Here is a 72,089-nt window from a genome sequence, read left to right on the forward strand (position 1 = left end):
ATCTGAATAGTTATGCCGTTGTGATATTTCAGTTTTTTCTTTTTAATAAATTTACAGATATTTCTAAAATTCTATTTTCACTTTGTTATCATGGAATACTGAATGTAGATTAATGAGAAAAGAAATGAATTTCAACAACTGTAGAATCAGGTTGCAGCATAAAAAATTGACAAAATTGAAGGGGTCTGAATACTTTCTGAATGCACGGTATAAAATATTATATATTTTCCACTGAAATCAGTAGGACATTGCCAAGTTGTTATTAGAAATTCCCACCAGATTTTGATAACATAATTTTTGAGAGCTCTGGGTTTTCCAAAAGACAGCTGAGACTGTTGGGGTTACTGGGTTGCCCCCAAGAACTCGGGGGCACAATTGACAATTAGGAGGATAATTTTCAGTGGTTTTCTTACATCTTTTAAGATATAAAAAACAGGTTGTGAAAATCCATAAATTATAGGTCATAGTGCAGTCTGATAATCAGTATTTGAATAATTTCACATGTAAACAACACGAACAAACAGAATTTAACTAAATGACTGAATAAGCCAGTCCTATCAGGCATACAGACTTTGATCTCATGACTGAGTAATTTAGTAAGTATTGGACTTTACATGCCAAGTTCCCTAGGATTTGTGATCCAGCATGAGGCACAGGAAGAAATAAACAAGGGGGGGGCTCTGCCTTGTCTAAAAATAAGTCCTGTGGGGAGCGCTGAGGGACATGCAGTTATTCAGCACCAAGCTACTTCAATTTGCTTGGATGAAGTGGGGGTCTGTGCCAGGTGCTTTTCTAATATCCATCTTTCCTACTCCTGCAACCCAGATGCAATTGAAAAGAAGCTGGAAATGACATTTTTTTCTCATGCTGACCTCCCCATCTGTAACATGTATAAAACTGGCATGGTTATTATGAAATGGACCTGTATTATTCTTTTTAAAGACCTAGATAGAAATTATGCCAAGTAGCAAGCTTACTCTGAAAGGAGGGTGAATACAACTCTATGTTGAAATGATTACTCAACTACAATTCATTTCATTAAAGGTCACTGTGACTCCAGAGTTAATGATAAGCATTTTAGCAATGAGAGAGAAATTAATATGTCTGGGTTCAAACATTGAGTATTATAATTTTGCTTATTTGTACCTGGCTCTCCACAAAGCCACAGGGAGAAAAATAAACATGCATTTGGTTAGCTGTCACCAAGTGTGCCCAGTAGGCTTTTATGAAAATCATACAAGAGGACATACATTTAGGAAACTGCAAAATCTCAGAACAACATTCTTTAATTTAAAAACTCTTGCCTGTGTATTCAGTAGTTGCAGTAATAGTTAATGAAAAACATTAATGACCTGGTATAAAGAGAATCAAATTCACAGCAACATAGTCCTTGTTCCCTAGCTATAAATGTATTTCCCAAGTTAATCTTTTATTTTTTAAAGCTGTCCCCCTCCCTTCTGAACTCCCATTAAGTACCTGATTATTTATATCAGAAAAGTTCCAGCCTGTCAGAAGAGTGAATGCTACACCTCCTTTTGCTGCTGACTGAGGCACCTTAGGTCAGCTGAGATCTTTCATGTGAAATAGATGAAGTTCTTTGTGCAGTGGATACTCTCAAGGGAAAGGACCTCTGGGACTGGAATAGAGCAGTGTTCAGAAGCCAAGTGTAATAGAGAATTCCTGTCATAGCTAGCAGTTGTTCTTCCTAAATATAGAGTAAGATTCATCCTGTAACTTCATTCTGTCTTAGTTGAAACTGAGGCTCTCAAGTGTCAAGCAAAAATATATGAGTGCTCAGTTCCAGGTAATATGTTACTGCCATTTTCTCAACGTAGAAATGTCAGAAGTTTTTTTTAATAGTTTTGAATAAATAGTATTAAACAACAACCTCCTCCTCCTTTTAACATATAACTTTTTGCAAATCTTTAGGCCACTTATCAAGAAAAAAATCATGGGAATATGATTCCCAGTATTATCTATCCAAAAAAAAAAGGTCAATGCATGCAATTTTAGAGGTTTTCTTTGCTGTACTTATTGGTATTCCATCTTGAGCTCTTTGACAGATATTCAGTATAATAAAATGATGGAAGAAGCAATGAGAAACCAGGAGGGAGAAGGATCTGTCTTGCTCTTTTTGGATGAGTTGCAAAGTTGAGGTATAAGTTGCAAAGTTGATGCACAGTGTCCTGAGGTGGGATAGGACTGAAAACCCCATTTCAAGAATGGAGTCACGTGGGCTATCCTTATGCATCTCAGTTGCCAGAAGACCCTGAGATACAGGTAGGGCGGGCAGACATGAAGTTTGGAAATAGCTAGTCCCCGGGCAAGGATTTATTCTTAGAGTTTAATTTTGATTGTCTTGATGCTAATTAATCTTACTTAAAGTCTATAATCAATTATATCCCCAAAAGAAAAAGGGGAAATATTTATCTCAAGGCACACAATATTTTTCAGTGCAAGCATCATATGTTCAAATGCAACAGAATAATTATATGGCAAAGAAAGAAGAAACCATATGAATAATATACATAGTAATGAAAGACAACTTCATTTCCCTCCCCCCCCCCCCATCGTTAGTTGAAATAGGCCATTCTAAAGTTTCAGTGCTGCTTTGCTAGAACTACATTAGATATATAACTAGCTGGTCAAAAACCAATTAAATAGTTATAAATACTTATAAATTTATTTATAAATATTTATAAAACAAATTTATAAATATTTATAACAAACTCTACTTCCACTGCAAATCTGTATCCTGCCCAATCTTCTGTTTAGTTTGGTTCCAGAAATACTGAATATAGACATAAGAAGGAATGAGAGAATTGTCTCAGTAAATATTAAAAAGAGACTAGGAAGTTAAGAACTTTTTCAGATGATTTGGTGTTTAAAGAAACTAATACAGGTAGTCTTCAACTTTTGACCACAATTGAGCCCAAAATTTATGTGTCAGACCTGGAAGCCATCTTTTACCTTTGGGACTTCAGGCCTGCCACATTTTCTACTGTACATACAGAGTGTGGGTGATATATAGTCAAAATAACATTCTTTCTCAGAAAGTCAAGGCCATCTTGCCCTGCAGCTGTGATGAAGTGACTGGGAGTCATCTCCAGTTTTGGATGGTGCTTGATTCGATCATGTGATGGGAATGTGGGTGCTGGGCAGGGACTTGAACTTTCTTTTGGGTGGGGAAAACCTGGAAACTTTCAGATTCAGGTTTTCCCAGATGTGCCAATATGACATCTCTAATAAAATGGAACTTTGAGGAAACTCAAGCGTCGGAGTCTTCTTTTGTTAGGGGTGTTACTTGGAACCCTGACATTATGTTGCTAAGTGAGAAATTCGTTAAGTGAGTTTTGTCCATTTTATGATTTTTGTTGCCACAGTTGTTAAATGAATCACTGAAGTTGTTAAATTAGTAATATGATTGTTAAGTGAATCTGGTTTCCCCATTGACTGCTTGTCAGAAGGGTGCAAAAGGTAAACTTTTGCTTTGGTCGCTGGAGCAAGCATCTCCGCTTTGATGTCTGAGGTTAGGCTGCACTCCATCTGCAATCAGGCTCTCTCTGGATAGCTGGCCCTCTGCCATGGTTGCCTGAGTTTCCCTCCAGGCACCCCAGATACCAGGGAGCGATTGGAGAATCCAGGATTCAGGATTCCTGGTAATCTTGATAGATTTTAAAAGTAGATCTGACTTTCTGTTCCTTATAGGTTTGCACCGCTTTAGCACCCTTCTGTGCAGACATGACCCTGGGATACTGCAACTGTCACAAATATGAGTCAGTTGCCAAACATCCAAATGTAAATCACATGACCAAGGGGATACTGTAAAAGCCATGTGTGTGAAAAATGGTCAAGTCACTTTTTTCAGTGCATTGTAACTTCAAATGCTCACTAAGTGAACTGTTGTAAGTTGAGGACTACCTGTAGAAGACTTTTGGAGTTAGAAAGATATGATCTAGGATTTAGACGGCATGGACATTTGTGGCATGGGAAAACTAAGGTTGATGTAGGTTTTAAAAATCATTATCTATCAGATCCTTCAGCTTCGGCTTAACGCCTTGCCAGCATTCTGTCATCAATTGGGTAAGGGTAAAGGGAACAAATGGGCAATAAAGCTATATTTCTTTATGATGGGAAATTGGGAGGGGGGAGTTGACAGTTGAGGAAAAACAGTGATTTGGAATCGACTTTATGCTGGAGCACTGGTGCTTTCAAGGTCATTTGCCCTGTGTGGAATTTCACCAGTCCAAACACCTCAGAGTTTCTCATAACATCTTAATGGTGCTGGATTGGCTATGCACAGATGGTCCAGGCTCAGGGAAACCAGGGGCTTTATTTATGTATTTGTGTGGGGAAAATTTAGATTCTACTTGACTCAGCTGCATCTCTTAGTAAAAGTGCCTTTCACTTCAATCAAATGGAGTTGAGAGTTTTATTTCCCTATGGGATCAGACTGGGGCAGGTCTGACACTATCAGATATGCCATATTGAAAATGTGGAATAGATACAAATTCAGATTGGCCCCAAAAGACCTTGTTTCTTTGTGGCACAAGAAACATTTTACTGATGAGAAATAATAACCAAATACAAATGATTGATTTATCACGTGCTACTATAATTTTTTCAAGGAAACATAAAATAAAATCAAGACAAGGTCTTGAAGCAGATGTACATACTTCTGAACGATTTACAATTATTAGATAGGTTTAAAGTAGTCTAAATAATGTATGGCTTTCAACAGTGTAAGACTGAGTTTAAAATAGAACTGGGTACAAAAGATGAATATTTTAATCTTGCAAATGTATAAAATTTTATTGAAATTTGAAACAGAAGAAGTGCAAGTGAATGTAAAAATGAGCTAAAAACTTTGGTTTAAACATATAAATGGAACAATGGCAAAATATGTGCCTGAAAGAACTGAACTTTTCAATGTTATAATTTTAACAAGAACTTTTGTAAAACGATGCATCGTTGGTATATGTCACCAAATAAGTTGTCTAGAACATGGGTGACAAACTCAAGGCCCACGGGCCGGATCTGACCCACGAAGTGGTTAGATCTGGCCTGCAGTTCTACCCTGGAAACATCAAAGGACCAGCCCACAACACCTTAGCCTGGCTGAAGGCGACCAGGTGCTGATCTGCCATCCAGTGGTGGCCATCTAAGGCCGGATCATGGCCAGCCTTAGATCCCCAGGCCCCCTTGGCCCTGCCCCCTGGGCATGTGCACAGGAGGTGATGATGTGTGTATAGAGCCTGGTGTCCCTGGGGACTGCATGCTGAGAACTGCCCTCCACCCCGGACGCCAGCATCACACGCTTGGAGCCTCCTGTGTGCATGCCCAGGTGGTGAGCCTGAGGGAGCAGCACAGATCTAAGGCTGGCAGCAGTCCAGCCCGGATGGCCGCCACTGGGTTGCAGATCAGTGTTGCCCCTGCACTGGTGCCTCCAGTTTTTGTTTTAGTTCCCCCCTTTCTGTTAAAATATCTTTGTATCTAATGATATTTTTCATACTACTAATTTTGGATGTGTCAATGCTTCCATTGTTGAAAGCCACATTGGTATTTCTAAATAGTGTTTCCCTTTCACTTTTTTTCCATATTGTTAACAATCCATTCCTTACATAATGTCTTTGAAAATAGCCATGTACCTTACTTTTACCATACCACAAAAAAGCATGCCAACCTAGTTGCAAATCATGACCTTCCAATGTCAGTTGTATTACTCAGTAAGATCCATTCTTTCATCCACGCTAAACCCACTGCTTGATAATATAATTCCCAGTTTGGTAAACCAAATCCACCTCAAACTCTTCCATCTTGCAACATTTTAATATTAATTCTTGCTTTTTTCCCCTGCCATATATATTTCCCCACTATTTTATTCATACTTTCAAAATATTTTTTCTCTAATTTTATCGGTATTGTTTGGAATAGATATAGCAGTCTTGGTAGTATATTCATCTTTACTACTGCTATTCTTCCCATCAATGATAGTTGTAAGTTTTTCCATCTTTCCAGATCTATTTCTATTTGTTTTCTCACCTTATAATAGTTATCCTTATTTAGTGCTACACACTTTGATGTCAATTGAATACCCAAATATTTCACTTTTTTCATCACCTGTATGTCCATTTTCCCCATCAACTCTCTTTTCTGTTTTTCTGTCATATTTTTCACCAGAATTTTTGTTTTATCTTTATTAATCTTCAAGCCCACTACTTCTCCATATTCTTCTATTATTTCAACTAGTTTTGGCCCTGTTTCTATTGGATCTTCCATAATAAACACCAAATCATCTGCGAATGCTTGTAATTTGTATTCCTCTTTCTTGACCCTCATTCCTTTTACCTCTTTATTTTGTTGTATTTCACTATTCAAAATCTCTAGTGTCAGTAAAAATAATAATGGCGATAGTTGACATTCTTGTCTAGTTCCCTTCGTGATCTCTATCTTTCCTGTAATCTCACCATTTACCATTACCTTTGCCAATTGATTATTGTATATCGTTTTGATAATATTTATGATTCCCTCACCAAATCTCATCATTTGAAGTTGCATTATCATAAATTGCCAGTTCACATTATCAAAGGCCTTTTGTGCGTCCAAAAATAACAATGCCATTTGCTTCCCTGGTGAGCTTTGTAGTACTCTAGCATAGTCAATACATTTCGCATATTGCCTCTGATCTGTCTCTTAGGGAGAAATCCATTTTGGTATGTGTATAAATTCATTTAAAAGTTTCTTCATTCTTTCTGCCATTATTGATGCATAAATTTTATAGTCCACATTTAGTAGTGAGGTAGGTCTATAGTTTTTTACCTGTTGTAGATCTGACTCTTCTTTTGGTAAAAACATTATATTTGCCTCTGTCCATGTTTGCCTCCATTAGTAAGTCATTAAATAGTTCCAACATTACATTGCTTAACACTTCTTGTAGTGTTTGATACAGTTCTGCTGGTAGTCCATCTGGTCCTGGTGTTTCCCCTTCTTTTGCCTTTTGATGCCTTCTATTATCTCCATCATTGTAATTCTTTCTTCTAGTGCCTTCTTAAATTTTTCTGGGATTTTAGTTATTCTAGTTTTCTTTAAGAATTGTCTTATTTTCCCTTCTGATACTCTTTCATGTTGATACAGCTTGTAATAGATCTCAATTATTAATTTTTCTCCATTTGAATGTTGTAGATTCCCTTCTTCATCCACCAATTGGCTTATCAGCTTTTTTTCTCTTTTCTTTTTCATCTTGTAGGCCAACCAACGTCCTGGTTTATTTGCATTTTCAAAAAAAGTTTTGTTTTACCAATTTTATTTTGTTTGCCAGATCTTCATTTTCTATCAGGTTTATGTTTTTGCAGTTCCAACATATTTTTTACTTTTTTGTTTTGTGCAGCTTCATCTCCAATCTTTATATTCTAATTCCAACTTATTTTGATTTTGTCTGTTCTGCCTATTCTTTTTCCCTAAGTATGTCATTGTGAGGCCTCTAATATATGTTTTACAGGTGTCCCATACATTCTGTAATGATGTGTCTTCCTTTCTATTTTCCTGGAAGAAATACGTCAGTTCTTTTTCCATATATTGCTGGAAACTTTTTTCATTTAATATTCTTGAATTTAAAATTCATCTCCCCTTTTTCCTCTGTCCCTTCCAAGTCATTGTTATTGGATTATGATCAGCCCATATGCTTATGTCTATGTCTATCTTGAATGTTTTGAGTATTAACTCTGTTGACATCCATATCATATCTATTCTTGACCAAGATAAGTGTTTGTTTGAGTAGAAAGTATATTGTCTTTCTTTCGAGTGTTCTCCAAACATATTGCAAACTTAATTCTTCCGCCATCATGAAAAATGTTTTGGGTAGGGTTTTCCTTGGCTTCTTGTTCATCTTTGTGGATTTATGGTCTATTCCATTATTTACAATTGCATTGAAGTCTCCTAGCATACATATATCTTCATATTTATATTGTATTATCTTTTTGTGTAGTTTCCCCAAAAAATCTTCTTGTTTATCATTTGGAGCATATATTGCCACTAATAATATCTTTCTCAAATTCATCATTATCTCCACCATCAGTATTCTCCCCTCCCCATCTTCAAAAATTATATTTGATTAAATTGTCTTTCTAATGTATAGTGCTATTCCCTTTTTACTTTGGTCGGCCAGAGTTGTGTATAAGTTACCTAGTTTTACCTGTTCCAAAAATTTCCTGTGTTTCTTTCTAATATGTACTTCCTGTAAACGTATAATGTTCAGTTTCAATTTCTCTAATTTGTTGAATATTCTTTTTCTTTTTATTGTTGAGTTTAGTCCATTTATATTTATTGTGATTACTTTTATTTCTTCCTCCATGTCATTGATTTATAGGTTTAGTTGATCTAGTCGTTCTTAGCTCCCTCTGCTCCTTTGTCTCTTTGGCCCTTGCTCCTTCTCTTAGCACTTTCTCTTCCTGTTCTTTCTTCATCTTCCCTTGCTCTTTTCCCTTAGCTTCCTGGCATTTGGCTCCTCTCTCTTCTCTTACCAGCATTCCTTCCTGTGCTAGTATATGTTGTTCATTAAAAGTTCTGCTTTCTCTAGTGTATGTAATCTGTACCTTTGTTCTTGCCAGGTTACCAAAATCCCTTCTGGAACCAGCCATCTAAAACTCACCCCTTTCTTAATCAGACTCTTAGTCAGGAAGTGGTGTTCTTTTCTTATTTCTCTGAACTTCCTTGGAATTTGTTTCAATACCACTATCTCTCTAGACTTGTATTTAATTGTGGTACTTCTTGTTGCCTGCAATATTTCATTTTTTAGAGTTTTTAAAATAAATCTTACATGTACCTCTCTGTGCAGGTTGTTTCTCATTGCATATCTTGTATGTACTTTAAATCCATTCCACCTAAAATATATTCCTTACTCATTTCTGTGACCCCTGAGAGAATTTCTGCAATCTTCTCTGCTAAATTCTCTCCTTTCTCCAATGTTCTGAAATCTTAGGTAGAATTCAGAGCATTCCATTTCCCAAAATATGGTGGATTCATCTTGCTTTTTATCAATTGTTAGCAATCTATAATCCATCTCCTTCGCTTTTTTCTCCGTTGCTATCTTAACCCATTCAGTTTATGATGCCAATGTGTAGTAAAAAAAAAAAAGGAAAAAACCAAGGAAACAAGAGAAAAAGAGATTGGGGGAAAAGCACTCACCCCGACAGAAAAAAGAAAAAAGCCCCAAAATTAATTCCACAATGGTAATCCACATTTCATTGCAAAAATACAAAAAAAAAAAAATACAAAAAAACCCAGAGAGAGATGGAGAAAAAAAGGAAAGAAAAAGGATAAAAATTTGCATAGAAAAAACAAGGATCAAAGTAGACAAATGGGGAGGGGGGGAAACCTTTAGTATGGGTTGTCTGGTTTATCCAAGTTTTTTTTTCCAGTAAAGAAAAAAAAACCTGCATTATCTGAACGCTTTCTCAGCAATCCATTATAATATAACAAAAGAGTGCAAAACCATCATCAGTTCAGTATTGTCAACAAAAAGTCAAGGTCAATTCTTCTTAGCCAGCTTCCTTTTATTTTTTTCAGTCAACTTTGTTCAATCAACTTTTATTTACCATTAAATGGCAATGCAGACAAATAATTCATCGTATTTATCCTTTAAATTTAAATCTTTAAATTCACAGCTTCGCTGCAAATCAAAAGCAAATCTCAAGAGATTGTCAAAAGTTACTAAAAAAAGAACAAAAGCACAAAGTGAAAGTCAGGATTCCAATTTGTTTCCTAGCCCTTAAACAGTTAAACAATTCTATTGTTCCTTTTGATTTACTAATGGCTTTGGGGTTGGGGGCTGAGAAACTGAAACAAGCATTACAAAAAAACAGTTTTTGTTAGTTTGCAGCCTACCATGGGCAGAAAGTCTCTGTTGAGGGCTTGGAGCTTCAAGGAGTGAGACACCTCCCCCCCCCCCATGCATGCACACACACAAATACATACTCACTCAAAAAAACCTCTGTGATGGTAGGCTGCAAAATGCAAACCAACGATATTCATTGTTAATCACATTTTTTGCATATTTAATATTTTCCCAACCCTTCAATCCTTATGATTCTGCTATTAATACTCTTGTTTTCATTGAAATATGTTCGTTCTTTCTCTAATTTCAAATTACTTAATCCTAGCTTTTCACTGTTAATCACAATTTATACATATTTAATAATACCCTTATACAAATTCTATTTATCTCATTTACAAACTTTTTTCAACCTTTTCTAATAATAATATACATCACATTACTACATTACTAATATATATTCAAAAATGATTTTTATCTCTTGCACCACATTCAAAGCAGTTATTCGACTTATATAGTTCTAATATTCATACACATTGTTAAAATACTTTCATAAAATATTTTGCTTTACATTCCTTTTCTTTCCCTTTATCTCACATCCTTTATCTTTATCCGAATTTTTCATCTTCTTCTTTTTTGGTTGTCTCCCATACACTTCTTTTAATTCTTTTATTTCACCTACTTTTGAATCTGTGTCCTCTAGTTTTCTCTCCCTTCGCTCTTTTTCCCCACTGTCTAATTCTATGGCTACCTGTTCTAACCCCTTTTTCTTCTCTCCAGCTGTCTTCCTGTTTCTCTCATTTCCTTTTTACATCTTTTAGAATATTTTCCTTCTGTTCTAATCCCTTATTCACCATCAATTGTTCTAGTATCTTCTTGTTGTCTTCTTGTTGATTTCCTGATTCTGCTGTCTCCTCTGCCCTTTCTAGTGATCCCATTCTTTCCTCATTGTCCTGTTCTTGTTGTTCCTTGTATTATATTTTCCAATGTTTTGATCTGTATGATCTATACCACCAAATATTTCCTTCATCTCCTTGTGTTGTTCTTTTATAAAATCCTTAATGTCTTGGTACATCAGCTCCATTTCATTGTCACCACTTGCTTCCATTTTACAGTCAGTCCAATTTAAGAAAAGAAACCAGGGGTTTGTCCACATCACTTCCAATCACTTTAATTTGTTCAACAATATTCAGAATCACTTGGCTAAAGATCTTGTTTATTGTAGTTTCCAGTACTTTTAAAGTAAATACTTATAATCTTGCAATGTAAAAGGTCCCAAAGTTGCACAGCTCTCCTTTTAGCAGCAGATGGCACTCCAACTTCAACTTGGTACTTTCTCTCTGCATAATGGTGATAGTCTGATTTTAATTATTTTAAATTATAAATTCAGTAGGAGGGCAATGTTTATAATAATAAAAAAACTTTTTTTATTTTTTTTTTATTTTTTTTTGCTGTGAATGGAGAAGAGGTTCAACATTAGCTGAGCTTTTACTCCAGCCAGTTCTCCGCAGCTGCCTTTTTTGCAGCCCTAGGCAGATTGCCCCCCCCCCCCCTCAGGACAAAGCTAAGCTATTTAAAAATTAATCCAGGCGGGGACCATTCCTGAGGAATTTCTTCTATTACTATCTAAAATACCAGCTTCAACTTCACAAAAGGCTCCCTTTTCTAGCTGCGTCACAAGATGGCGATCTTATAGCTTTTGTGTTTGATGTGACATACTTAGTCAGCCCTACTCTCCTGAAGGCTTCTCCGTATTAACTGTTAAAAGATTAACTGAGGGGAGCAGAGACTTTGATTCTTGGCTTGCTTGATTGCTTGTCTTTTATTTTTATTCTGGAATGGCTCCCAAATCTAAGCAGAAGCGCTTCCTTAATAACATATCTCAAAAACTGCTATGAAGCCGCTACCCTTGCCTCCTAAGCCCTCCACTGGAGATTTGTTATCACAAGAATTTCTTCTCAAAACGCTTAATAATTTCAGACAGGAAATTAATCAACTGATATCGGATTTATATGATCAATTTGATGCTAAAATTGCTCAAGCAAAGGAGGATATGATCGGAGTAATGACAGTCATGACAGATTATATTGCTGAAACGGAGGATAAATTGGAACTTTTGGAAGAAACTAACTTTAATTTGACATCCAAAATTCAAACGTTACAACAGGAAATTGAAAATGCTCAAAAACAACTTGTCATGATAAATTATAATAAGACTGCCTTCGCAATAAGAGTTAGAGGACTGCGTGAAAATGAACAGGAGAATTTGAAACAGATCTTCTTTGAGGCTCTTAGCCGCTCGGTGGGAAGTCCGGGACTTAACTTTGATTGGCAGATTCAAAAAATCTACCGCCAGAATTCGGGGGTAGCAAAACAGCGACAGCTTCCGAGGGACATAATTATATACTTTACCACAAGGGAATCCAGAAATGTGATAATACAGAGGCTTTACAACAAGAGGTTGAGAATTGATGGACAGGACTTGATTGTTTTTAAAGAGATACCATCTCAAATATTAAGAGCAAGGAGAGATTACATTTTCTTAACTGAAGAACTCAGAAATTCTCAGATTCCATACAAATGGGAAGTCCCAGCTGGCATTACAGTTACATTTGGTAATCAAAAACACCGCATTAATTCTGTTTGTGAAGCCCGAGAATTTTATTACAAGACCCTGAAGGCGGGACTTCCTGATTCATCCGGACCTGGAGAGAGACAAGGAGAAGGAGAAGACAAGCAGCGAGACACGTGGCTACAAGGCGGAGGGTGTTGCTTTCCTCTTCCGGAAGGGCAGAAGAGTAAAGAATAAAGACTTAGCGATGTTCTTAAAACTTTATGATTTCTGCCTGGGATAAAATGGAAAAGTTGTATATCGATGATGAGACATGGAGACTGAAAGAAGCGTTGCTGATTGTGGACACATATTGTATATAAGATTTGTTTGAACTCTAACTCAAACTGCGCATGAATTATTTTCCTAGGCGAGGAGAGCGGAGATTGCGATCTTTTTGAGTTGTGGTCTGGGACGAACGGAGTTGGGAGGCGCGTGGGAGAGGGAAGGGTAGCGAAAGCTTAACTAGACTACTTGGGGCTAGAATGCAAGCTGATGTTTGTATGAGTTGCTATTTCAATATAAGGTTAAGAAAGATTAGTCAGAGAGTCTCCAGGAAGGTGGAGTAAATATGTGAGGAGCAATGGACGCGGATAAAATATATATGTGGATATGGATAAAGGCAGGGTGGAAGGTAAAAAATTTACATGTGGATGTGGGTAAGGACAGAATGGGAGGTGTTGGAAATGAAAAATGAAAGAAGTACTTGAGTTTAATGGTTTTATAGAAAGGTTTGGATATTCGGATAAAAAAGAGATAAATTAAAGGTCTGAATAGATAGATAAAGCAATGAGACTTTTAGTTGGGGAATCCTAATTGATTAACTTACCTGGCTCTAATACAGTTTGAAACCCTGCAAGTAGTAAAATAACCGAAATTTGGAATGAGCTACATTGTTTAAGATTTACAGATGATGGGAAGCTGTGTTAATGTAGTGGGTTTATTGATCTTTCTTGTTTTTCTTTTTTTTTCTGTGTGTGTGTGTGTTTTTTTTTTTCTTTTCTACTATTCCCTTCTTTTTGTTTTTCTTTTATTTTATTTTTAACTTTAAAGTTAGCTGGCTTTATTATACTCAAGTGCTTGTTAAAGAACTATGCCGGGTATGGGACCTGGGAAGCCGTAAGGGGGTTAGGGAGGGGGGATTATAGGGGGGAGGGGGGAGGGTGGAATTACAGTTTCAATTCTTAGAACAATAAGAATTCACTTGTATACTGCGGCTCGTTTTCCTTTTTTTTTTCTTTTTCTCTTTTATTTTCTAAAAAAACTGAATAGATTAATTGTAGGGATACACCAAAGTGAGGAGAAGAGGGAAAGAAGAGGGAGAAGTAAAGAGGGAGTGAGAGGGGAATGTAAGGAGGGTGAGATGGAGGGAGGGGGAGATGTCTGAGGGGGAAGGGAAGTAGAAGAGGGGAATGCTGGAGGGGAGAAATGAAAGTTGGAGGGGGAGAAGAAAGGGTGTATGGGGGATTGAAGTGTCATGTTGGTTTTTTTTTTATGGTGGATTTTTTCCTTTTTTTTGTTTTTTGTTACGCTCAGTATATAAGTGATTGTCTAAAATGAAAATGAAAATGAAATAAATAAAATGTATATATAAAAAAATAATAATAATAAAAAACAACCTCCAGATCGAATTCCAGTATTTTTAAAATACCTTTTCAATGCTACATCTTCACTTTGAGAGTGCAATATTCTTTTCCTGTTTTCTTTAAAAAAAAATCTCTTCTTAAATATTCTGATTTTTTAAAATGTGCTTATTTCACCACTAGCCAATATTTCCAATATGCTTCCCCCTTGAATTTCATGGGGTTGCTTTTCAATAAAAAAAAATATTTTCCTACCAGGTTCGCAAGCCACTCACTTTCTCTACTCTGCACAGTCTTAGGTTTTCAGGCTGTCTTTGGCATCATGGCAGCTATGTTTGCTGCCACTGCTCCCTATCATCAGCTGAGGGGGCTTTCCTAGCCAGGCTGGGGAGATGCAGCTCCCCTCTACCTGCTAGGCGATCCCCCTTGCTTTGCCACTCCTCCAGAGTGGCTATGGTCCAAATTTGGACCCTCCAATAAGGAGAGGTTGAAGCTGGCCGCAGAGTTCATGGACCACACTTCCGATGGTGCTGGAAGTACCAGAGTGGGCCTCCTCTGACCCACATATTTTGCCCTCCTGCATACACCATGAGCAATGTGCCCAAGGAGAGGGAGCACAGCAGCAGCAGCCTTGAGGAGGAAGTAAGCACAACTGGGCCTCAGGAAGCAGGGTTGGGCTGGTCCCAGTGCCCTGGAAGCTTGAGAGCCAGGCTGGGTGTTTGTCCTCCACTGCCCAGGGCTCTGGGCAGCCTGTGCTGCTGTCCAAGGGTCTTCTGCATGGCTTGAGAGGGATGGTGAGACTCCTCTGGTGGACAAGGGTTTGCTGCTCGCCCTGGTCTTGCCTTCCACTGCTGGAGACAATGGATTCCCCCAGACCTGACTGGGCCACCACAGGCAGCCTCCAACACGAGCAATATTGAGCTGGCCACACCCACCCCATTCTTGCAAGATCAACCAGAACCCTGATGTGGCCCTCAATGAAATCGAGTTTGACACCCCTGATGTAGAACAACATGAAGGAACATTTCATCATATTTGGTGAGTGTATAAAATAGCTAGAAAGTTTTGTATACAAATACATACCATGTTTTCTTAAAATATATCCTGTCCTGAAAATAAGCCCTAGCCTGGTATTTTTGGGGGTACCCCAATATAAGTCCTAGTGAAGGGTGTGGGCGTGGCCAGCACAGGAGGCAGCCCTTCCCCGGTCACCTCATGGCTGTTTGGCCCCTTAATTCAGCCCACGGATTATTTGTCAAAATGGCTCCATCCCAAGTCTTTAGCATATCCAAGGATTGCAACACTGAAGGTTCAAAATGGAGTCTTTTTGGTGAATGGCAGGAAAATGGGGCGGGGGATTTTCCTACTTGTTGTCCTTTCCTCACTTTGTGCTGAGCTTGAGAAAAGGACAGGCAGGAAAATCCTCCACTCCATTTTCCTGCCGTTCACCAAAAAGGCTCCATTCTGAGCCTTCAGCATATCCTAGGACCCGGCAAGGCTGGTTGTAGCATTGCGTATGTGAGCGACGGCACCACTGTGAAGTTCAACATACCAGCGCAGCCTCTTGCAGTAGGATGCCAGCTGTGTTGGTGTAATGAAGCTTGCGGCGATGCTGTCATTCATGGGTGCAACGCTACAACAAGCCTTACAGGGTTCTACTCAAGAGGCTGTGTCAGTATGACAAAGCTCATGGTGGTGCTGCTGCTCCTGCGCATGGCTCGCTCGAGTTGTGAACAGCCTGGAGATTTGGTCATTCTTTACGTGGCCGAAATGACTGCAGAATCCCTGGTTTTCAAGTCTGGTGACGCCTAGCATTTGGGCTCCAGTGAGTTCTTCTCCCAGGCGGCGATGGTGCATCCATGGCACATTTGGCTCACCGACTCTGACTCGATCCTGGCCACCAATTTTCGGGGGGGGGGGTGGAGCCCAGCTGGCTTCATGCGGGAGATGAGGCACTGTGAGGGAGCCTATTTCTTGCATTGGCCAGGTGGGAGTCACCCATGCAGAGGCCGGGCCTTGGGGTGCCACCCTGAGTAGGCTCTGAGCTGGAGGCAAGGTAGGGTCAGTCCGCTTACCTATTGCCCTCCAGTGTTTCTCATCAAATGTATCTATATGTATGTGTGTTTTAGGGAGAGAGAGAGGGAGGGAGGGAGGGAGGGAGGAAGAGAGGGGGGAGGGACAGAGAGAGAAACAGTGGAGAGGAAACCCTTTTAAATAACATTGCCTGAAATTCTTGTTACTCCCCTTGTTTTTCTTTCTCTCTCTGACACACACACAGAAATTTGATTGCTTGAAAGGGAAAGGTTGCAGTTTGCTTCTACCATAAGCACACACTTCCCACAATCTTCCCAAATTGTTCTTTTCTCAAGCAGCAGCATCTGGGTAGAGGCGAAGAGGAGCCAATTCCAACAGGCCACATAGCTTTGTGTCTCACTGGCCCTCACTGCCTCAGCTGATCCACAAGTCAGGGTTAAGGGGCTGAGTAGCCATGAGGTGACCGTGCTCCTGCACCTCAAAAAAAATAAGAACTCCCCCAAAATAAGCCTGACTACTTATTTTTAAGCCTAAAAGAAAATAAGACCCGGTCTTATTTTGGGGAAAACATGGTACATTAATTCAGAGGCTCCTAAAGATAAATATACAATTGAAACTGGATGCTTTTCTTTTGGGATGGATGGACAAACATTTTGGGAAAAAGTCATGATACTTTGTTTTTTATATAAAATTTCATATACAGTATAATTTTTATATATAATTTCAGCATTGTTTGTACATCTGATAACTAATTTCCAATTTTCCAATTTAATAAAATTTGTATGCCGCCCACTCCCTAGGGACTCTGGGCGGCTTACAGACAGATAAAAAACATTTAAAATTTAAAAATAAAGGTACATAATTAAAATTGCACATCATCCATTCAGTGTAGGTGGGGCTGGACATTGATCAACAGCCCCAGGCCTGCTGGAACAGCCAGGTCTTGATGGCTTTACGGAAGGCCGGAAGAGTGGTAAGGGTCCGGATCTCTATGGGTAGATCGTTCCACAGGGCTGGTGCAGCTACAGAGAAGGCTCTCCCCCGGGGAGTCGCCAGCCAGCATTGTCGGGTCGACGGCACCCGGAGGAGGCCCAACCTGTGAAATCTAGTTGGTCGTTGGGAGACCGCAGGAGGCGGTCTCTCAGGTAGCCAGGTCCAAACCATGTAGGGCTTTAAAAGTAACGACTAGCACCTTGAAGTGCGTTCGGAGACCAATAGGGAGCCAGTGCAGCTCGCGGAGGATGGATGTAACATGGGTGTATCTAGGTACACCCAATATCGCTCCCACAGCTGCATTCTGAACCAACTGCAGTCTTTGAACACTCTTCAGGGGCAGCCCCATGTAGACCGCGTTACAGTAATCCAGTCTTGAGGTGATGAGGCATGAGTAACCATTCAAAGTGCCTCCCGGTCCAGATAGGGCCGCAACTGGTGCACCAGGCGAACCTGGCCAAAAGCCCCCCTGGTCACAGCTGACAGATGGTGTTCTAACGTCAGCTGTGGGTCCAGGAGGACACCTAAATTGCGGCCCCTCTCTGAGGGGTGTATAATTTCACCCCCCAGCCTAAGAGGTGGAATGTCTGGACTGTCCTTGGGAGGCACCATCAATAGCCAAAGGTTATATGCATGAAGGTGGAAACTTTTGAAAATTACCTTCAATGGAACAATGGTTGGTGAAGAAGATGGACCTTGCATCAGGGATGGGTTTCAAAAAAATTACTACTGGTTCTGTGGCCATGGTTAGATGGGAGCATGTGACTGAGTGGGCATGACCAACTTGACATCACTCATGTACACGCCCACTCAGTCATATGCCCCCACCTACCCATGCCCGCAGAACCGCCCAAAACTCTGTTTTGCCACAAACAGTATGGTGGGGTGGGGATGGGGTGGGCTGCGAGATGACATCTTACCAGAGACTGGCAACTCTGGATCTTGCGGCTTTTGGGGGCAGAGGTTTTTTAAAAAAACCTCTCCAGATAAGCTTGAAAACGTCTGAGGTTGCTTTGGAAGGGGGAAGTTGGGCAGTATTCCCCCCCCTGCCCAGGTGCCTGCAGCCTTGGAGCCTGCAGCCTTGGGGCAACCCCTGGCCTTGCACAGTAAAGAAAAAATTCTCATGACTGCGAGGCAATTAACAACTTCTCACACTCGTGAGAAAAAGGTCCAGGGGAGGGTAGGAAAGCTGCAAGATCCAGAACTGCCAGTCTCTGGTAAGATGTGCATCTTGTGGCCCACCCCACCCCATCCCCTGCCCCACCTGCCACCCCCAAGGTGCTCCCCACTGCCAGTATCTCTCAGCCATTGTGTGCAGGGAAAACCCTTGCACAGTAAAGAAAAAGTTCCCAAGAGCATGAGAATTTGTTAATTGCCTTGCACTCATGAGGTTTTCTTTACTGTGCAAGGTGGAGAGAGCGAGGAAAGAGGCGGAGGAATTGCGGGGGGTTGACCCAGCTGACCAGGAGGTAGGGGTGAAACCGGGGATGCCCAGAGGACCCTCGGGTATGTATCCAGCACAGCATGCACTCAGGAGGTGGGGGTGAACTCCAGGAAGCCTCCCAGAAGGTTTGTGCCCATTGTGATCCTCCCCTGCGGAATGGCAGCCCCAAGCTGCTGGAGCAAAATAGGGCTGACATGGGGAACCTCTTGCATGTTGCACCCCCTTCCCAGGCTTTGCCCATGCCTCTGTGCCGTTTTTGGGTGCCCAGCTTACTGTACTGTCCATCCCGTCCCCACTGTGGCTGCAACATTGGCTGCTAGGCCAGTGGGGAGGGGGGGCAGCTGGAAAGCTTTGCAGCCACATGGTTATGTCCGACGGACGCAAGTGGGAGAGTAACTGGTGACCAGGAACCAGTTGGGGGTGTCTGGCCAGCCTGCCACTATTACTTGTTCTAAAAGCCAGACCCATTTTTACTACCAGTTCTACTGAACCGGTCCGAACCAGTAGGAACCCACCTCATACTTGCAGATATGGCTAAATTTATTTCCTTGATTAGAGAAAAGGCAACATTTACATTTATTGGTGACCAGAAACCCTTAGATGAAGATGAAAAACTAATAAGATGGTAAGAATATATTGAATAACTTTTTGAGGACACTAGGGATGATATGATATGGGAAGCATAACAACTGGACAACCATCTTTATGGAGAAGGTTGAACATGCAATAGAAATACCAAAATAAGGAAAAGGCACAGGTCCTGTTGATATTCCAATATAAATCTTAAAATGCTGGAAGACAATGGGATTTTTTTTTACTGCAGCTCTTCAATTGAATATATGAAACAGGAAAGATACCAAATGATTGACTAAAGTCAACTTTTGTGAGAATCCCCCCAAAATAAATGCAAAGAAGTGTACTGAATACAGAACAGCTTAATGAGTCATGCCCTGAAAATATTCCTGAGAATAATTTACACAAGAATATACAAAAAGATTGAGTAGTGTCTAAGTAACATGCTATTAGGTTTCAGAAACAATTTTGGTACATGAAATGCCCTATTCAGCATTCAAGTTCTTGCAGAATGTTATACAGATGTCAATCATAGTGTTTACATGTGCTTCATTGATTTTGAAAAAGCATTTGATAAATCATACAGCAAACCATTACAAATCCTGAAACAAGTGAGACTAAATGACAAAGACATCTGAATCATAAAGAATCTATATTGGCATCAGGTAGCAAGTGTGAGACTCAGATGATGCAGATATATGAAGAAGGGTGAGACAGGGCTATATTCTGTCTCTGCTGTTGTTTAATATCTACTCTGAATAAAGCATTAGAAAACATTGGTGCTGGCCTCAAAGTAAATGGTATTCAGATCAACAATTTAAGATATGCTGGTGACAGAGTTCTGCTTGCCAGTAAGCATGAAGACCTTCACTCATCAACAGAGTTACAAAAATATTTGAAAAATATGGCTTGAACCTTAACACTTCAAAAACCAAGATCATGGTCGTAAGCAAAAAACCCATTAATTTACCACCGATAACTTTGGAAAGAATACCACTAGAAAAAGTTCTAATTTACAAGAAAGCTGGAACATGACAACTGAAGTAAAAACAAGGATAGAAAAAGCTCGAACAGCATTCTTGAAAATGAAAAAGATTTCCTGTGGTCACGACATAAGCCTAAGATTGAAAATCAGGCTTGTCAGATGCTACAGTTTTTTTTTATCCTACTCTATGGAGTGGAGGGTTGGTCTCCGACAGAAAGCCACTTGAAGAGACTAGAAGCATTTGAAATGTGCATTTACAGGTGAGTAGATAATGCGTATACCTTTTTTAAATGAAAATTATCAGTACTTTTGAACAGTGATGTCATCAAAGTAAACAAACCCACATGCTGATTACATCACCAGATCATGCCCCTAAGCAGAAGTCACGTGCACAGTCCCCACCCTCCAGATATGACATGCATAGCCCTCCTCCCCAGATGAGATGTGCATAATTGACCCCATGTGGTGCAGGACTCACAAGGTCATAACCCTAACCGGATATGTTGTATTGGCCTAAGCCCATCATGATAAGTATGAGTAGCCCTAACAGATAAGGGGTGGTGCAATACCCTAGCCCTATTTTTTCAGATAAGACGTGTTGAACCTAAGTCCATCAAGAAAGATTATTTATTTCTAGGCAGTTTTAAAAACATTTCCTCAAAGGCAAGAGAAAAAACACAGCCCATTAAAACCCAGCAACTGGTTTTTACCTTTGAAAAATCTAAAAACACATATTTTGCCAATTGCACCCTCAAATCCTCATGTAACCATTTGAAGCCCACATACAGGAAAAGACAAGGGTTAGGGTTAGGGTTAGGAATATTAACAGGAATTAAAATGTTCACAAGAAGCAAGTAGCCAGGCAGCATGTAGAGGTTAAGCCTTGTTCAGGCATGCCTGGGACATGCCCAGGCATGTCATAGCCACCCCCCCACCCCCTGTGATTCTGGGCATGCACAAGAGGCATGCCAGGGATATTCCTGGGCATGTCACCCCCCACCCCCATGATTCTGGGCATGTGCAAGGTTCAAGGACTTGTCATTACAAGGGCTGGGTAGTTTCTACAGGTAGTCCTTAATTCCAGCAGTCTCTTGAAGATGGCAACCTCAGATGGAGATTTATTTGATGTAAATTTGACCCTCAAACCTCCCAAGCATGAATGTAGAATAAGAAAAAGATCTGAGCGGACTTCCTGGGTGGAGCCTGCTGTTGGTGGCAGCAAAAAACCAGCTGCCTCCGAATTCCTGGCTACGTACCTGTTTAGAGGTTCTTCCATCTGACGTCTTAACAGGTTTTCTTACCCTTCAGGCAAGAAGGAAAGAAGAAATAGTTTTGCTGGCAAATGCTCTTCTATTTTTGCAGCTTTTGTGCTTGCAGAGAGGGGGGCTAGCCCAAAGCAGAACGACCTCCGTGCTGGGAACTTCAAACTGCCTTGTGCGGAACAAAGTAGGTCTCCCCCACTCAGTTCAAAGTTTTGATTGATTTAATCTTATCACGAGCTGGATCCGTTTGCGTGGACAATAATTGTTTATCAAGATTTTAGCTTCTTTTCTTTTTCTCCTCTGAAAATCTATTTACTTAGAGGCTTTTAAAATGGCGCCGAGCAGGCTGGTTTCTCCGGTAATAATGAATACTTTTTGTTAATTGTCACAAGAATTCAAAATTTCAAAGGAGCATGCTTATCACTTGTTTTACAATCGGCCAGCAGAAGCTTTTTAATTAGTTTCATTTTTACAAGACTTTCACTCCCTCATTAATCTTGCTTATCTGGAAGTTAAATGGTGATGAATCTGCTGAACTGTCTTGTTACAATGTTTACTCACTGAAAGTTTTGCCAAGCCTCAAATTTCAAAGTAAAGGGAGAAATTCAGCTTCTTTACTTAAAGCTGCTTAAAGCTGCATAGTCAGAAAGCAGAGTTTTATTAATTGCAGGAAGATAAACTTTGAAATGGCTTCAAAACTAAATATTAATTTGAAGTCGTCACCCTCTATTCCCAGGGGCACATCCCCAGTGCTTGGCACAAGGCTGCAGCCTCCGCTTCCTATGCCCCCTGCTGGGGATGTGTTAACGAAAGAATTTTTCCTGAGCAAACTAAGCGTGGCTCTTAATGCACAGACAATTAAAATGGAAGATAAGCTTAGAGATCATAGAGAGGTGATAAAGCAGGAGAGAAAAGAGGAAATAAAAGAAATGAAAGAAGAAATCAAAAGTGAAATAAAAGGACTTAAACAGGAGTTGTATGAGAAAATCGATGCCAGGGTTGTTAAAATTAAAGAAGAAATGCTGAGACTTGTAACTGTACTGACAGAACATGTTTCTGGAATTGAAGATAGTCTAGAGGATCTTAATGACGCCAATACCAACTTGACATTGAAAACAGAGGTGGTGGAAAAAAAAGTGGAAAATGCTGAAAAAGAAATTATGATACAGTATCGACAAATGGAGTTCGCATTAAGAGTAAGGGGGCTGCGTGAGGAGAAACAGGAGAACCTGAAACAGATCCTATCAGAAGCTTTTGACCGCCTGATGGGAAGACCAGGGACCAACCTTGACTGGCAAATCGACAAAGCTTATCGCGTTAACTCTTGGCTGGCAAAGCAGAAGCAGCTTCCTTGAGACATCGTTATATACTTCACTACAAGAGAGCTTAGAAATATGGTACTACAAGCGTCTTATAACACTAAGCTTCAAATTGGCGGTCAAGACCTGATTGTTTTGAAAGAGATACCACCTCAAATGTTAAGAGCCAGGAGAGACTACGCTTTTTTGGTCGAAGAACTCAGAAATCGTCAGATACAGTATAGATGGGATGCACCATTTGGCATTATATTTACATTTGATAGGCAAAGATATCGCCTCAACTCTGTATGGAAAGCCCGAGATTTTTATTATAATATATTGAAGGCTGGATACCCTGCACCATCGGGACCTGGAGAAAGACCACAAGAAGGACAAAATAGACAGCAAACTACACAATCACCAGATAAGATGGAGCATCTCTCTCTTCTAGAAGCGCAAGGTGTTATGGAACAAAGACCTAGCCGCATTACTAGACGAATGGAGAAACAAGCTAAAAAGCAACAATATCAACAATCACCGGCCATCGATCAAGGAACTACAATAACAAGTCTGGAAGCAGTGGGAGGAGCTAGGCCTAAGATTAAACAGGCCATGCAGGAAGCTCTAAAAATGCTTCAGCCAACCAAAGATGACAACTAAGATTTTAACATGGAATGTCAATGGACTGAATTCTCCACAGAAGAGAAAGAAAATATTTCACTATCTCAAACAGTTTAAGAATGATGTAATTTGTTTGCAAGAAACTCATATCAAGTCAACTGATCAAAAATATTTGATTAACTCAAAACTTGGTCAACATTTTGTAGCTTCCGCTATGGAAAAGAAGAATGGTATAGTTGTATACTTAAGAAAAGATATGAAAGCTGAATTAATGGAAGCAGATCCCTTCGGAAGATATATTGCTTTAGACCTAATCCTAGAAGGAAAAAAGACATTACTTTTGGGAATTTATGCCCCCAATCAACAGCAAGATAGATTCTATAGAAATCTTCATGCTAAATTAGTACAGTGGGACTATAGTTCCTGTATACTATTGGGTGATTGGAATGGAGTGATAGACACTAAGAGAGATAAGAAGACTTCCCGCCTAAATACTAAGATGCGAGCAAAGTTACCCAAACCTTTCTTTGACATCATGGATGACTTTGAATTGAGAGATATTTGGCGAGAAAGAAATGCAGAGGAATATGACTTCACTTTCTTCTCTGACAGGCATCAATCCCTTTCAAGGATTGATTTTATACTAACCACTAATGATTTGCTTTCTAGGGTCAAGAAGACAAAGATTGCGGCTAGGGTCCTTTCGGACCATAACCCAGTTTGGATGGAGTTGGGAAGGGTAGTGCAGGCAAGAAGGTCTTGGAGATTGAATGAAAACTTATTTAGATATGAAAAGTATATTAATGATTGTAAAAAATTGCTATCTGAATATTTTGTTTTGAATATGAATAAGGGTACATCTATGGAATTCGTATGGGATGCAAGCAAAGCGTATATGAGAGGAGTGCTGATGAATATAAATAAAACACATAGAAATAAACAAGGGTTAAAACGAACAGAACTGGAAGAGGAAATTAAGGGAAAAGAGTTGGAGTTAACAATGAACCCAGGCGATACAAAGGTTAAGGAAGCTATTAACATATTAAAATCTCAATTTGACATGTTGATCTCTGACCAGGTAGCCACTAATTTATTATATGCAAAACACAATACCTTTTGTAATGCAAACAAACCTGGCAGATGGTTAGCTTATCAGATTAGGAAAAAAAGGAAAACTCAAAATATATCTAAACTGATTTACAGAGGGAAGGAGGTCTTTCAACAGGAAGAGATTCAAAAGGCATTTTGGGAATTTTTTACAGAACTGTATAAAGGGGATAAAATTAATGGTTTAGATATAGACAAATATTTAGATAAAGAGAAAATACCTTCAGTTAGAGAAGAGCACATGCAAAAATTGAATCAACCAATAACCTCGGGGGAAATCTTGCAGGTAATTAAGCAATTAAAGTTAGGGAAAGCACCAGGTACAGATGGTTTGACAGCGGTTTACTATAAAAATTTACAGTTAGAAATGGTAGAACCTCTTAGAGAATTATTTAATATGATTCAAATGGAAGGTAAAGTGCCTCCATCTTGGAAGACAGCGTTTATATCTTTGATACCCAAAGAAGATCAAGATACTACCCAACCCAAAAATTATAGACCTATTTCATTACTGAATGTAGATTATAAAATTTTTACTAAAATATTAGCAAATAGGTTAATGTTGGTTATTCAACAATTGATACACACGGACCAAACAGGTTTTATACAGGGGAGACAGATGAAAAGTAATATCAGATTAATTATTAATGCATTAGAATATTTGGGAAAGAACAACCAGATCCCTGCTGCGTTTATATTTTTGGATGCTGAGAAGGCCTTTGATCGAGTTAACTGGCAATTTCTGTTGAAGATATTGCAAAAAATGCAGATAGGAGATAATTTTTTACAGTCAATTAAAGCAATATACCAAGAGCAAACAGCACAAATCATAGTCAATGGAAGTTTAACAGACTTTTTTCAAATTGGAAAAGGTACAAGACAGGGCTGTCCTTTGTCCCCATTATTGTTTATTATAACTTTGGAAGTATTGTTGAATAAAATACGGGGCTTGGATGGTTTAAAAGGGATCAAGATTAGGCAGCAAGAATATAGAGTCTGCGCTTTTGCGGATGATTTGGTCATAATATTGGAACAACTGCAGGAATCCAGTATGGTCTTAATGAATACGATTAATCAATATGGTCAAGTGTCTGGTTTTAAAATAAATTTAGGAAAAACAAGAATATTAGCTATAAATATGAATACTAAACAAAAGGAAGAATTAGGAGTAATGCTAGGATGTGAGGTAGTTAAAAAATTCAAATATCTTGGAGTTAACATCTTAACTTCAAATGGGAAATTATATAAGCATAATTATGAACCACTTTGGCATAGTATACAGACAGAGATGAAAAAATGGGAGAAATTGCACTTATCTTTGTTGGATAGGATAGTGGCAGTGAAAATGAATATCTTACCAAAATTTTTATTTCTTTTCCAAATGTTACCTATACTTAAAAAAGATGCGAATCTTTTTGCCAGTAGAGCAAAAAGGCAACAAAAGAAGGAGCAGGGGCACAAAAGATCAGCTCCTAATTGATAAAATATTAGAAAATTGTAAGAACATAAAAACGAACTTGAATATGGTCTGGATTGATTACAAAAAGGCATTTGACTCACTGCCACATAGTTGGATCATAAAATGCTGTAGTAGACAATCCTGCAAGGGATTCCATCCAACTTAGCCTAAGACCTGGGAGGGAAATATAATATTCCACCTCTTTTAAAATTAAGAATAAAGAATATTTCATTCTGGGAAGGGTAGGGGCTCTCCTACAGTAACAACCACCATCTTGAATAGAATACTGAAGCACACTGGTAATCAGTGCAGCTCACGAAGTAAGGGCTTCACATGAACATGCCAGGCCACTGCCTGTGCTGCTGAATTCTTCACTGAAGTTTTAGTGTGGTACTCAAGGACAGCTTCATACAGAGCAATTACAAGACAGATTGATATGCATACCTACATGTTTCCAGTTTCCACCCAGTACACATCCCCAAATTGATCATCTATACACAGGGTCCACCCTAAAACTAAATATGTTTGAACCTATTTGAAAGAAATGCTGAACTGACAGATTTGTGCCAGGCATTCAGGAGACCTAACTACCTATGCACCCAATAATCAATAGCACTGGTCATAGTTCAAGCCACTCAAACACACAATTAGCAAATTATAGCCCAAACTGAATAATGACACTGCACTTTCTTAGGTACCAGATGGTAAGCCCATACTTGCAGATAAACACTCAAACTGAAGCAGATTCTCACAAGCAACAACAAACAATAGGATAATTCTAACATGAAAACCAGACATTACAGCAAACTCAGATATTTTCTTCGCCCCATTATCTACCCAATAGCACCACTGCAGTTCCCAACAAGTATACAGACAAGATGAGAAGAACCTACGGGGGATCTCAGAGACTATTTTAGAAAAGCAGGACTTTATCAGGCCATTTTAATGATGTTTTAAAATTATTTAAATAATGACTGTTATATTTTATAATAAGTGTTTTTATTTTGTGGATTTGATTGTTGTACATTGCCCAGAGCCACTTCTGGTAAGATGAGTGGCTGTATAAATTTGATTAATAAATTCAGCAAAAGGTTGTAAAACTTAAAATACATCAAAAGATTTCAGGCAATCTCAGGTCTCAACAAAGGGAATGGGGTTTAAAACGATATAGTGTTTTTTCTCTCCCATGTAACTTGCATAATTCAACCTATCTTCCATACACTGTCCTAGTCTTCCCCCAAATAACCCCAATTTAAATCCTATATTAGTCTATCCATTCTGTGCAAATGATAAAGTGAACTGCAGTACACCTTTTAATAACATTTGTTAGGCCAAAGAGATACTAGTAGAATCAGATTTTTTTTATTGACTGAATCAGTCAGTGATGTATGGAGATAAGAAAACTTTAACTGACATGACAATATAATGTGAATGGGTTCCAAAAGAATCAAAAACTCTGATCTTTCCACCAAGATTGTTTCTCAACGACTGGGGCTACTCAAGTTCATGATTGTAACATTGTTGGGATCATAGTCAAAAGGATTGGGATGGGGTGCATTCTTACCACAGAACGAATGCTGTGTTATATAGGTGCCTTTTTGCAATTCACGGATCCAGGAAATCAAACAAGATTGAATTTGAAACCCCAAACGTCCCGCGTTAAATTGACGCTAGGCATACATTTCACAAGTAAACATGATAAATGTTTAGTCTATAAGGACGAGACCAGAACTGTACATATATTTTTTAAGTAAGCTACGGCAGTTGTGGAGTGTGTAGAATAAGGAAAGAACACTGTTGACTCCTAAGTATAACATAAAAGGCTAATAGCGCCAACTTGTCTTCAGTTGATCGTCCCAAGAACCTCGGAAATTGAGTTGAATCATGGGAATTCTGGGAGTTGAAGTCCACAAGTCTTTAAAGGTCCATAGCTCCATTCTTTGATAATCTACGCTAATAAATTTGCTTTCCGTGTGCCACGAGTGTCTTTGTTTCCAGTGCAATAAATTTACACAGTTTTCCCTCCTATACCCTACCTATACGCTGTCGCGAGGAGGGGGCTTCAAGCCTTCTAGCCGCCTGTCCCGCTTCTATATTTTCCTGATATTAAATACATAGTGAGAAATTACGCAGGTGAGATTTTTCTTCCGAACCCGGCCACTAGTGAAACGCAAGGGTGCTTTTCAAAAAGCAACTGGACTTCCACTGAAGAAGCTTCTTGGATGAGAAGCGAAACGTCTTCAAGGAAAAAAACCAAGAAAGTCCAGATGCCTTTTGAAAAACCACCTTGGGCACAACCGTGACCTGGTTGACTGAGAATCTCCACAGACACTTAGTGAAACCTTAGTGAGCATTAAAAAGCTTTCTCGAGAAAAATGAAAACCCAGGAGTGCAAGTAGGGGGAAAAGATGTGTGCTTGGATTTTGAATAGAGAATTATGATCTGAACAAAACGTAAAAACAAAGACTTCCGCTGTTCTTCAAGCAATCTGTTAATCCCCCAGTATTTACATTAAAAGGAAGTCGTCTATCAACTGCAAAGTAGAACCTGAAGTTAATACCAAGAACCAAACGCTAACGCACTAGGTTTCTCCCGGTGCTTTTTCCGGAAGTCTCCTTCTCAGGAAATGCGGTTGCTTCACCCTAGTTCCGAGGAACATTTTGTTCCGGGCCGTAAACTTTGAATCGCCGGCTTGGTCGCCGTGGTCACTTTTGTTTTGCTTTGCTGCCGTCGCTATGATTCCAATGCCCCTGGTGGTCTGCGTGCTCGGGGGTTGGTGCTCCATATACATAGCCGACACGGTACTGAAGGTAAGACGGGAGCGTTTCCCTTTCTTAGGCCCTTGTGTGGGAAATCTGTGGGCGATACGTTCCTCTAGTCTTCAGAGTAGGAAGAGGAGCGGCCACGAACCTTTTCCCCATTCTACGCAACTCTCGCTCGCTTTGCCCACCTTGCCTCGCCTGCAAGGCCTGACCTGTTAGCGGTTTTCGAGGGGAAATTACACGTTTCATTTATTCAATAGTTGCTCCCACCCTGCACCTCTAACATCTTAAGTTTTATTTTAAGAGGTGCAGAGTAAGACCGAGACGCGATTGGTTCCCTTATTGAGAACTTGTCTGTCTTAGGTAATTTATAGGCGCGGGGATGGGCCAGAAATAATGCTGGTTAGGCTGCCTCAACTGCCCAAGGAAAAAGGATCTAACCTATACAGGGCTGCTTTTTTATGTGCGGCTTTGTGAGTGTGGGAGCCACTTTTTGTACAGGTAGTCCTGGACTTATGGCCACAATTGAGCCCACAATTTCTGTTGCTAAGTGAGACATTTGTTAAGTGAATTTTGCCCTGTTTTACGACTGTTCTTGCCACCATTGTTAAGTGAATCAGTGCAGTAATTAGGTTCATAACATGGTTGTTAAATGAATATAGATTCCCCATTGACTTTGCTTGTCAGAAGTTCCAAAGGTGAACATATAACCCTGTGGTACTGCCCTTGATATAAATGAGTCAGTTGTCAAGCATTTGAAGTTTGATCATGTGACCTTGGGGATGATGCAAAGGTTGTAAGTGTGAAAAATGGTCACAAGTCACTTTTCGCAGTGCCATTGTAATTTCAAACGGCCACTAAACAAACTGTTGTAAGTCTAGGACTACCTATACTTTGTTACATGATCACTGTAACCTTTCCAGAGATCTGGCATCAGACAAGCAAAGTCAATGGGGGAAGCCTAATCCATTTAATGGCTACATGATTCATCTAACAACTGCAGTGATTTACTTAACCGTGGCAGAAAAAGTAGTAAAAGCCACTTAACTGCCTTATTTAAGAATGGAAACCGTGGGCTCAATTCTGGTCAAAAGTTTGTATTCAGAATGAATTAGGCATATGCTTTCAGTTTGGAAGTGCATCTCTTCAACTTCTGTTGTCAGAATCCTGGTTCTTCTCATTTAATCATCTTTGATTTTGTTTAAAATGAAGTTAAGAACTTGCAGTTTTACTTCAGATATTCATCTCAGTAAGCATGTTGGGTGCATTGTTTTCATTGCTATTACAGGAATCTACTGCTGCAATTTCTTTCAAAATAGCAAGTCTTTTCCAGAGGTTTTATATGCATTCCAGAAATTCTTTTTGATAAATAACACATTGTTGATGCTTTACATTAAGGTATCCAACCTTGACAACTTTAAAATTTGTGGACTTCAAGTCCCAGAATTCCCTGGCCGCCCCTGCTTTATATCCAATCCTGCTTTATATCCAAAGAACAGCTGAAAATCGTCAAAAATATAACAGGTTGAATAAGACAGTCCAAATTCTGCCTCTCCAGTGTGAAATCTTGATTATTACCATTATGCTTACAGCAGTTCTGTTGATACTTGGCAAGTTCTTGCCTCTCCTGACATTTTATATTGAAACATAAGAGAGAAAACCAGCTTTCAGCATCATCTTCATTTCGTGTCTATAAACTCCATATGGATCCATATATTTTTTAAGGAAATAAAAATGGTGGATGGCTTGGCTCAGTACTTACTTGAGAAGAATATGTATCTTTCAGGAACAGGATAAACAAGCAGGAGTGGAGGAACAAGAGAAAGAGGCAAATAATGTTCTGCTATATTGGTATCTTGTATATATAGATAGGGAAGCTATTTTGTGAATGAATCACTTGCTCTTAATAGCCATTTTGCTGGAATGTCCATCATATTCTCAATATACTAGATGTTGGCTTGCTAGCCCTCATTAGTTACGGACTCATTTTCCAAAAGTAAAAGAAAACATGAGATATTTATGCAATCATACTTCTAATATGCAAAGTTCTTGAGTTCTTTTTTAATTTTACTATAATTACCTTATCTTACAGTCATCTTCTCTGAAAGAGCCTTATGAGGAATGGCTTGTATCCTATGGACTGTCAGTCTCTCCATTCCATGTGCGATGGCAGACAACTTTTTTAAACCGCCTTTTCTACACATGGGGAAGATGGAAGCCAAGATTTCTTTATCTCTGGTATGGTTTGAGAAATATCATTTAGGCATCTATGAGACAATTATTGGAAATTCTTCCTTCCAATCCTTCCTATCAAAATGGTTACTGTTCTGAAATTGATTGTTTACATGACAGCTAAATAGGATGCCCTTTTGTTTTGGTGTTAAGTATTATTTTTTGTACAATGAATGCATGCTTCTGGTGTAGGAAATTGGGAGCCGTTAAGTATTTGAATTTGCCATGTGTGCTTACCAAGTTGGATATGATACTAATTTATAACAATATTTACATGCTTGTTTCAGGTTTAACATAGGGATGGTTTTTGGCATAGCAGCTATGTTTGGTTCCATGGTTCTGCTTGGGAAAACATTGACACAGACTCTGTCACAAATGTTAACTGAAAACCCTGCAAGTCAAAGTGATCAAATGCTGCAGGTTGTGGTGAGTTTTATTTCTATATTTATAATATAGAACTAGTTATGAAAGAAAACTTAAAATCAGTATATCTTACAAGAAATCATTCAGACTTTTGCTATGCTGATGTGTCTTAATATTTATTTTTATATTGGAAGATTTCTGGGGCTACTTTCCCAGAAGTAACCCAAAGGTAACCTAAAGTAGCTATGATACATGTAGGCAGAAACCAATGTTCAGGAAAAGGGGAAAAACACAACACCTGGATGCTGTACATTTATTGCAGGGATACAACTTTTAGTTACAGCTCAAAATGCTGGATTTGACCTGTAAAAACCTATAAGGTTTGTCACCTAGATACTTACAGAACTGCCTTTTCTAAATAGAATTGACTCATTACTCTGCTTTTTTCCTGGGGAAAGTTATCACTTATTCTCCATGTTAGCCAAAAACAAGAAGTGTTTTTCTGTTGTGGCATTCACCACAACAAATTTACTTCCTCTCATCAAATTGGTGTTCCAGATAATGTTAAAAATGGAGCTTTTCCAAAGGGCTTTTAATATGCAAATTGTCATCTTTTTATATTGTTTTATTTTGGTTTACTGTGTTTTTTACTACTTTGATGTTAAATATAATTACATTTCATTAAAACATTTTTAATTTTTTCCTGTTTTAATGTATTACCATTGTCATCTTATAAAAATGAGCAAACTGAATGAAAGCCTGCTTAAAGTTTCAGTTTTTCAGCTGAGATCAAATTGGCTCTCACTATATAACTGTAGTCCAGACTTGGCAATGAATATAATATTAAATGCAGTTAGGTTTGTATTTATAAATGAGAGCTGAACTCCATGTTGAATTAAGTATGGCATGTAAAAACATAATATTTATGGAGAGGTGAAAGCCCTTCCCCTCCCTATGTTGTATTTTTATTAATATGTTCTTAATATTTTATTTGCAATAAGCAATCAAATAATATCAAGATAAAATTATATTAGCACATTAAAATAAAAATATATGCCTTTTAACGTGTTTTGCATTCACTTGATCTATGTACAAATTCATTCTACCTGTAGATAACTATCCAAAATAGTTATACTGAATGTAATGGATTTTGAATAGCACTTTTAAAAATTGATTTATACCATCAAGTCAGCGTTGACTGCTTACACCCATATAGCTTCTTTCCAGAATGAAGCACTTTAACATATCTTAAATAGACTGTACCAATCTGGTGCCCTCTGTGTGTTCTGCCTGGCCATATGTGAAGATAGGCTGAACTAAAGTTGAAAATGTGTGGAGGGCACAACAGTTGGAAAAGTCTGATTTAGGTTGATTTATTTTCTGTTTTAAAAACATAAAAAGAGGTAAATGTATATGGAGACACTCAGGTCCTGGTTGTCTTTTTCAAAAGGCAACTAGATTTGTTTTTTTCCTTGAAAATGTTTCACTTCCTATCCAAGAAACTTCATCAGTTCTTCAGATTGAGAAGGGAAACGTTTTCAAGGAAAAAAATAAAGAAAAGTTCAGTTGTCTTTTGAAAAAACACCTTTGAGACAAATGAAGTATGTTATTGCCTTTCTTCACTGATCCTTGTGATTTGGAATTAGGGGTTCTTCAACCAGGATAGTATGTAAATATGACCAGATTATATCTGGTTATAATTTTCCTCTTTTGTGTCTTACTTTTTTTCATGAAATTGAGTTCTTTATAAGAGCACTGGAAAATCTGTAGTAGTTTTTAGGGCAGCTGTGAATGCAGGAAGACCAATCACTGCATCTCTTGCTGCCTTGTATCTTGTTATGTTTTTGAAAACAGGTACCGGGTGTAAACCTTCCCATCAGCCAGCTGTCCTATTTCTTCACAGCAATCCTCATCAGTGGTGTTATACATGAAGTTGGTCATGGAGTGGCAGCTATTAGGTAATGTAATCCACATTTTGACTTTGTAATCAGAAATATACCATTTGCTAGAAGCCTTAATTTCTATGATTTTTTAATTTCTCATGTTTACATATACAGGTAGTCCTCAAGTTACGAATATAATGGAGCCTGCCAATTACATTTGTAACCTGAGGATTTATAGCAGGGGTGGGTTGCTGCCGGTCCCCGCCGGTTCTCGGGAGCCAGTTGGTCACCGGACCCGGAAGTAAGCCTGCCCCGCCCCCGGCCCTGTATACTCGTCCTGGCCAGATGGTATTTCGTCCCTTCTGTCTCCCCGTTGCTCAGAAAAGCAACTTCAGGAAGGTCCTTTGCTAGCAGGCAGTTTCTAGGATGCCTACCGCCACCAAAGGACCTTCCCTCCCCTGGCCTGCCCCTTCCTCCCACTCGCCCGCCAGCAGAAGCCTTCTGGGAGGTTTTGGCTGGCAGGCACGCAGAGGGAGGGAGGGGAATCCATGCAGAGGTAGGAAATCGCATGGATTCCCCACCCCCTTCATTGGAAACGAGGCGGCTGTCAGAGGAGGGAGCAGCGCATGCCCATTGGCTTGTCCAATGAATCCCCTCCTGTTAATAATTCTTCTATTTGAACAAGCTATGTGGGGCCCACTCCCTTGCGTTGCCGCCTCGTTTCCAATGGGGGGAGGAAGAAATCCATCTTTTCCATCCATCTCCATGGATCCCACCCCCATTGGAAATGAGGGCAGCTGTGAAAGACAAGGCAGTGCAACTCTTGTGTCGTGTTCAAACAGCAAATGGAACAGGAGAGGAGTTTCATACGGAGCTTTTTAAACAGCCTCTCCTGTTAATTCTTCTGTTTGAACAAGCCGCAGGGGGTGTGCTCCCTTGCTTTGACAGCCGCCACGTTTCCAATTGGGGCGGGGGAGAAAAAAACCATCTTTTCTGTCCTTCTCCATGGATTCCACCCCCCCCCCCCCCATTGGAAACCAGGCAGCTGTGAAAGACAAGGCAGTGCACCCCTTGTGTCGTGTTCAAACAGCAAATGGAACAGGAGAGGAGTTCCATACGGGGCTTTTTAAACAGCTTTGACAGCTGCCATGTTTTTTCTCTCCATGGATCCCCCCAATTGGAAACGAGGGGGCTGTGAAAGACAAGGGTTTTCACCCTGCATGGCTGTTCAGGCAGCAAAACAAGGAATAGGAGAGAAGTTCCACACGAGGCTTTTTAAACAGCCAAACTCCCCTCCTGTTCCTCAGGCAGGCCGGATCGGGAGCGCACACCAGGCTGTTGCTTCTCCTGCCGCTGCTGCTGTCGGTGTGACTCTTGTGAGGGGAAAAAATAATAATAATAAAAGGCTCCCGCCATGGAGCAACCCACCCCGCTCCCCCGCCCGGCAGATCTTTTTTCCCTTTAGCTTGGCTCTTCTTCACCCACCAAAGTGCTACCCCCACTTGGCTGTCCTTGCTGTCGCCACTCCCCCTCTGCGTGCCCAGCCGACGGCCTGAGGGGGAGCGAGTGATGACGCCGCAGGGTAGCTGGCGGCAGCTACTGCTCCTGGGCTCACTGTGCATAGCGGGCAGCGCCCCGACTCCCCCACCACTGCCTCAGCAGCAGCAACTCCTGCCCGCAGAACCGAGGCGGTTCTCTCCCCCTTTTCCCCGCCCCACAGCTCGCCATTGTTGTCTCCTCTTTGTCTTCTTCCTTCATTTCTTCTTCTGACTCCTCCCTTTCCTGGCCGTCTTGTTTTTTACTCATCATCCCTCATATGGTATTTTCCATTTTTTCCATAATCGCTTTAAATTCTTTCTTCGTGGTATCTTTTATGCTTTGAAAAAGTTAACACCATCTCCTTTGAAATTCCATCCATTTCTGCCTTACAAGGCATTTGTTTTTTTTTTTAATTCAAATTTTGTCCAGCAGTCCAAGAACTATTTATTCAGTCCTTAAGTTTCCCTTCAAGGAATGCACTAGTCCCAGTTCTTTATATCCCATGAATAAACAGTTTCATTAAAAAAAACCCAAAAATTATCCAAAGACTCTTTGCATCCACTTTACAAGTTCAATCTTCTAGTATAACATTTAAGGGTCCCTTTAGTTGAAAAAAAACCTTCCTTATTATCATATTTGGGTCTCCAAAAGTCTTAGGGTATTTAAAAAATAATTTAAAAAATAACCCAATAGATATTTTCACAATTTTTCATGTAGGTCTTCCAGGTGCTTTGGAAAATAGGTTGACCCCCCCCTCCTCTCTGTGACAGCCCTTCAAATATTGGAACATTGCTATCATGTCTCCTCTGGTTCATCTCTTCACTAAACTAGCCATGCCCAGTTCCTGTAATTGTTGTTCATATGTTTTAGCCTCTAGTCCCCTAATCATCTTCGTTGGTCTTCACTTTTGTCTGTTGCAACACACTATTTGCTCTTATTTAATTGGTTGTCCACTAAGACTCCAAGATCTCTCTCACAGTTATTGCTATTAAGGCTGGTTTCTCCCAGTCTATATGTGTACTTTTGGTTTTTCTTGCATTTTCTTTACTTTTTTCTTGCATTTTCTTTACTTTTCTCTACATTGAATTTCATTTTGATAGATAGGACCCAGTGTTCAAGTCTGTCAAGATCCATCTAGATCTTGAGCCTATCTAGGGAATTGGCTATTCCTGCTACCTTAGTATCATCTGTAAATTTGGTAATGCCCCAACAGGCCCTTGTCCCACCTTCCGACAGAGAATTAATCTCGACAATGGCAGAAGGGATGAATGAGGGGGAAGCTGCAGGGTGGATAGCGGAGCTCCACGATGTGGTGGCTCCTAAGTTAAGAGTTGCAACTGGGTTCCTTCCCTCGGGGGGGGGGGGTTGCAATAAAATGCTACCGTTGCTGTCAACCTAAGAAAGCTGATCCCCAACCTACGGAGATGAAATGTCCAACTGATGGGGAAACCCCTTCCACTTCAGAGGAAAATAGTGTAGATGACCCAATGGTGAGTGCACATGTCTGTCGCTTCGCCATTAAAGCCGAGCTCCAAGTACTCAAAATGGGGGTGGAAGGGGAGTTGAGGTAGTTGTGGATACTGGCTGCACCCAATGCTTAATCAGCATGTCGATTGTAGAGCAACTAGACATATGCACAAGACTTCTAGCCCATCCAATTCGGTTTCAGTAGGTGGATGGAATGCTAAATGGGGGGACCCCAGCCATGCTAATGACTGAACTGGTAAAGTTACAGATAGGCCATCACTTTGAGTTTCTCAGATTCATTGTGGCCCCAAAGATGCAGGAATTAAGTATCTTGGGGCTTGCATGGCTGGACAAGTGTAAACCTACAATAAAGTCGGAGAACGGCGTTCTGAAATTGTCTATTGGCATTGGGCCGTTACCACCTGTGCAGCCAGAGGGCCACCCTGGGATGAGCAAACCCAATAAAGCACACCACCCAGAGCCTGCAGCCCCTACTGCAGAGGCAAAAAAAAACCCAGGATCTAGCAAGTGCCAAAAGAATACTGGGACTTGGCAGGAGTTTTCAGTGAGGAAGATTGCAACTATCTTCCCACTCATCGGCCCACCGATTGTGCAATATAATTCGTAACCTGGGGCTAGCCTACCAAAATCAAAAATGTACTCCATGTCTCCCAAAGAGATGGTAGAATTGAGGAAGTACATTGACGTCAATTTGAAGCAGGGCTTTATTGAATCAGCGAAGTTGAAAGTAGCGACTGCAGTGCTCTTCAAAGAGAAGAAAGATGACGGTGTTTGTCTCTGTATTGGTATGTGGGAGTTCAACGCCATATGCGTGAAGAACACCTACCCCCTCCCCCTCATAAAAATACATTGAATCACTTGGCTAAAGGCAAGGTGTTCACCAAACTGGACTAGAGAGAGGCATATTACTGCATACGAATCAGAGAGGGAGATGAATGGAAGACCACTTTTAACTGCCCCCTTGGCTGTTTTCAATTCAAAGTTATGCCATTTTGGCTACAAGGGGCTCCTGCAATCTTCTTTCAGTACATAAATGAGGTGCTACATGAGCACCTGTACGGCGGAGTGCTCGTCTATCTTGATGACATTTTGATCTTTTCTGAAACCCTAGAAGAGCATGTGAAACTAATACGACAAGTCCTGGAAAAACTTCTAGCCACCAAGCTATATGTAAAGTTGCCAGTGTGAGTTCCACAAAACCTCACTAGATTACTTTGGCTATCGCATCTCCAATGAGGCGGTGGAGATGGATCCAGGAAAAGTGAAAGCTGTGTTAAACTGGAAACCTCCAAGTACTTGCAGACAGCTACAAACCTTTCTTGGATTTGCCAATTTCTACAGGCAATTCATTCTGGCTTTTTCAGATATTGCCCTCTCATTGACTGAGCTATTAAAAACGGGCCCTTCCCCGGCAAAGCCAAAAGCAAACCAATTCCTAAAGTGGACACTGGACTGTCAAAAAGCATTACTACAGAACAGCAATTCATAATCCAGACGGATGCCAGTGATGTAGCGGTAGTGGCAGTGCTACTGCAAAAGAATAAGGAAGGGCACTTCTTGCCATGTGCTTACAACTCCAAAAAACTCACCACTACTGAAAGGAGGTGGGCCATTTGGGAGAAAGAAGCGTATGCAGTCAGGTGGGCCCTACTCACTTGGAGACATTTCCTGGAAGGAGGAAATGTGCCGTTCGAAGTCTGGACTGACCATAAAAGCCTCAAAGCTCTCAAAAGCCCTTGAAGACTGTCCCCAAAGCATGTTCCCTGGGCACAATACTTCTGAAGGTTCAAATTCGAACTGAAGCACATCCCTGCAGGGAAGAACTTGTTGGCGGATGCCTTGTCAAGAAAACCAGTATGACAGTAAGAAGGAAGAAGTGGTTCACCCCTCTTCTTCCCACCAAAAGGTGGCCCAAGTCCACCAGAGGCCAGATTAACTGGCCACCTACCCAATGAAATCGGCATTGCCAGCAGACAATCAGCAATGACAGCAAGGACATCCTGACAATGAGGGATGGCTTAACCTGGAAATGATCCATACTGTACGTTCCCGCAAACTTGAGGCTGGAAATACTACAGTGAAGCCACAACATGAAATTAGGAGGCCACTTTGGATTCTTAAAAACGCTCCACCTTGCCAGGCGTCAATTTTCAACAATCAGCCATCTATTAATACACTGTAAATTTCTCAAAAACATTGGACCAATTTTATTTTATCCCTATTACACAAATATGTTGGAAACTTGTATAAGCACCTTGTGAAGTTCCTCTTAGAAGATTTGAAACTATCATACAATCAGTAGCTAGGCTTTGTGTTAACTCAATGGAAAGTTGGAGAAGGCATACTTTTATTTACTTTCTTTTCTTCAGTTTCATCATCTTGTGGTTTAATCAGTGGTGAGATATGACTGGTACGCCCCGGTACGAGCGTACCGGTGCCTGCTGGGAGCACCAGGTACTGTTCTGCTCCGGTGCTCCGGAGGGCCCACCCGCCCACCTGCCCTCCTTACCTGTATTTGAGCTGATTGGGGCTTACGCGCACAGAGCATACTGCGCTTGCGCAACACTCCACTAAGCAGCTGGAGTGTCACAGGCGGTAAGTACGCATGCGCACGCTGCACGCATACTGTGCGTGTGCATATGGTAGACACCCGGCACCGTTGCACCGTACTGGTTGCAATGGAATCCAGAACCCAACACTGGGTTTAATACACATTAAAGTTATATTGTTAAAGTACTAGCCCTGTAGGTTTTGTTACTTATATTGTGTTTTGATCTTATGGATTATAGACAATGTTAAAATATTATGCTCTTGAGAGTCAGTCTGATCTTAGTTATACCTCTAGCATTATAATATACTCTACACTATTTCATTTTACTGCTTGAGAAGTTTCGGGGCCAGGATGATAACTTTGTACTTTTTCTTTTTTCTTTTTGTTTATTTTTCTTGGCCACAATTCAAATGAAAATTTCTTGGGGGGAAAACTAAATAGTAATAACAATAGCACTTGACTTATATACTGCTTCACAGGGCTTTACAGCCCTCTCTAAGAGGTTTACTGATTCAGCATATTGCCCCCAACAATCTGAGTCCTCATTTTACCCACCTTGGAAGGATGGAAGGCTGAGTCAACCTTGAGCTGGTGAGAATCAAACTGCCGAACTGCAGTCAGCAGAGGTAGCCTGCAGCATTCTAACCACTGTGCCACCACAAGGCTCATCTGATTCTGATTTCTATAGTCTGTTCATTTATTTTATTTGTCAAATTTAGGTACTGACCATCTCAGAGAGATGCTCACAGTGACTTGTTGCTCATATTACCTATTATTGTATCACTTTGTCAATTAGTACTTTTGTGTTTCTGGTATACCTAGTAGATCACTTTCAAAATTCAACATACTGAACTCCTGCTGTTTGTATTCTTGTGTTAAAAATGATGGCTGTTCTTATGTTCTTAGTGCTAATGCTAGTTTTGATCAAAAATCAGAGGCTGCCCCATTATCTTTCAAAATATTCGTATAGTATCTGTGAAATACTGTAGCAGCAGTTCAGTTAGTAGTGTTCTGGTATGTTGTAAAATTTTATCTGTTCGGAGATAAATTGGAAGGAAAACCAGTTCTTTTGTGGGAAAGCAAACGCTATTGCTTTAGAGACCATATATGATGAATAATTACCTTCTGGGCCAACAGTACAAACCAATTTCACTGATTGCCATGATAACACAGGGTGACTGATAAGGAAAGATTTAACCTGAAACTATAAACTAAACCCTCATTGTCCTTCAATTATCTATATGTCTGCTACTCTAGCTTTAGACTGCTTATTTTTATTTCATTGAACAGATCTGTAATATTGTGCTGGTTAGACACTGAATAACAGATTTTTTAAAAACCTTTCCTAGCATCTTTGATCCATAGTTGGTTATGTACTGTACCCCTATTATAGTCAGATAATTGAAGTAAAGCACACTGAATACTTAGAATTAAATTACATTAACTGCTATTCAGAATATGCTTATTACTATTATTTATTCTGAAATACCAGTACATTCTTCTTAGGTTAATGGCAATTCATCTCTATAACTATAGTAGTAGACATAGAAAATAAAATTCCATGCAAATACAGTGAAGCATGTTGATCTGTTTGGTTAAAATATTTTATTCAATCTTTTTAAAAAAAATTATTTCTTTTTAGAGAGCAAGTCCGGTTTAATGGCTTTGGAATTTTTATATTTATTGTCTATCCTGGAGCATTTGTTGACCTATTCACTACTCACTTACAACTAATATCTCCCATTCAGCAGCTAAGAATATTTTGTGCAGGTAAGTCAATTGGGATTACTAGTGCAATATATTTTATATTATAGCTAAAAGCATGGGTATTGCTAGTCATATTGAGCATATCCTGCAAATTCTACAGGGCTAATCAGGCTTTTGCATCATATTAAACATACTTAACATTTCTTAGAACTTGAGAGATGATTTTGCAATATGGAATATTCCAATTCTTCATTTTCCATTTTTTGTATATTCAAATATATTTTTGTAACTTTTAAAATTTGTTGAAAACATTGAATTGTCTAGCCTCTGTAAAAACATTCTCCAACATGTTCAAAGTTATTGAGGTTTTCAGGCTGCTGAAGCCAAACAGAAACATACCAAATGCTTGAGCTCTGTATATTACTGCTATTCAGATATTTTGGATAAATTAGTCTCTCTTGGTAATTTCTTTTAATGAGATATTACTTACTTGTTCCAATGTGTCAATTTATTTCTGATTAAACCCCAAATATATATCATGCATTTGATTACCATGACAGCTGTTTTGTGCTCTTCATATTCAACCTTTGATTGATTCCTCTTACAGATTGCAGGATTTATATATAGCATATTTTGCTGCTGTAATATGAATATATATATTGTTCAAAATGAGAAAATGGAAGGAGCCCAGATGTCCCAAATTTCCTTCCAATTTTCTGTTGATATATTAAGAAAGAGATCCTCGGGTTTCTTGGATACACACATCTTGGATTGGGCTATGTCTTCTTTCCTGTGCTTCTAATGATTTTTAATAATACTTTTGATACAATATTAAATAGTAACAGTCAATTATGGAATTGTACAATTTTCATATATTACTGGCAACTATATATATACCCTTTCACCCTGGCTTCGCTGATAACGGATAAGAGCCTGTGGCCTAATGGCTAAGAAGTCTGCCTAGTATGTAATATAGCCCAGGTTCAAATCCCAGTAAGGGTATGGCTAGCTGATGAGAGCTAAATAGCTTGAAATAGATCTATAATTACAGTAAAAATATTGGGTTTCTGCCTGGATGGTCTCTTGTGACGAGCCGAAGGACAGAGAATGGAAGTAGTGATCTTCCTCCCATATTTGGGCATACCGGGGGTTGTAAAAATCTAATAGATACCTTTCACCCTGGCTTCACTGATAACGGATAAGAGCCTGTGGCCTAATGGCTAAGATGTCTGCCTAGTATGTAATATAGCCCAGGTTCAAATCCCAGTAAGGGTATGGCTAGCTGATGAGAGCTAAATAGCTTGAAATAGATCTATACTAGTCTCCCTTTATTTATTTATCAGCACAAATACAACAACATACACACACACACACACACACACATACATACATACATACATACATACATACATACACACACTATATTGCCAAAAGTATTTGCTCACCCATCCAAGTAATCAGAATCAGGTGTTCCAATCACTTCCATGGCCACAGGTGTATAAAATCAAGTACCTAGGCATGCAAACTATACAAACATTTATGAAAGAATGAGTCATTCTCAGGAGCTCAGTGAATTCCAGCGTGGAACTGTGATAGGATGCCACATGTGCAACAAATCCAGTCGTGAAAGTTCCTTGCTCCTAAATATTCCACAGTCAACTAGTTTAATAGTTTAATAGTTTATTAACATTTATAGGCCGCCCTTTTCCCTGAGGGGACTCAGGGCGGCTCACATAAAATCAGGAAAGGGGAATACAAACAATGACGTTGACACACATAAGTAAAAATAATGAGCAACATTCATTCATCATTTGGGAGGGGCGGCTATCTTTGTCCCCAGGCCTGACGGGCTAGCCAGATCTTAAGGGCTATGCGGAAGGCCTGGACGGTGGTGAGAGTACGAATCTCCACGGGGAGCTCGTTCCAAAGGGTCGGAGCTACTACTGAAAAGGCCCTCCTCCTTGTAGTTGCCAGCCAACTGTCAGCTGTATTATAAGAATGTGGACATTGCAAAACACAAGAACGCAGTAAGAAAAAAAGAAAAAACTTCCTCCCTTTTCCAGCACCTTAAAGCTACAGAACATTAAATTAATTTTGAAGGAACCAGGTTAATCTCCAAAACTGAACACTTCAACAAGAGAATATTTATGGAAGCTATTGAAATAGAGAAACACCTCCACAACATGAATAAACGTGACGATACCTCCTGCCTACCAGACATCTGGAAACCAGCCCTAGTCAACAAACGAGCCCCACCCACCACTCAGGCCGTTACAACACGAAACAACAACGGAAACACAGCCAGCACCAATCAGCACCAATCTACCAATTACGATACAACCACACGACCAATCATTCCACTTACTTAAACAAAGCCAGCACTCCACACACCCCCACCAAAATTTATAGAAAGACGGCAGCTCTGACCACCCTTTAAGCACAAAACCCAGCCTGAAGATGGTGAGTGAGACCTCGCCGAAACATTGCCAAGACAATCTCAATCTTACATGGGAAAAGACCCGAATACAACAAGACTAGCATACCTACACCCGTGAAAATCTATGAAAACATACATACATACATACATACATGCATGCATGCATGCATGCATGCATACATACATACACACACACACATGAATAGTGTTTATGTAATTGTTTCTCGACATTTGAGATTGTGATTGTAGATAACAATCTCAATCTGCTAATTGAGGTTGACTTTTAATTATGTTGGGATGACTTCAAATGGAAAATAAAACACTTCAGACAGTCATTTAAGTTAGCCATTGTAAATACTTCTGAATGAAGAGGATTAGTATTCTGATTGAAATTATTCACCAGTTTAGTTTAAGATAGATGCAATTAAAGTGCTCTGTAAGTTTTTCATTAAAAATAAGCGAGTAACAAAAAGTAAATATATTCTTAGTTGTGTAATTATAAACAAGGTAGTTTGTTCTATATTCTTCATAACAACTGAGAGATTTGGGGAAATTCCAAGAAGTGGGAATCATGATGTCAAGCCTGGAAGCCATCTTTTGCACTGGGCCTTCCAGCCTGCCACATTCAATGCTGTGGGAAAATGGGAGGTGGGATTATATGGAGTATGGGAGATACAGTATATCACAGAAGTGAGTACACCCCCTCACATTTTGTAAATATTTAAGTATATCTTTTCATGTGATAATACTGAAAAAATGACACTTGGCTACAATGTAAAATAGTGAGTAAACAGCTTGTATAACAGTGTAAATGTACTGTCTAAATCTAACCCTAACCCTGAGCATTTTGTATATAACAATACTTATTTCACTTAAGAGCAATCTTTGACTAGCTGTATTTTATTTTCAAATTCCATTTGTGTTCTAATATAAAATGAGTAGTCCCAGCTGTGAACGGAATTTTCCAGTTCACATTCTTGGCTATAATAGTACCCAACTGCTATGGGCTACTCTGATTGTTCTATTTCGTATTCATTCAGAAAACTACTCAGGATATTCATTTTATTGCCATAGCTGTGCCTGTCCTTTGTGCTGAAGGTGAGAGTGATCCCCAGTCATATTTTTATCACTATCCTATGCATTTTTTAAATCAAGACTTCTGTTAACTATTGTCTTGGAGCATTCATCGCAGTGGTGGGTTCCTACCGGTTCGGACCATTTCGGCCGAACCAGTAGTGGTTTGCATCCTGAATCGCTGGAACCAGCAGTGACTCAGACCTGCCACGCCCCTGAACTGGTTCTCCCGACGGCATCATAGGTGCCACCATCTTGTTTTTGGCTTTTGCACATGCTCAGAAGCAGTTTTATAGTACTATGTATGTGTGTGCAATGCGCACGCAGCGCAACCATGAGCAAACCAGCAGTAGCGGCTGCCAGAACCCACCATTGATTCACCGGTACAGTTCCAGTAACATTTAAATACTTTATTTTCAAAATCTTAATATTAATTTTACCCCTGAAGCAGAATTTATTAGATTTAGATTAAGTTGCTATTGTAGTAAAATAAAAAATAGTTCTACATATTTAAAATTCTGTTTATTCTTCCATGAGTAGACATTAAATGCTTTGTTTTTCTGGTTTTGCAGGTGTCTGGCATAACTTTGTGCTTGGTGTTGCGGGTATTGTCTTTCTTTTCTTTCTACCTGCTATTCTTTACCCATTTTATTACACTGGTGCAGGAGCACTTGTTACTGAAGTCTCTCAGGTAAAAGCATTATAAATTCACCTCTTTGGAAGAAAACTTTGTCATCTTTACAATCAAATACAGTGGTGCTTTTTCTCTTTTCTAAAAGTGCTGGTGACATATACTAGGAGATTCGTTATTCGCAAATTATGGCCATAGAATTCCTGATGCTCAGTGAAATTCTATTTTTATGTCATGTTATTAATTTAGTTGGTTTTCCACATTATTTAATTGAAGTAATGTTTGCCTAAAATTGTGCAAATATATATGAGATAACACACATACACACTGTGTACATACATATATACATATATATATATTCTTTAATTAAAACTTTGTTTTTTTCTACATTGAATACTCCTTAAAGTGGAAAGATAGGATATAAAATAAAGAAACTAAAGCTCTGTTTCACAGTAATTTACTTTATTACTACTACTATTCTTTGCTAAGATGTGTGGTATTAATAGTGAAGTATTCACAAAAAATGGAGCAGATGGTTTGGGATGCCTGCAGAGTACTCCTGGGAGCTGGGGAGGGCAAAAACTTTTTTAAAAAATTTACCTCTTCAAAATCTTGATGTCTTATACTCGGATGCATCTTATACTCTGGGTAATCAGAAGAGAAAACACTTTCCCCCCCCCATACTTCACTGGTTGATTAAAAGGGAAGTTTGTGTCGCTCATTCTTCTTCAGATCATGGTTAAACTATCGTGCCAACAAAACAAAACTAGGTGGTCCAATCCAAGATTTATGTACTTTTTTTTCTTTTTTAGGATTCTCCTGCTAATGGTCCTAGAGGTCTTTTTGTTGGTGACCTTGTCACTAGTCTGCAAGATTGCTCAGTTTATAGTGTGGAAGACTGGAATGCCTGCCTGGGAAAGATTTATCAGAAGCCACAAAATGGCTATTGCATAAAATCATCAATACTACACCAGCTAAGCTTCTCAACTAGAGGTACAATTGTTTCTAGATTGCATCTAATTGTACATTGTCTTTATATAACTGAAGAATCACCTGCTTTATATGATTGCCAGATTTTAAAAAAATATTGTTAATTCACTGTTTTAAAGAGTATTCTAATTTGGAAAGAGAATGCTCTTCAAAAACAAGTCCTATTATAATCATATAACAATTGTTTTAAAAACTACATATTTTGATTTAAAATGTTAAATCAATTACTAGATTATCTACCTGCTGATCAGATGACTTTCAGTTCAAAATTATTATTGATTGCTTATATAGTTGATTATAATTTCAATATATTTGCTTTGTCTGGGATGAAATGTCTACTCATACTTACTAGCTGAATTGTCAAGTTTTATGGATTTAGTTTACTTGCTGCAGCACAGTGTCTCCTTGGCAAGTGGGATAGATGAATCTTCCTCTGTCATCTTAACACCTAGAGCAAGGGTGTCAAACTCAAGGCCTGCGGGCTGGATGTGACCTGCAGGTTGATTAGATCTGGCTCGTGGAGTCGGCCTGGAAATAGCAAAGAACTGACCCACAGTGTCTCTGCTAGTGAAAACAGGGCACAGGGGCGAGGGGCTGCACACAGCCCCCCTGTGCCCCATTTTTCAGCCTGGATGGCCTCCTGCAGCACTCTGCTAGTGGCCTCCAGAGGCTTCCCCTCGCCCGTTGCTGGATGAAATGGAGCCTGTATGGGTTGGATGCAGCCCTCTGAGACTCTGTTCAGCCTCCAGAGGCCTCCCCCTGCCTGTTACAGGCCAAAATGGAGCCTTTGTGGGCCAGATTCAACCCTTCAAGACTCTGTTTGGCTCTCTCCACAGACTGTGCCTGGTTTGCTAGCATCCCAGATTCCACTTACTGCTCCCCATCCCATTTCCCATAGCTTTACTGTAGTTACTTTTCAAAGAGCTCCAGAAGATGCTGACCCATGTGGCAGAGAAGCCAAAGTCTTTTATTCAGAAGCCTGTGAAGCTCTAAGAAAATGAGATGTAAGGAAAACAGCTTTCCCTATCTAAATAAAAGACTGGCTTCTCTGGCATGAGGGCCTTAGGCTTAGTTTGGGTCCAGTGTCAGCCCTGGAGCCATCTTTAAATGATAGTCTTCAGGGCTGCCGCAGTGGTGGCTGCGCATGCTGTCGGAACAGAAGGGAGAAGGTGGAAATAGTTTGGGGGTTGCAATTTTAATAACATTCTTTCCCCTGGGAATCAAGAACATCTTGCCAGCACCTGGGGAGGCATGAACGGAAGTCAACTGGAGTTGGCACAGTAACTGGATTGGGCCACATGATGCACATGTGGACTGAGGGGAAGGAACTTTGATTTTACTTTGGGTGGGAAAAACTCAGGGCTTTCAGATGTGGGTTCTCCCCATATATTCCAATAGGGTATCTTTAATAAATCTATACCTTGAAGAAAATGCCTGCCTCACAGTTTTGATTCTGTTTGGGGTGTTACTTGCAACCTTGACACCCAGTCTGGCTGGCAACGAACAGCCTCCTACTTGCTGCTGATTGGCTAGTTTGAATGAGCAGCTTCAGAGATTGGGGCGTCACTTCAGCCCAATGAGACAAAGGAAGCAAACTCCTCGTTGATTGGCTGCTGCTAAAGTCTCAATCCCGGAATCCCTGAAGTGGGAGGATGCTGTGGTCCTCCCCAGGCCTTTTCTACTACCAAAGGCCTGGTGGCCACATGGCCCCAAGCTGAAGTGTTTTATCAGAAGTTGGTGAAAATGTTTTCCTTAGATTTCACGTTATTACAGCTTCATTTGCATAAAACACTTTGGCTTCTATGCCAGTAGGTCAGCCTCTTCCGGAGTTCTTCAGATCTTCAAAAAGTAAGTAATTCACGGGAAATGGGTTGGGGAGGAGTAAGTGGAATACTGGACACTAGCAAAGCAGGCCCATCTGTGGAAACCCGGCAGGGCAGAATGGGGGAGGGAAGCAATTGTGGGGACACCAGGGGACCATGAGATATCTCAGTGGATTGGGGGAGGCCTGCTCCAGGACTTGGCCCCTCATGCTCTTCCCCACTCATGTGCATTCCTCATGTGCCTCATGTGCATTCAATGACCTGCACATTTGATTAACAAATATATTGGGGAAAGCAGGGCGTGGTCACATTCATTTAACGTGATTCAATCAAATGAATCCTTGGCTTACGAATGTAATTGCCAGGCTCTATTACATTCATAACTGGAGGATGAGGAAGAGTCTTTGGGAAGTCCTGCCTTAGCACTTGGCAACCACAGGTGCTCCCCCAACATGAGTCCTGTGATCATGTCCACCATGGCCACATCCACCCTGGCATCTTCTCCCACCAGCCACATCCCCCACTGGCCTTCCAAAGTCAAACACAACATGGCCCTCAATGAAATCAAGTTTGACACTCCTGATGTAGAGCCTGCTAATGCAAAATAATATTGTGAATTTTTTGGGCTGTTTGTTCTGGTCTCCCAGGTAGCCTCTTTCCTAGCAAATTAATCTATGTTTTTGGTTTCATCACTTAAATACATGGCACCTGCCAAGTGAGTGTTGAGTATTTGCTTGAGTTGGCCAGCATTCCTTCGAGCTAGCCAATGGGAGATTGCAAAAGTATAAATCAGCCAACACTCCTTTTCTCTGCTTTTTACCTCCCAAAACTCATATTTGTGGAAAGAGAGAGATAAATAAAAGCAAGTTAGCCAATGCTTTAGTAAAGAAACATTGTGTGGGGAAAGAATAAGCCAGGGCACCAATTGGTCATCGGTCCATAGAGGAAGAAGTATCCCAAAGGACCAGTGGGTTGAAGTAATTTTCACCAAGGGACAGCAACTCTGCCTGTAACTCCAGAGAAAGCTCTATAACAGTTTTGCAGTGTTTGCTCTGGAGCAGAATCTAAGCTGATGAATTTGGAGAGTTTGGCTTGGCTTGGCTTTCCTCACAGCACTGTCAGGACATATGAGGACAACATAAATGTCAGAACACATCTATTACTTGTCATAGAGACTTGAAAGCAGCTCTAGAGTGTCAGTGCACTCTTGTAAATGAGTTTCCTGCAACTTCCTCAGTAGTCCACCACCACATTAGATGTTAATATTGCTCTACACATTATTGTTTTATATCAAAGTATTTTTTATAAAGATGAATGAGAAATAGTCACTGAAAATGGATACTGATGGATAATTTTAGCTATTTCTGACTGTCATTGGGACTGTGGCTGTATATGCACACTCCGTCCCCACCCTCTACATACATAGAAACAAAACCCTGCAGGAAGTGGTGATGGTTGAGTTCTTAGTACATTATGGACCAGTTGTATCTATGATAATAATTTGTCTTTGCCTTTAACCTTAGGCTTTAAAAGACTTGATGGCACTGTTGAATGTTGTAACAACAATAGCCTTACAGATATCTGCTTTTCATACAGTAATAATATGAACAGCCAGATGGTAAGTTTTTATTTAAGTAGATGAGAAAAGTACATTTTTTTCTGAATTCAATAGCATACAAACATGTCTTATGTCAGAATTATTGCATCAGAAATTAAAAATAATAAAATGAATGTATGAAATAGGGATGTGCATATTTTTTTTGTTTAAAAATACTGTGTCACACTTGATTGCTCTAGCTAACTTTTCTCAAATGTTAGCTTTGGCAGAAATAACATGATGTTGTAATAAATAAGGTTTGGTAGTGGATATAGAGCAATACTAAACTAAACTAAATACCACCAATTTGGTATCTATTTATTTACAGGTAGCCCTCAATTTACAACCACAGTTGAACCCAAAATTGCTGTTGCTAAGTGAAACATTTGTTAAGTGAATTTTGCCTCATTTTACGACCTTTCTTGCCACAATTGTTAAGTGAATCACTGCAGTTGGATAGTTAGGATGCAGAAAATACAATTGCAACCAGTCTGCCTTCCATTGAGGATCTGGGTACTCTATGGGTCAGAAAGAGAGCTTAAAAAATATCTAAAGACCCCTCACATCCCGGACACAAACTTTTTCAATCATTCCCTTAGGATGCTGCTACATGGCTTTCATGCCAAAACAACTAGACATAGAGACAATTTTTCCATTCTTGCAATCATTCTGCTGAACACCTAATTCCCAAAATACTGTGATGTATCTAAGTATATTTACCCATGTAGCATGACTGCATTATTATTATCCTTCTCATCTTTTCCTCTACCTTATTGGTATCATTATTATATTTATTATTATTAATCTGTTCTTTTGCATGTACACTGAAAGCTTCCGCACCAGAGACAAATTTCTTGTATGTATAATTACACTTGGCCACTAAAGTATTCCATTCTATTCTATTCCATCCATTCCATTTAAATTTATGGTAACCGCAAATTACCAACACATAATAACCACCTTGTAACTAATATATATTGTTAGCCTAGTTAATTGGGAAAATATGGATACAGTATATTATATCTTTGCTTTAGCAAAGCTTTTGCCAAAACCTCTCATGGCATTCTTATTAAGAAAATGGTCAAATATAGGTTTGACAATTCCACATTTGCCTCAAGGATCATACTCCAAATGTAGTTAAAACCACTGTCAATTGTACCTTAAGTGGGCTGTTGCATCTACGTGTTTATCAATGATATAGAGGCGGGAGTCAAAGGAATGCTTACCAAAGTTGCAGAAAATAAAAGTTAAGAGAGGTTTCTAATAGCATCTGATTCATGTAGTCATTCATCTTATCAAAAGCATGATGGCTAACTTCATGGCTATCTTCAAATATCTGAAAGCACACCAAGCCAAATTTGCACAGCATAGTATCTTTCAAAATATATATTTACAACCAGGTGGCCAAAGATAGAATTATGCAGTTGAAAGTGACTTAAGAGTTCATCAAGTCCACCCTCCTGCACAGTGCAGGATTCATTATAACTACCAAGGAACCAAATACACAATTTATTGAAGAACTCACAAAAATGTTGGACACATAATAATGGCAATGAATATCAGTTCTCCATTTCAGTGCCTCCAGACCTAACTATTAAAAAGAGGAAATTATGGTTTCATTTGATGTTCAGCACTCTTTACAACAATAGATCCAGAATAGGAAAGGAATCTATTGCAACAGCACTACATAACATACCAAACTCTACAGAGAACAAGAGTAATTGAAATACTAGGTTCATGGAACTTAATCACCTTTGCTTCATCTCTTCCAGTTCAACTATATACGGAAAAATCAGAAGTAACACCCATGGAATCTCCCCTCTCAGGATTCATGAGTCTGTGATGCCTAGAAGCAATAGCACACCTACATGGAGAACCCAAATATAGATCCATTCTGTAGATGACATTTTTATTATGATTAAAAAGGAGCAGTTATAGAAGACAAATGAGACAACAACATCTGTAAAGGAATAAAATGTAAAGTAGAAACACAATTTACTATTCTCCTCAATAGATGAAGCAATTAAAGACCACAAATCCAGATTATTGAAAAGCAATCCATAGTGTCAACAAGCAACATTGTCTTCAAGAGGAAAATGAGCAAATGCATTGCAGTATCTGGAACCTCAAAAAAAGGAAACATATTATATGTACAATATCTTTTAACACAATAGACACCCTCACAACTTCATTAAAAAGTGCTTGGATATATAATCTACATAACAACAAAACCATAACAACCTGTTTTTAAAAATCCCTAAATACTCCTATACCTGTGGCAACCAAAAGGCAATTATAACTTCTCAGTATCACTATAATCCAAACAAAATCAGTCCAAAACATCTTAAGCAAACCTTAAGAGCCAGGCATTAAAGAACCACCATCTAAAACGTACTGTATGATGTATGATGTGCTGCACAGACATGTAGAAGATTGGCAGAATGCATCCACATGTTGTAATCAAAAGACATGATGAAAATCATGAATGCCTCAGCACACAGACAAATTCAACCCCAGTTTCAGCTGGGAAACTTGATACTGCACATCAGGGGTGTCAAATTCAATTTCATTGAGGGCTGGATCAGGGTTGTGCTTGACCTCGGAGGTCCGGGATAGGCGTGGCCAACTTGACATCACTTGTGTTGGGGGCACCTCTGGTAGGCCGAGCACTCTGCCAGAGAAAACGGCTCCTGAGCTCTGTTTTCAGTGCCACAGCCTCTGGCAATCCTCTGCCAGTGAAAACAGCAAGGGAGGGCTGCACGTGTGCAGCCCTTCCGAGCCCTGTTTTCACTAGGAGAAGCACCTCAGGCTGGTCCTTTATTTTCCAGGGTGGTCCCATGGGCCAGATCTAAGTACCCTGCAGGCTGGATCTGGCTCCCGAACCTTGAGTTTGACACCCCAAACTAAATCAAATTTAGTTTGATTTACACCCATCAGCCGTCAACTGACCCATAAAGTCAATCTATACCATGTAAAGGATACAACCTACTCAAAGAAGAAGCAAATGGCTCAGAAGACATCCTTGTTAGTAATCAACATCCTAGTAGAAAGTGTACAGTACCACACAAATAGTCCAAGAAGAAACAATACCATGATAAACCATGAAGGAAGGAAGACTAATAGCCAGCTAATTCCATTCTCCCATTCATTTGGTTATGTTGCCTGGTAAGGAAATGCCTGCAAGAAAACAGCGAAGCTCAGCAAACCAAAGAGCCCAACACTTTTTACCTATCTGGTACCAAAAAGAGTTGCCAGTCTACTGGGCCAATGATTCTATATTTTCCAACTCTCTTGTAATTGGATTTTTCTCTCATCTCTCCTCAATGTTTCCTTAAGTAATTTATTTAGTCAGATATGCCATTTGGAATATAATCTTACGTTTATAGCATATTGTTGCATTTGACATCCTTAATACTTTTGAGATACTGCCTGGAAATTGTGGACATTTCAATTTTGTAGAGCTTGTAGAAGTCTCATTCTCAGCAAGTGATAATGAATATGTAAAATAATTAAAATGTAATTTTCCTTTTTTCCATCTAGCTTGTCAGAGATACATACAGTGAATGTTTCTCAATATCATACATTTAATACTTATTTAAATTTCAGACCCTGTATGCTTGTTTGCCAGCCCGGAAAACTATTGAGGACAGTCAGCTCTGCCAAACAAACAAAGATTGCCGAAAGGATTTTATCCCAAATACGTGTGTGACGCCTTCCTTGGAAAATCATACCAGGCTCATAAGAGTGAAGCATCCTCCTCAAATTGATATGCTGTTTGTTGGTCATCCACTGCATCTCCAATATACAGGTGTGTATGACTTGGCAAGGATGCTAACAGAATTTGAGCAGGTAAATATATAATATACAGATTACAATTGAGTAGTTTTTTTCTTCTTTCTTTCTTTCTTTCTTTCTTTCTTTCTTTCTCTTTCTTTCTTTCTTTCTTTCTTTCTTTCTTTCTTTCTTTCTTTCTTTCTTTCTTTCTGAATGTTAACTGAATGTTAATGATAATGATACTGTTTCCACAGTAATCAAAATTATATATTTTTATTTAGATTGTATGTATATTAGGGGTGAAATTCGACCGGATCATACCGGTTCGGGAAAACCAGTAGGGACGATTGGAGTCAGTTCACCAAACTGGTAAAAATCACCCCTGGTTTACCCAGTTGCCCGCATGGTCACTGCTCACCTCTTCCGGCCGCTCGCTTGGTCCTTCTGGCCCCTTGACCCGCTCACCCAATCCAAATGTTACTCTCTCCATTCACAGAGGAGCTGCTGCAGCCTGTCCCTTTAAGGTACTTTGACTCCTGGAAGGGAGGGGGTAGAGGGATATGTGACCCGAAAAAGGGCGAATGACAAAACCGCGCCCAATTAAACCGCGTCGCTAAAACCACGTCATCAACGTGGCGACAACAGCACAGAGAACAGAAGGGCACTTCACAACAGCGTGGCAACAGAAAGCTGATTTAACTTAAGGTAAGGGTTAGGGTTAGGGTTAGGGTTAGCATTACGTTTAGGGTTAGGTTTAGTTTTACAGCGCGCTTCTGTCGCCGCGCTGTTGTCAGCGCGATTCAGCGCTCATTCGTCGGAGCGCTTTAGAACACACGGTTTTGTCACCGTGGTTTAGTCGGGCACGGTTTTGTCGTTCACCCTTTTGTCGGTGAACCGAGGGATATAAAGGGAACAGCAGCTTTGCTGTAAATGGAGCGAGAAAAATTCAGCTTCTCTGCCACAGCATTCACTATGAGCACTTCTCGTTGTCATGCACAATTTTTTTCCTGCCGGGTTCTGTGGGCATGGCTTGGTGGGGGAAGTGTCGTGACTGAGGGCATGAGCGTGAGTGACATTGAGTTGGCCATGCCCACTCAGTCACAGGAACCACCCAAAACCATGCCCACAGAACTGGTAAGGAAAAAATTTGAATGTCATCCCTGATGTATATGTATATGGTCATATATGCAAATTAAATATATGTACTTCAGTTACAGAAAAGCCTACCTGCTTAATATGAAGCATATTCTGTAGGCAAACATTTCATAAACTCTGAAAAATAATTATTTTATACATGTAAGGAGATTTCTTAATCTGTATGTATGTAGATTTTCTTGAACTTCATAAAGTTTATACTTTCAGTTTTAAACCACTGCCATTAAAAACAAATCTCAACATAGACTTTTCAATATTTAGCCATAAATAGAATGGATTCCTTTTATAGATAATCATTGACTTACATCTGGTTGCTTAGAAACTGTTTGAAATTGTGATGCACTTCTGTGGGGTACTTACGATCTGATCCCAATGGCCAGCACCCATGCCCACGTTCACGTGTCCACATTTCCAGCACTCAGTAGCTAGATTTTTAGATTTTAGATTTTATTAATATTTATAGGCCGCCCTTTTCCCTGAGGGGACTCAGGGTGGCTTACATAAAATAGGGAAGGGAGGGTACAAGACAATAAACGCAAAACAATACATAAGAGTAAAATAGTACACAACATTCATTCATCATTCGGGTGGGGACAGATTATCTTTATCCCCAGGCCTGACGGGCTAGCCAGGTCTTAAGGGCTGTGCGGAAGGTCTGGACGGTGGTGAGGGTACGAATCTCCACGGGGAGATCGTTCCAAAGGGTCGGAGCTACTACTGAAAAGGCTCTCCTCCGTGTGGTTGCCAGTCGACACTGACTGGCAGATGGAACTCGGAGGAGGCCTAATCTATGCGATCTAATTGGTCGCAAGGAGGTAATTGGCAGGAGGCGGTCTCTCAAGCTAGCCTGCATTTATGACCGTTTCCTGCAGTGACGTGACTGTTTTACAACATTTTTGCCAAACCTGGCATTTACTTCTGTTTTTTGGCAAAAATGCCCTTTAAGTGAACTCTTGTTTTGCTTAATGACCATGAAGTTCACTTAATGACTGCCACAAAAAAGATCACACAATGGGTCCAGTCAAGCAATGATCCATTTTATGACAATCATGACTTACAACCATGATGGGAAGGCTCCAATAGAGTCATAATTCAAGGATACCTGTATTTATTCACTAAAGGTAGTCCTCTACTTATGACCACAGTTGAGGCCAAATTTTATGTTACTAAATTAGAAATTTGTTAAGTGGATTTTATGACTTTTCTTGCCACATTTAGTTAAGTGAATCACTGCAGTTGTTAAATTAGTAACACCATTATTAAATAAATCTGGCTTTCCCATTGATTTTGTTTGTCAGAAGGACACAAAAGGTGATCATATGATCCCAGGACACTGCAATCATCATAATTATAAACCAGTTGTCAAGCATCCGAATGTAAATCATATGACCCTAGGGATTCTGCAGTGGTCCTAAGTGTGAAAAATGGTCATAAGTCACTTTTTAAAGTGCTGTTGTAACTTGGAATGGTCACTAAATGAACTGTTGTAAGTCGAGGACTACCTGTACTTTATGTAAGTACCACATACCTAGGGACATGAATGCTATAGGTAGTTGATATGGATTGTATTTCATGTTTTCGTCTTTGCCTTTCTTCTACTAAAATACATATGTTCAGATGCAAAGATCAGCTGCATGTCTATTATCCTTCTATAGACCATTGATCATAAAACAACAGCAAGTGTATTATATGTTAGATCTGCTGTTTTCACAAAATATAGACCAACTATTAATATGACATAGTTATAGAAGTGATATTACCATACATCATGGGGAATGAAACAAAAAGTTGTGAACAGAGATTTAGATATGATTTGTGTTGAAATGCTCCTTGATTTTGTAACAGACTTGGAATTTTTTTTCTTTGTTTAAGTGAGCCTCAGCAGCTTTGTACCTCGATACAGCTTTCTAACTTTGGACCTTCCTTTAATAATGGAAACATTTTGCAAGTATCCTTTCATATTTGTGTGGACTTTTTGAGAGAAGACTCTAGGAGTATCATGGATATAAAATTCCAAAGACCATAGCCATTTGATTTTTACCTTTTGAACAGCCTCTTCTAACTTATTTTGCCTATTTAAGGGGGTGGAAGCTATTGGCTATGATGTAAAATTTTGAAATTATACCTGTCCATTTTCTTAATGGCTTACAAAGATACAGTAAAAACATCAGTAAAAGCATGAACAAATAGTTACAAATTAAAATGTTAGCATTTTATTTTTTTGAAGAGCCTAAATAAATGAATTTATTAAATTTATAAGGCTCCTAACTCCATAGCAACTCTTGATGGCCTTGTCCATGGGAAGTGGGCAAAGCAGCTTAATTATTTTTTGTTGGAAAAAAACAATTTGCTGACTTCCTTTTATGACAAGAAACAGATTAAGTATGTGGCTCGTCTCATGACTAGATTTCAAAGCATTCTGCCTAAAGATATGGAAATAAGCTGTATTTGTCAAGTTGAGTGTTGAGATCTCAACATACCAAGCACTTTGGGGTTTCTTATAGTGTGACCAAGACCGCTTGAGTCCATTGAATCAGGGATTCCATTTTTAGTGGGATAGTAGCTATGGAGGCATGATCTTCACTTCAGTCATTTAAAACAAGATACATTTCTTTCAGTGAAAATTTGGAAAGGAGATAGATGTTGGTCTCAGAAATCCATCACAGCAGGTTCTGTCCAAAATGTCTGTCTGCCTTACACAGAGTTTATTTGGCTTTTATACAGTTTCAACAAGCAAAGCAAGAGCATAGGTAGCAACAACATCTTATTGGTACATTCTCCTTGTCAATCTCTAAAACCATCCCAGCCAGGGTAGAATTTCACATAACACAATAGTTCCTGGTACTGCCTGGCTACTAATTAGGTGAGGTCATAGATGTTGAGGTAACTGTTTACTGAGATCATTGCAGTTTGCTGCGCATGTCTGTACATAACCTTTGTATAACCTCTACAAACCATGTAGATTATAACCCGGGTAATTAGATCTGCACCATCCATGCTTCGAGTACCAGGACAAGTTGAGACTCACAAAGGACTCACAAAGGACTCCTTGCCCCATTCTGTTTGGCTTCTATAATATTAGAATTTTCACATCTTTAAACCTATAGGAACATGGTCACTACAAGTACAGGTAGTCGTTTAATGACTGCCTCATTTGGTGACTGATTAGCAATATGTTTCATCATTTGTATGATAATGTGAATAATATACTGTATATTCTAATATTTTGCAATAGCATGTAGCTATTACTGAGAATTATAAAAATGACTGTAGTGTTTTAGATTATCTATTTCCAAGTTGGAATATCTTTGTTTCTTTTTAAAAATTAGAATATGCAGGCATTTTTAGAAATTATTTATTTATTAAATATGTAGACTGCTAATAGATCTGATATAAAGGCAAACTAGGTTTTTATGACCACTTTATATCCTTTCTCAACATATTTTTTCCTCATGTAAAGCCTCTTCCCTTATCTTGTATAAAAAATACGTTTTACAATTAGGATCTTACTTATTTTGGTTTTTGCTAACAATATAGCAGAATGAATGAAAATAATATTAGTTCAGTTATATTGCTATGTTCCCAAAATGCTGAAACTATAAAATTTATATGTGTTTTAAAAAGATGACTATGATCATGCACCTTAACAAGCTTAAACAGATACCTGATTTCACTCTCTGGAGCACTGGCTGTTGTTAATGCAATTCCTTGTTTTGCTTTGGATGGTCAATGGATATTGAATTCTTTCTTAGAAGCTACTGCTAGCAAATTTATTGTTGAAAAGCAAAACAGGGAGCTTCTTGGCTTCTTAATTTTACTTGCTGGCAGTGCACTCTTGGCTGCTAATGTGGCTCTAGGATTCTGGGTTGTGACAGCACGATAACATAATAGCACATTTTGATATCATTTATTATGCTGGTACAGAAAACATTGAAATCTATCACTTTCCAAAATGACAGTTGGGTGGGTCAATGGAAAGAAAAATGGCTTTACTCTTTTAAGAATGTGCCCTTGGATTCCTTCAAACATATCTTTGAAGTCCTCTGACCCTGCCACTTGACCATACTCAGCATTTTTTATAGAGGCTCCTATGGCTTCAGAGTCATTATCAGGAAATGGTGTTCAGAACTCAGTGATTTATTCTGCAGTTCATTTGATTTCATGTTAAAGCCAAAAGGAAGAAAATTGGACACTGTTGTTACTTAGTAAACTTTGACATGTTAGGAACAATGTGGAAGGGTGAGAGAATAATAGAAAAGTGTGACATATCCCTAGTTTTGGTTTGGTATTAGTCTCCCTAAATCATCTAAACATTGTTCCCACACTGAGAAATAGATGAAATCCTGCCCCCCCCCTCCATAAGACTCTCATCAAATGACATTTGCAAAGATAGAAATGGTGAAAGCCAATCTGCACTTTTATAATTCCAAGAGTCATTAGAAAAGTGGCTTCAGTTTTAAACATTCTGATTGGTTGGCTAGGTTCAGTGAGTCATACATAGAATGTTATTCTTGATTGGGTAAAGCAATGGTATGCTTTTCTCCTACCTTTAGCAACTTTTCTTCAATTTTATCAAAGTTAATGATAAATGGAAGACTGCCAGTTTGAAATAAATCTCTTCTATAGCTATTGGTTTCATTATCTACCTGACCACAAGGTTATACTGCTATCTTTTGTGTATTTGAATTGATAGTACTGGACTTTGGAGAGGAAGACCCCAAGCACTTATTTCTGTTTTCCTGGAGCTGGGGTAAAGAAAGAAAGCTATCCTAGAAGGGTAGAGAACTGAAGGGGACAACAGTCATGTGTCAAAAAGTTCAGCCTAGCTGGTGGCTTCCTATTATAATTAACTTTTGCTACTAAATTTCCCTGCGGTTCCGTTGCCACTTTAAAGAAGAAATTGTACTGTAAGGTGACCACAACCATAGGGATGGAGTGTTGAGATTGCTGAAATTTTTAAGTGAAACAACAGAAGGGCCCTGGGGGTGTGGAGGAGAAGTGAGAGTGTTAAATAAATATGATTGCCAAACAGTATGTTTTAGACAGTTGACTTGGGGGTGACTTTCCTTTTAATGCAAAATCAAAGTACGGTTTGGGGATTCAGGGTAACTTTGACGTATTTAGGACAGTGAACGGGCTGCTTTCTATGAATGTAAACAGTTTATTTATGAATTGATTTCTGTTTTATTATCATACCTGTATACTTCCAAATGAGCTTAAACTGAAAAACCAGGTATTGTAATTATAAGCAATTCAAGACTTATTTTGTTTAAATGAAATATTTTTTCTTTAGTGTTTTTTTAATGAGTATACACTTACTTTAAATTCTCAGGTAAACTTATTCATGTGGATGGATTTTAATTACATTCTAGTTTCTTCCAACCTAGCAGTTCGAAAGCATTTAAAAAATGCAAGTAGAAAAATAGGAACCACCTTTGGTGGGAAGGTAACAATGTTCCATTTGCCTTTGGCATTTAATCATGCTGGTCACATGATCACAGACGTCTTCAGACAGCGCTGGCTCTTCGGCTTTGAAACTGAGATGAGCACCGCCCCCTAAAGTCAGGAACGACTACTACATATGTGTGAGGGGAACTATTACCTTTTCATACCTCTTCACTATGTAACCTGTAGTATCCAGAAGTAAAGCCTTAATATGGATTTTGAATTATTTGACATTATTCAGAAAGAAATGTCTGTACATTTTGTTGATAGTTTAAAAATGTGTATAATATTTTGCTGAAGGCACAGAGCTGATAATCATATTTCAAGTATATTGTAGGATTCTTTTTGTAAATGCTACTACTTATTTTTTTTTTCTTTGTAAAGTGTCCTATTTTTAATTCCAGCCCAACTATTCAGTTTTATGTATCCTATCTTTAAAGTCATAAAGATGGAGAATGACAATGTCATGATGATGGTGTTTGAATGTTTTTGAGTCTACCTAGAGAGCTGTTCACAACAAAATTTTCCTAAGGTTAGAAGACCTAGAAAAGGCCTCATTGGCATCGTTACAAATTGCTGTTCTGAGCCTAAATCATGAGAAAAATGGTGGATTTCCATTTTGTAAAATATGTATTACAAACATATATATTACAAAAGAGAAATAGTGTGCATATGGAAAGGTATTTTCCTTGGCTTGAATGGGAGGCTTCCTGATAGAATAGGCATATATACGTCTAGATATATGCTTAAAATAGGTGCCATTGATAATTTATAGCACATTCATTTTAAAAATCTATTTATAAACTAGTGTTTTAAATTCAGACCAATTATAGATACTTTAATTTATGAATATCCTAAACACATTTCAGGAATAAGTTTCATTGAGTTCAATAAATATTTATTTTGTGTAAAAAGACTTAGGGTATCAACTTTGAACTGAACCTGGCCACAGCCATCTTTCTGTTGCTCAGTTGCCACAAAGGGGGAAGGGGGGGGGAGGAAGTTAAAATGCATTACTAGACAAAGCTTTCTCATGAAAACCAAGGTCATATTACTGGCAACAGATAAGGTTGGAGAAGGAGTGCACGAAGAGCCTGCCAATTAACCCAATTGGCCAATGGGACCTGTGACACTGCGGGATGGGTTTATTTCCTAATTTAATTATACTGAAATCACAGGAAAGATTTAGATTTGGTTTTCCATAGAAACTGTGCTGATATGATGTACTCACTAAAGAAGCATTGAGAAATAGCCATGTCTCAGAGTTCGGATTTGCTTGGGTTAGTTAGTTGGAGCCTTGATATAGGGTTGTGCTGCACAATGATAGTAATGACTTTTTGTGAAGCCTCTGGGTTTGTGTAGATATGACATATTTATTTCTACTGAAGAATCTAATTATTATTGTAACTGTATGTATTGTCTCCTGTACTAGATTATAAAATACAGTTTTTATTTATTTCAAGCCATGTTTCTCCAAAACATTTTTGCTTGTTTGCAGACCTGTTACTTTAACTATTGATCATTTTATGGTTAGACAAATACCATTCTACAAGTACTAAAACTAGGGACCAGAGCGCGAAGACTGCCCTGAGCCATGAGGTTTGAGCAAGTTGATGGATCATTTATAGGACGATCCCCTGCAACTGTCACTGAGCTGGTGTGGCTAGAGATCATTCAACATTGGGAGATCATCCGGTTTGTAATAGTCCTGAAGATGACAGAGGCAGTGATTCTGGGACTGTCCTGGCTAGACAAGTGGATCCCGATGATCTGGTAGGAAGTGGGAGAGACAAAAATGAGACTAGGAAGAGGCCATTTCCCCCCTCAAGGCAGCCCGAAGGGTAGAGCTGTCTAGCACCAGGCAAAAACTGAAGGAAATGAGCTTCTTAAAACCACTTCAGAGCAACCACAAGGAACCCAGCTAATCCCTGAAGAATACCGAGACCTAGAGGGGGGGTGTTCAGTGAGAAAGAATGTGACATGTTACTCCACCACCACACTTACTCTGCCATTGAGATCCTACCAGATGTGAAGGTCTCTAAACCAAAAATGTATTTCATGACCCCAAAGGAAATGAAGGAACTTCAAAAACCTAGCCAGAGACTTCATGCAACTGGCAAAATTCCAGGTGACTGCTCCTGTGCTATTTAAAGAGAAAAAAGACAGGAAAATGAGACTATGTGTGGACTTTAGGGCATGTATGTAGAAAAGAACCCCTTCCCCCTAATGAAAGACATGCTGGTCCATCTAGCAAAAGGAAAGATTTTCCCCAAGCTAGACCTGAGGGAAGCATATTACAAGGTGAGGATCAAAGAGTGGTGTGAGAGAAAAAAACTCATATAAAAACAAGGAGACCATGATCAATAAAAAGCATATTTATTTAAAATATATATTATATTTTCTTTTGCAAAAGGATTCTCAATCATGAAAGAAAGAGAATGTTGGATAAGTCCGAATACATGGCTTAAATACATTTATTATATCAGAACACTGCCCTCACATATCATTGTTTTCTAAAGTTACATAAGTTTTTTGGCTGTTCCGCAACAAATTCCCGAACCAGAAATCCCCTTTGGAACTCTCCTTGCCTCATTTCCTCATAACAAGACAATCCCATCATGGCAGTTGCCTTCCTGCCACTGTCCAAAGTAATGTCAAGCTGACCTGACTTGGTATGTTCTAATAAAATTTTATAGCCTTGTTTTTCCCAGAACAGGCTCTTTACATAATTATTATGTAATGCTTTATGCAGGTGATCTGCTAAGGTTATGAAAATAAATATGGAGTCCCTCAAGTTCTTTTCTTTTACAAGAATAATCCTATTTCTCTCAAGGGGGATGAGTGGAAGACTGTTTTAAACTGCCCCTTGTCACTTCCAATTCAAAGTATTGCCATTCGGGCTCCAAGGGGCCCCTGCAGTCTAAATGCAACTCATAAACATGCTGCATGAGCATACAAGGGGATTTTAGTATACTTAGATGACATTCCCATCTTCACCAAAACTATGGAGGAGTGCATCAAACTGGTCCACTAGGTACTAAGGAAACTGGCTGCAAACTTATATGCCAAGTTATACAAATGTGACTTCCATAAGACCTGCCTCAACCACTTAAGTCAGGGATGTCAAACTTATGGCCCACGAGCTGGATGCATCACATGCTGGCCATGCTCACCCGCAGCTTAGTGGATAGGAAAAATGTGAAATGTCACATGATAATGTGATGCCACCACTTTGATACCCCTGACCTAGGCTATCGAGTGTCAAGCAAGGGGGTAGAAATGGACCTAGGAAAAGTCAAAGCCATCAAGGAGTGGCAACCTCCTTGAACTGACAACTGCAGAGCTTTTTGGGGCTTGCAAACTTATACTAGAAGTTCATCTCCTCTTTTGCCAAAACAGCCCAGCCCATCACTGAACTGCTAAAAACAGGGAAAAAGGAGGGAGCAAACCAATTAAACTGCTAATAGTTGACATAGCACCTCAAGTATTGCTCCATCATGGTGTTTGGGGGTTCCGCGGCCTCATTGGTACTTGGATGAAACACTAAGCTAAGGACCTACAAGGACCTAAAGGACCTAAGGAACTTCCTCCATAACTTAACGGAGAATTGGACCCCCCCTGTCAGAGATGATTCTGCAGGGAGTACTGTGCAACCTATAAATCTGCCTTATGAACAGTCTGGCTAGCTTTTTTGCTAATGGGATCTCTGGGCAAGCTATGAAATTGGCTTGCTTTGAGAACAAATCTATTACATTCCATATGACTGTATTTCGCCTCTCTCGGGGAGTTCAACAATGAAATCCATGGCAATTTCTTCCCAGGGTCTGGATGGATCTCCACCTGCTAAAGCAGCTCTGGGGGCTTTCCTGGCCTTTTCCTCATGGCTGTACAAGTGACACAGCTTTTGACATAGTCCTCAATGTCTTTTTTCATCTTTGGCCACCAAAATTCCCTTCTGGCTAAGTGCAAGGTTTTCTTTTATATATATATATAAAGTTTTTTATTTTTTCATTTTCATAACATATAACCACATGTATACTATTACATAGCCAACATCGTATTGTATTATTACATGTTTACATCAATTCATCTTACCATCAACTCCCAAAAACAATTATTGGCTCTTCTGCTCTTCATACACCATATTTATCACTTTCTTCTCCCTCTCTCCTCCCCCTCCCTACCTCTTTGCTTCCCTCTGTCACCCCTCTCTTCTTTACTTCTTCTCTCCACCTCTCTCCCCTTTCCACTCCTCCTTTCTCTCCTCTTCCCCCCTGTCCTCTCTCCTATCCCTCTCTTCTTTCCTCACCTCTCTCTCCTACTTCACACTCTTCATCTCTTTTACTTGGTGTATTTCAGTTTTTGAGTGAGCTCCATTTTATGTTGATGGCATTTATAATTCCTTTTCAGTATACATATTTAATTTTAATATATATCTTCTTCCTTTTTTTAAAGAGAACAAAAAGGTATACATATATAGTCAATATACTTTTTTAAAAAACCTGTCGACTTTGGGCTGAGATGTAGACCTGGTTACAATTCCCAGCTATTCTCATCATTATGTTTATATAATTATACATCCTTATACACCCCCACTTTGTAATTCTGTCTTTAAATCTCAATAGTTTCCCATTGTAAGTATATTTCATGTTCCCTCTCCACTTTTCCATATCTTAGATTAGATTACCCTTAATTGTCTATAAATGGCAATCCTTACTGTTCAATGTTAATTACAATTCCCTTAATCTACTATATAGAACAACAAGTGGTACACATCTCACTTTGTTCATCTTAAAAGTTCTACATATGTCCATGTTTCACATCTTTTAACCCATGCTTAATTGTCCTTCTATTTTCATATTCAATCAATTAGCAACTCAGTTTAATTATCATGTATAAAAGTGAATCTCAACTCTCCCCTTGCTTTACAACCATATTCCATATGTTTTAATTATCTTTCCATTATCATATTCAGTCAGTTAGCAACTCCATTTTATTGTTATATTTAAAAATAAACCCCTTAACTTTATATTTTCCCATATAACAATTTCTAGTTGTTTGATTTTTTTCCTAGTAAGTCTTTTGTTCCACTTCTCTATTCCTTCCTTCTCCCTTTTCTTTGTTTTGACAAGTCCACCCTCTTCAATATTCCTCAAGCCGCCATCAAAAAGATCTTTTATATTTCCTTTTGTTGTGGTGTAACCTCCTATTTCAATTTTCCCAATGCCACTGCCAATCTCCAAAACATCTTTCGTCTGCTTTTTATTTCCTTTTGTTGGGACAGATCCCCCTTTACAATTTTTCCTTTACCACTGCCAAGCCCTACGGAGTTTTTTGTCTGCTTTTTATTTCCCACTGTTTCTACCCCTTCATTGTCTCCCCCCCCACCACCACTTCCTTCCCTTCTTCTTTAAATACTTGGTTCTCTGAATTCAGAATTCTATTTAGGCTTGATTTTAATGATTTATGCATATTTTTTATAATTTCACGTAGTTCTTCAAATTCCCACCTTCCATAATGTCCAGTCCCAAAGTTACAGTTAGTTATACAATTCTTATTTCTGAGTTCTGGTCCACCTTAAATTGATCTACTTCAGCTGCTGTGGGAAAGAGTGACAGGAGCCATCTTGGTCTTTTGTTCTTCCTTAAAGTCCAGTTCCAAAATTGCAGGCAGTTATACCAATCTTATTTCGAAATTCTGGTCCACCTTAAATTTAGTTAATTCAACTACTATGAAAACAGAAGAGAAGCTGGAGCCATCTTGATCTTTTGCAGACAAAAAAGAAAATAAAAAACTTCGTATTTCCCCAGTTCTTGATTTTGTTATTTTTTCCTTGGTATTTTCCGCTTCTCATTGGCTGTCAAAATATATTAATTGGTACAAACTTGCATACAGCCAAATTCAGATATGTTTCTCTTTCCTCCTGCTTTTCCAAGTTCTGATTTAGAATCGGGACTCTTCTGGAGTACTTGGAGTCACAGGCTCTTAGGCACATACAATTTAGAGCCTTTCCAGGCTAGTCCATTTTTCAGGGTCAGTGCCTTTTTTATTGTCATACCAAAAGTCAGCTGGCAGCTCATCCCTTAGTTTTTGGGTCACCATCCCCCTCTCTGTCTGTGGCACTTTGTAATCTAGCCTGTTCTTGGGTCATGGTTTACAGGGCAGGTTGGGAGAGGGGAATCATAGCATGAACAACCTCTTCTTGTATACTACTGTATTATGGCTTGCGCGATAGGGCATCTGCCAGGAGGTTTCCCCCCACCCAGGGATGTATTTTAGCTTGAAATTGAACCGTTTAGTGTACTGTGCCCAATGAACTTGCTCCTCTCTCTTTGGCCACCTGTAGGAATGTCCTTGGTTCCCAGGAGAAAGTGTTTTGGCTACAAAACCCCATCTATCACTATCCCCCACTCCCTATCCCTCAGCTCCAGTATGGCAACATTGAAGCTTCGAAATGGCTTTGGTCAGGTCAGCTTCAGGGTTGACAGGCGCCCTCGAGCTAAACCAGGCATGAGGGTGGCCAGTGTACAATGTATCTAGCCCATGGACTGCGAGTTTGACCGCCCTAGTCTAAAGGATCAAAACAAAAACTCTTAGTTTTTAAGGATTTAGAAGACTAAATTGGAAAATAAATTCAGAAGTCACCATGCTCAAGTAGCCAGGATCTGCATTTTTGGTACAAAAAATAAATGCATCCAGAGATAAAGACAAATGATGTTTAATATGGCTTCTTTAGTGTCACATAGGGTCCCTGCTTCCAGCAATAATTTTCTAAGTACAGGTACTCCTCCAACAAATGGGTGAGACAAAATGGTGACCACATTTAGATTGCTGCCACATAGCCCAGACACACATACCCTGCCCTCCTTTCACAACATGAAGTCTGGGGAGGTGTGGTGTGATAGCTGTGTGGGGAGACGGTCCAAGTGCTGCAGGGTTTTGGCAGGATGGAATGGGGGAAGGAAAAAAGGCACTGCAGAATTCCTGTGATGGGTCATAAGGGCGAACGATTGCAGGCCCATTGAAGCTGTGGTAACTTTGAAATGGGATCATATGTAGCTTTTGGGAGTCTGTCATAATTTCAAACATTAATTAAATGGCCTGTCATACCTTGAGAATTATTTGTGAAAGTTAAAGACTATAACTGTTTAGCACTTTTTTCCCAAAAGTCTCGCTGTGTTTGTAGACCATAGAAAATAAAGCAATTTGTAATTGAGGCCGATGCCAGTGATCTGGCAATCAGTGCTGTTTTACTCCAAGAGAATGATGAAGGCAAATTACAACCTTTAGGAAGTTAACTGAAACTAACCATAGATGGGCAATATGGGAAGCAAAATACCTTTCCCAGTATGGACTGACCACAAGAACTTGGAAGCTCTCAAAACCCCAAGGAAAATGTCCCCAAAAACAGGTCCAATGGGCACAGTTCTCCCAACACTTTAATTTCACTTTGAGGTATTTATCAGGAGAAAAAAACCTTTTGGCAGATGCCTTGTCTAGACTACCACAATACAACAGTGTTCAAGCGGAAGTGATTAAGCCCATGCTCCCAACCTCCCAATTAACAGCTAAAGTGGTCACATGCTTTCAGACAAAGAACGACCCCTCCACCTTAGACAATGCCACCACCATAGAATTCAAAAAGGCCTTGGAAACAGATGAGTGGTTTAGTGCCCATAGACAGACCTGCATAATAAAATTAGCTTGGGTGGGAAATAAGCTGTATGTCTCAGCTAGGGAAAGACTCACAACTCCAAATAAGCAGGTCACTTTGATTATGTAAAAATGTTATATTTACTGAAACAGCAATTCTGGCCATTTAAAAAAGACCTAGAAAACTATGTAGCAAGCTGCTGCATTTGTGCTGCTGCTAAATGCAGGCAGGGGAAAACCCATGGTCTATTGTAGCTGGTGGCCAACCCTTCAGTACCATGGAGAGAGATCTTCATGGATTTAATTGTAGAATTGCCCGAGAGTTCTGGAAACATAGTGATCTGGGTTGTCACAGACCTTTTCTCAAAGCAGGTTCACTTCGTCCCATGCCAAAAGATCCCTCGCCTGTTTTTGGTCCACATATACCACTTTCATGGGGCCCCATGATATTTTATTTCGGACAGAAAGGTCCAAGTTTTGGAAAGCCTTTTGGGGCCTACTTGGAACCGAATAGGGACTTAGTTATAGTCATCAACTGCAAACAAATGGGGCCACGGAATGAACAAACTCTGTTCTGTGTTGTTTTATTAACTATCAGCAGGACAACTGGACTGAGCTATTGCCTTTTACAGAAGTGGCCAATAATAATGCAATTCACACTAGCACATGTTTTACCCCATTCAGAGTGACCACAAAGCAAGAATTTAATGATATACTTGAGTTACCCTCACATGAACCAGAAATCCCCATATTGAAACTGTGAATCAGTCATTTGCGAACCATTTGGCTGGTGATCTGCAAAGCCTTGGATGACAAAGTGGTGGACAAAGTTCACCTTTCCATCACGTTTCTAAAATCTTTACAGCAGTCTAAAGAGCTGGACCTTAAATACATTGGGCCTTTCCCCATTGTTTGTATTATTAACCCCGTCACAGTGGAATTGCAACTCCCTAAGTCATTACAGCAAGTCCACCCCATTTTCCATTGTAGCTTGCTGAATGAAGCCTGAAGTCACCTCTGACCTTCATCTGGCTACTACCCCTGTTCCATCGCTTATTATGGTAGAGGGCAAACAACATTTTGAAGTTCAAGAAATTCTAGACTAGGAAATTCTGCAGAGCCACTCAGTATCTGGTGGCTTGGAAATACCTCCCCTTCTCACACAATGAATGAGTTCACAAAAAACATGTGCATGTCCCTAAATTAATTCGTAAGTTTCATCAATTGTACCCTGACAAATCTCACTGATTTTATGTTTTCTTTGTCTGCCCTTCCTTCTTTTTCTTTTCTTTCAGGTGGGATTTCCATTTTTCTAGGGGGGCAGCATGCCAGATCCCATATATTTCTATTGGGCATTCTAGTGGGAGGGGGGAGGATTGGAGGGATCTCTATATGAAGTTTCTGTTTCTATTTCCTGCATTGCTGTGCTGTGAGTTTCTGTTTCCTGCATTGCTGTACTATGGGAGGAGGTTTGTTTGCACAGCTTTAAATTGCTGTTTTTTTAAGTGGGAAGATTTCGTTCCTGCCTAGACCCCTTGCATTCATAAGCCTTTCAATAAAACTCCTTTTGAAACAACTTCAATTTCAAGAGTCCAGCTTTCTTGCGAAGATTTGGAGAGACAAGACCTTACAAAAGTACCAAGCCCTGTGAAACCCAGCAAAGCAGTGGGCAAGGGCTGGATCTCTCCCCTCCTATCAACACTGACTGAGAGTGGCTGCAGAGGAAGGAAGTGAACCAGGACAGCACAAGGCCTCCCAATACCATCCCCCAAAGCCGTTCCAGGAGAATACCATGGTTGATGGTATCAAAAGCCTCCGAGAGGTCAAGCAGAGCAAGGATGGATCCACTCCCCCATCCCGCTTCCACCAGGGATCATCCAAAACCACAACCAATGCCATTTCTGTCCCAAATCCAGACCTGAATCCTGACTGGTAGGGGTTGAGATAATCCATTTCATCCAGAAACCACAGGAGCTGCTGTGTGACCTACCTTCTCAACAACCTTCCCCAAAAAGGGAACATTGGAGACAGGTCAGAAATTATCCAACAGAGTGGAATCCAGCAATGGCTTCTTAAGAAGAGTATGGACACAGCCTCCTTAAAGTACTGGGCACTACCCCTCCTGTAGGGAAGTGTTAATCACTGCCAGAGTCCTCCTGCCTGTCACATCCCTGGAAGCTGTCACAAGCTAGGAGGGACATGGGTCTAAAACACAGGTGCTTAAGAGCATACTCCCTAGGATTCTGTCCACTTCCTCAGGAGCAGCATGGTCAAACTATTCCCAGATAATGGCAAGAACCTGCCTCAGGGGCTTCCACCAGACCAGCAACCACGCCAGCATCTAACGGAAAGAAGTCGAGTGATTTTGTCTTCCAGAAAATGCAAAATTCCTCAGTGCACCTTTTCAGATGGACCTCAATCTCCTCCTTCCCCTGGATGAGGTGGCTCACTTTAAAGAGGGTCATTGGGCAATTATCTGCAGACACAATTAGTGTGGAGAAGTATTTACACTTCACTCCAGAATCACCATGAGGTAGGCCTTAATAGCAGCTCTTACCCATGTTCAATCAAATGCACTCCTTGACTTCTGCCAGTGGCACTCCAGATATCTCCTCATGCATTTCATCCCTCTTGGTTCCTCTGTATACCACGGAGGGCAGGGAGGTCTACAGGTGAGGAGAGGTTGCATGGGTGCAATCCTATCCAGAGCCTCAGTCACCTTCCTATTCCAAACAGTGACTAAGAGCTCGGCTGGACTGTCCAGCAGATCTGCAGTTATAACCCCCAGCTCCTTCTTTAACCCATCCGGATCCATTAGTCAATGGGGCGGACCAATATAATAGGTCCTGTCTCCCTGCGGGTTGGGGTACAGCTCTTGAGAAACTCATTGCCACCAGACTATGATCTGACCATGAGAAGGGGACCAAGGACAGGTCCACCAATTCCAGATCACATAGGTGCTGCTTCAACAAGAACACCAAATAGGGTGTATGACCACTATTCCTAATTGGGCCCTGGATGACCTGGGACAGACCAATAGAAGTCATGGTTTCCATGAAATCTTGGGCTACCTCTGCCCCTGCCCCCAGGAATCGCAGATTGAAATCCCCCAGAACTATAAACCTGGGGAATTTCACCAGTAGCCCCACGGTGAGATCCAGGAGTCCAGGTAGGGAAGCTGCCATGCAGCAGGGAGGATGGTATAGCAGCCGCAATCCCACCTGGTCCCTTGAGCCCAACCTAAGAAAAAGGGTCTCACAGCAGGGCACTTGTGGAGCAGTGCCTCTGGAGGCTACTAGAGATTTTCTGATATCAACAGCCACACCCCCTCCCCAACCTTGAGTCTAGACTGGTGCCATGCTCAATAACCCACTGGGCACATTTCTATGAGGGGAACACTTCCCTCTGGGCCCAGCCAGGTCATGGTTATACAAGCCAGATCAGCCTTCTCTTCAAGGATCAAATCAGCAATAAAGCAGCCTTATTGTAGGCTGATCTGACAAGAAAAAGCAGCAGCCTAAGACTAGGGCCTCCACAGATCTGCTGACCAGGTAAATGAGGTGAATGCAAGGGGGAAAAACATGAGACCGGTACTAAACACCGAGGTCATGTTCCCTGTGCCATCCCTCCTGCCTCCCGTATCTCCTGCTACCCACACCATTGAAACAGGTCATTCTCCTCTGCATTCCCTGAGAACCATTCCATCTCCCTTCCCCAATACTCTTCCTTAAAAAACCTCCTCCCACTGACAAACTGTCGGGGCAAGGTGAGCCTTACAGGCACTATAGCACTTGTTCTCAGCGCCTTCAAACTCACTCCACACTTTCCTCATTGCCGCAGAGTAGTCACATCCAGCACCCCCTTATCTCCCAACACACTCAGAATACATCTACTCAATGCACAAATGGCACCCTGTTCTTACACACCAAGCAGGAAGCCACTCCTCCCCCCAGCTCTCACCCAGGGGAAAGGAACCACACACTCGCTTCTCACCCAACTTTCCCTTCCAGCCCCAGGATTCCCCAAAGCAGCCTTCCCAGGCCCGATTACAGAACAGTCAGAAGATTGCAGAAGTAAGATTTCAGAAAGTAGCTAGAAAAATATCCAGAAGGCCTGCTATACTGCACTGGAAATTGTAGCAGCTGTGTAAGTCATACAATGTCTCCTGAAGTTCACAGTTCCAAGCTCCCACACACCAGTTAAACCAGAGGTGGTATTCAGCCGGTTCTCTCTGGTTAGGGCAAACCAGTAGTGGCTGCTGTGAGAGGCTCCGCCCATGTGCCCCAACGTAATGCATGAACACTGCTTGCGCAGAAGGCGGTGCACATGCACAAATGTGTGTGAGAGCAAAGCATGTGAGGGTATGTGTGTGCTCACATTTGCAAATTGGTATGGAAGGTAAGTGAATCCCACTGCTGAGTTACACCTCAGAAAATCCCAATGGCAGCCTGTCACTCTCCACAGTGTTATTAACCACATGAGTAGGCTCAGCTGCTGACAAACGCCAGTGAAGCTTGTTTCTTCTGTCAGCTCTTCCTCCATCAGAAGATCCATGCCATCATTCAGAGCTGAAACTCCTCATGTTTGGGCTCTCAAACCAGGGTTTAGCTTCAGCTGATTACTCATATTAAAGATAGTTCAAAGAGATTCTGGGGAATCCAGCGGGAGTCTAGTGGGAGACCAGGGAAGCCGCACAGTTGTAAATCATCCAGCTACTCTTCTCTGTCTCTCTGTCTCACCTTCCAACTGCCTCTTTCTGGCTTCTCCAAACTTCTAGCTCTCGACCTTTCTGTTTCTTCACCTCTCCATTTCTTCAACAAATCTCCAGCTTCTCAGCTAGCTTATCAAGCTTGTCTCCCTCTTGCCTTTCTCTTCACACTCCTCCACTTCCACATATCAATCCCTACATTCCAAACTTTCCAAAACCCTCTCTGCACAGCACTTCGGAGCACCATCTACAAACACATACAGCCACTGTTGCCATCTTTTAAAAAAACTTACTTATATACTGCTTCCTAATGCTTTACAGCCCTCTCTAAGCAGTTTACAGTGTCAGCATATTGCCCCAACAATCTGGGTCCTCGTTTTACTGACCTCGGAAGGATGGAAGTCTGAGTCAACCTTGAGCCGGTGAGACTTGAACTGTCCAAATGCTGGCAGCTGGCAGTCAGCAGAAGTAGCCTGCA

At 40.0% G+C, this 72,089-nt stretch overlaps 2 protein-coding genes across 2 annotated transcripts in view; one reads left to right on the top strand and one right to left on the bottom strand.

Moving 5' to 3' along the window:
• Positions 1-1,649, bottom strand: part of SMPX (small muscle protein X-linked) — a 53,853-nt gene extending 52,204 nt beyond the window's left edge. The window contains exon 1 of the mRNA XM_087726478.1: positions 1,477-1,649. The gene's annotated coding sequence lies outside the window, so the exon portion shown is untranslated. The remainder of the gene's footprint in view (positions 1-1,476) is intronic.
• Positions 1,650-27,499: 25,850 nt separating this feature from the next.
• On the top strand, positions 27,500-59,717 carry MBTPS2 (membrane bound transcription factor peptidase, site 2). Its single transcript, XM_014067152.2, has 11 exons — positions 27,500-28,609; positions 30,654-30,799; positions 31,081-31,219; positions 33,011-33,114; positions 40,260-40,387; positions 44,408-44,526; positions 45,279-45,459; positions 48,803-48,897; positions 52,483-52,684; positions 55,678-55,753; positions 57,466-59,717. The coding sequence occupies exons 1-11, from the start codon at positions 28,535-28,537 to the stop codon at positions 57,686-57,688; spliced, it is 1,488 nt and encodes a 495-aa protein (XP_013922627.2). The 5' UTR covers positions 27,500-28,534; the 3' UTR covers positions 57,689-59,717.
• Positions 59,718-72,089: the final 12,372 nt, after the last annotated feature.

The sequence above is a fragment of the Thamnophis sirtalis genome, unplaced genomic scaffold (assembly GCF_051295495.1).
Source record: "Thamnophis sirtalis isolate CommonGarterSnake01/CBP01778 unplaced genomic scaffold, rThaSir2_p1.2 scaffold_12, whole genome shotgun sequence".
Taxonomy (NCBI): domain Eukaryota; kingdom Metazoa; phylum Chordata; class Lepidosauria; order Squamata; family Natricidae; genus Thamnophis; species Thamnophis sirtalis.

What these genes read in the sequence shown, in the direction of transcription:
- MBTPS2 (XM_014067152.2), top strand. Translation starts at nt 28,535, where the DNA reads ATGATTCCAATGCCCCTGGTGGTCTGCGTGCTCGGGGGTTGGTGCTCC. An exon ending in CATGGAGTGGCAGCTATTAG is followed by an intron (nt 33,115 to 40,259) that starts GTAATGTAATCC and finishes ATTTCTTTTTAG; the next exon opens with AGAGCAAGTCCGGTTTAATG. An exon ending in ACTGCATCTCCAATATACAG is followed by an intron (nt 52,685 to 55,677) that starts GTGTGTATGACT and finishes TCTTTGTTTAAG; the next exon opens with TGAGCCTCAGCAGCTTTGTA.